Raw genomic sequence first — 72,089 nt, 5'->3', positions numbered from 1 at the left:
AGGACCTATTGTATAGCACAGGGAACTCTACTCAATACTCTGTAATGGCCTCTATGAGAAAAGAATCTAAAAAAGAGAGGATATATGTATAACTGATTCACTTTGTTGTAAACTTGAAATAACATGACATTGTAAAACAACTGTACTCCAATAGGAATTTTTTTTTAAAAAAACATGCAAACTCAGAAGGCAATGGACAGAGTCCCAAAAGACAGAAGTCACAGTCTTCCACAACCCAGGCATGAAAGGGACATCCCATCACTTTTGTCAAATTCCATGTATTAGAAAGAAGCCACCTGGTCCAGCCCACATTCAGCAGGAGGAGATTACAGAAGGGCGTTGATTTTAGAGGTTACCCTGGAGGCTCTGCAGTGAAGAATCCACCTACAATGCAGGAGGTTCAGGTTCCACCCCTGGGTCAGGAAGATCCCTTGGAGGAGGAAATGGCAACCCACTCCAATAAACTTGTCCGGAAAATCCCAAGGACAGAGAAGTCTGGCATGGCAGAGTCCGTGGGGTCGTAGAGTCCGTGGGGTCACAGAGTCGGACACAACAAAACAACTGAGCACATTTTCTGATTTCAGAAGGCAGAGATCCCTGAATGTCATTTTGGAAAGCTCTCACCGACATAACACAGTTTGAGCTCCTCTCTCTCTGCCTGACCCACTTATGCAAGCGCTCATGCATGCCCCACCCTGACAAATGCTGGCACGGAGTGACCACCTCTATCCAGCTGCCACTGGCCCCCTTAGCTTTCCCAGCTCTGAGCCAGGGATTAGTCCACGACCCCTCCAACTGCAGTTTCCCTTAAGGAACATCCAGCAACCTTTCCAAGTGACCCTTTGAAACTCCCCTTTCCTGCTACCTGAGATTAGAAGGTAGACCCTCCAGCTCCCCCCTTTCCCTGGGAGGATGAGAAGTGAGAATTCTCCAAAAGCAACCATTCTTCCCCAGGAAAATCTCCTGATAATACCCCCCAAGCCCTATCTCCTCTCTTTCAATCCTTTTGTATTTTTAAGGTGAATTAGGGAGCTAGAGTGTTTTAGGAGTTATGGAACTGCTTCCTGGGCATTACTTTTGTAAAGTCTGCATACGACAGTCTCTCTCATACTCACTTTGGTGTCTAATGTCTTTCATATGGTTGTCTGAACTGGAATTGAGGAAGGAAGAGACCCACTGTAACATTCTCTACACATTTGTGATCTCTGACAACCCGGAAAGCTCACAGTAATTCTATAGTACTTACCATTATGATTATCCATTTTTGCTATTTTGGGGGAAAACACATATATAATACCGTAAATCAGTTTTCACAATATAATCATAGCTGTAAACTGACTGCAAAAAGCCCACTAAATGCACCAATAGGACTTCCCTGGAGGTCACTCCACACTTCCACTGGGGGTGGGGGGGTTCAATCCCTGGTCCTGGTCAGGGAAGTAAGATTTCATATGCCATGCAGTGCATTCAAAAAGCACACTAATATATCCTTTATGCTTAATGCAGTAATATGATTATCATGCCTTAATCTGAAGTGAGGACTCCACCTTTTTTCTGACCTTCTCATTAAACAGAATTTACAACAAAATATCCTTGTAGGAAAACAAAAAGATAGCTTGGAGTGTCATACACTCCCCATATAGTGGGGTCTTATCTGAGCTCATTTACAATAATGCCTGTCACTCACCCCTCAAAAGTGCCAGTTGTCTTTCTAACGACCCTGGTTTGTTTCCCTGAACATGATTTCCACTAACTTAAAATGCTCTATTATCAGCAGACTTGGAGGTTTAGTTTTAAAGTTTCAAATGCCAGATTCCCATTTTCTATAACTTCAAGAAGACATTCCTCACAGGATGTTACTCTGGTTCATAAAGTGGCAGTCCGTTTTATTTATTATTCCCAAGAACTTTACCATCAGTGTCACGAGGTTTGGCCAAGGAGGTTAGGATTCCCTTTTCTTGCTAAGAATAAGAAAACAGACTAAAAGAGATGAAATGTTCACTTTGAGAGTGTGAGTCAATGAGTTCCTGCTATGAAATAGACTGAGACACATAGAGAGAGGAGAGTGTCTAGCCCAGAATTTACAATGTGCTAATAGAGAATTTGGACAAAATATTAATAAAAAACTGAGCTTCTGACTGAGGGGTCAAAACAACTACCATGAAAATTCCAAGAGACGTTCTTCTTGAAGGTCCATTGAAATGAAGAACATTTATTATCCCTTCAGAACAAGAGTGTAGCAGTGAGGAGAGCTTACTCAACTGGGCAAGCACATCACAGAAGTTACTCAAAATAAGAGGCACTTGAAAGCGTGAAGAAGGATTCACTGAACTTTGTTCCCCTCTGAAGTCGTCACCACACCTGGTAACCTAGGTGTCCTCTCCTTCAGGACCTCAGCACAACTTGCACCTAACTCCTGTACAACACTCATCATAGTGAGTCGAAAGACTTTTTATGAGTCTTCCAATCTCTAATTTTCCTTTTTCTTTTTTGGCCAAAAGTGCCACAAAGCATGTGGGATCTTAGTTCCCTGACCAGGGATCAAACCTGCTCCTCCTGCATTTGAAGGGCAGAGTCTTAACCACTGGACCACCAGGGAAGTCCCCCAATCTCTACTTTATATAATAGCTTGAGGCCAGGTATGTTGTCTTTCCACCTATGTATCTACTACTTAATGCATAATGAATGTTCAACATTTTTGTTGACTAAATAATTAGAAAATGAGGAAGAGGATAGTCCAAACAGGAATGATCAAAGAAAAAAATAGGTGAGAGGAAAGAGAAGCTTTAAGGAGGTCCCTTCAGAGAGAGAAAATTCATGGGTCCTTGGTGTCCATCCATCCACAGCTGGCAGCCTGCCTTAGCAATGCCAAAGCTTAACTTCCTCCTGGCTCTTGAAATCTAGACTTCTTGAATGTTTATCTTCCTTTTGCATATATTCAGTCACCTAGTTCATAATCTGAATTATTTCTCCTCACTTCCTCTCTCTCTGATCAACACTCAAATATATTTTCCTCCCTAAGAAACCTGATGTTTGAATCTTTTTTGCCACCTACACCCTGACATTTAGAACTCTGGAGCAGATTTCTTTTCCTACCAAGTCTTCTGTGATTCAGGAGCTCCCTCTGCCCCTTCAAGGCTGTCCTAGGACAAATGATCACCTAAAGACGGCAGAAACAGTTGATCTTGGATGGGAAAGTCTGTCCTGGATACATTAGAGCAAATGCTTCCACCAAAATCAACAGCAAAAACAAAAACCCCTAGTTTGTGAAGAATATAGTTGAATATTCTACTCTCCTACTGATCACAAAGACTCAGAGGTCCATGAAGAGGAAAGAGGAGGGGGAGCAGGAGGAAGAGAAGAGAAACAGAAGAAGAGGGGGAAAAGGTGGAGGAGTCCTGAAAGAAGAAGTAGAGAAGGAAGGAAGAACGGGCAGAACTGCTTTGTTACCATAGGTAGCATGACTTTCTTCTTGAGCAATGCCTCACAGTCTGATTACTCAATTCATTGGCTGCTTCTCTGTCAACAGCCTACTTGATCCTCCTTCCTGAATCTCTCTCTCCTTTTCTCGGTGACATCTCCAGTCCTGACTTGCCTCCTGATTCTCAGTCTTCTTTGTGGAGTCCACAACCTTCTGCTTGTTCCTCACGGCTCTCTTCTGCATTAACCCTTGGCTTAAACCTGTGGGATGAGGCTGATGATTTAAAAGCCCATGCTGCAGCCTAGATCTCTGCTCTGTGATTCGTGTATCCATCAGCCTTTTAGACATCTTAACTTGTATGCCCACGGGCATTTGGAACTCAGCATATCTAGAACATCATTTGCACTACCCTCGATACTGTTCTTCTTGTGTAATTTATAATTGAGATTGGTATCACCAGCCACCTTGGATCAAATCAGAATCTGGGCTCTCCCCTCCTCAGACACATACTCACACTTACCTAATCAACTCCTATTAGGAATTGACTGCTTAAATTTCTCTTGAATTCTTTCACCTGTTGACTTCATTCTCTCCCCTGAGTTCCTGTACCACCTCATACTTGATACTGACACACCCAGGACAATTCATTTCCATTAGGCAGCTGTGATCTTTCTAAATAAAATACAAATCTGTTGTGTTCATGTCTTACTCAAAGCATGTCAATTTTTCCCCAGTATACATTGTAAATATAATGTCTAATTTCTCTAATGCAATCTAAAAGGACCCTATCATCTGGTCCTTACTTATCGGCAGCCCATTATGCTTTCCGTTGCCCAAAGATACCATGCTTTTTCATGTTCCAGACCTTGTCACACTTCTCCTGTGTTTGGAAAAGAGAACTTCTGAAAAACTGTGCTGAATGAACAAATGCTCGAATATGAAAGACATCTATAGTTTTTGGTGACTGTGATTTAAAAAAAAAAAACTTTGTAGTTTAATTTTTTGCTAAATCCTAGGGATATATAAATTAATATTGTAGAAACAAAGATAAACAGTGTCTTCATAAATATGGCTTCTGTCATTTCAACAGCAAGAGACTACCTTAATTCTTTTAGCATAATTTAATTTTGTCTTTTTAAAAAACTGCATTTATTAGACAGAAGGGTTTTATGGTCCCTTAAATGTATGCTTGCTGTTCCCTCAGCAAATTGTATTTTCTAAGTGCCTGTTCTTCCTGGAACTATCTTCCCGTTAGAAGCCAGTTATTATTTTTCCAGGAATAGCAGCATGAATCTCAATTATTTGTTTGTAGTAGAGTGATCCTAGAGATTTTGAATTTATTTATGTTTCCCCAGATCCCTGTTCCATAACAATGCACCATTCTGATTTTGACCAAACCTCGGGACTTTTGCCTATAGTCCAATAAATGGGTGTGTACACATTGTTTAAGTCAATAGAATATGCTAGTGGTGTCTAACCCTGGCCTCCTTATAAACAGCAAAGAGCCTGCAGAAGCTCACAGCTATTTTATCACAGGAGCTTGTCTTCTCTGCTCAAAATACAGTTACTTTTCTTTGATACCTATACAATTGTGAAGACTGTAGCTTTTTTCTTATTTTTAGGTTATATGGTTGTACCAGGGCACTTCAAACAGAACCAACTCTGGCTGATTTAAGCAGAACAATTGTTTGCAGGATACTGGGCAGTTTAGGAATTGTCAGGAAGGCTAAAAGACCAAGTAAACTTATACAATCTTCTTGTAAGTGCAATATCCCTCTTGATTTACAATTTTTCAATGGAGTAATAGAGATTTCTCATTGGCCCTTCCTACCATAGTGGCTCTCACCATAGGTCAGGGAGCCAATGGGGGGATTCTGCTGGATGCTGACTACATCTATTTGAATTATACCCTAAGGAACTGGATACTACCCTGCCCCCCTTTTCTGAGCCTACTAGTGGGTAGACTTGGCTAAAAATTCCATTTATTACATGACTGAATAAACTCCAACCCTTGACTAAAAGGGCACAGGGATATTTTAGGTCCCTAGGAATCATCAGTTGCCTCAGAACTTGGGGAGCCTGATATACCCACTGAAAGTAAGGATTTCAAATGCAGTGTCTTTCATCAGTGTTACCAGCCTCCAGAGAGCAACCATCAAAGGGACTAAGAAGGAATAGTCAGAAAATCAGGGGTAATTCTAGGACTCTGGTGTCTTTTCACTGTCTTTTGCCCCCAAATAGGTCAAAATATTGAAAGCAATTGATCATCCATTGCTTTTCAAAGGTGCTGGGGCTGCCTTCAACCCTTTGGTAAAGGGGGTACCTTGCAGCCCACTTTCGGGGCTCTAGCTGGTGGGCGGTGGCAGAACAGGATGTCATGATAAATCCTCTGCCACATTTCTGTCTCCCCAGTGTTTGCATTCCTTCCCCTACATTAAATAGTACACTTACTGTCATCTCAAAGACAGTTAGTTTGGGTCATCCAGCACCCCTGAGCAGGTAGAAAGCCACGTTTATTCTCAGAAGCACTTCTGCATACAGACAGCTCTCGTGCCTCTTGGTTCTCATGGTCCCTCGTGTTCACTGTTACAAGCAAAAGACATGGACTCTCATTGACTAAAAAGGATTGAGAAGCTGTTAGAGTAGGTCACAACATTTCCAAAGTAGCTAGAGAGGCTGGCTGAGGGGTCACACAACTTCAGAGGATCCAGGCCATCACATCAGGCCACAAAGCTGAGGCTGTCACCACTGTTCCACCTTAGGTGTTTGACGAGGACAGCCCCATCAGTGCTCCTGCCCCAGCCATGGTCACTCTGAGGACTCCAACAGGAGCACTGACCCTTCTTTGAGACACTGGTCTCCAATCTAAAGTATAGAACAGTATGTCCCATTCTTGTGTCCCAGCTTCTAAGGAGAATGGGGAAACAAGTAGAGGCCACGTTTAACTGCTATAGTGGAAAAGCAGCTCGATGAGATAGTTGAGACAGGAAATTCTCCAAATGCAGGAGTCAGATTCCAGATGCTGGGCAGGCAAATAGTGACAAATGCCTACTGCAAAGTGTTTCCAGATTAAAGCTTCCTGAAAATATTTTGAGATGGGCTTGCCACCAACACTTGTAATTTAGTCTCACAAGTTTCTAACTGACTCACTGATAAGATACAAGTTGATGCTATGGTGATATCATAATTCATCAGATCCAACATACCACTGAGTCATCAACTGTGAATGCCATTATTTTATGTACCACTAAAGAAGTGCTGCTGCCAAGTAACCTATGACTTGTGAAAGGACAGTTTTCAAAAGTTTAAAGAACCACCAGTTCAGTTCAGTTCGGTCACTCAGTCATGTCCGACTCTTATGCAAATTTAAAATAAACACATGTCAAATTGTTTATTTAACTCATTAGTTATTGAGGAAGCCAGTAATATGATAAAACCACTCCAAAGAGAATTTTAAAAGTTAGGTATATAAGAGGCAGTTTAATAGGGTGCTGGGTTAGATTCTTTATTATTATTATTAATGTCAGACAAGGCTATAGCCATAATCATTGGGTTTATCTGTTCTGCTGGACAAAAATTATTGGCATTTCTACTGGACATAAATCTACAAACTAACCTTTGCCCCTACAGAGTTGTAAAATAGCCAAGTACATAGAAAATCAAACCCAACACTTTCAAAGAACATCTAGTAATTTCTTCTGTCTATTTCCAAGTTTGGGGTAATACTTTTGACAGTTTAAATGATTTCATATTACAGCTCTTCTTGACTTATTTAGAAGAGTGTTTTATCATATAGCAGTCCGATACATACAAAAAGGAATATGTTACTTAAGCAAATTAGAGAACACTATGCATTGAGACTTGAGGTCAAATTATTATCATTTATTTTTCAAATGGAAGTCATCAGAGCTTGTATTTTTCTATTCACAATTGCTTCCCATGCCATCAAGGGCACCGGCAGCGCAGTATTTCTTCTGAGCATTCCACTCCTTTCTCTGAAACTTTTTTTCCAAGAAGTAACACACCAATTCTGCATTTTTTACTTTCTTTTCTAGAAAATTTAATTGTGTTAAGAACACAGCATTAGATCTATCTTTTTGTGTGCCTTTCTTAGTCTTTCAGTTGTGTCTAACTCTGAGTTGTGACCTCATGGACTGTAACCTTCCAGGCTCCTCTGTCCATGGGATTTCCCAGGCAAGAATACTGGAGTGGGTTGCCCTTTCCTTCTCCAGCCCCCATATCCTGTGTCTCCTGTGTTAGAAAGCAGATTCTTTACCACTGAGCCACCTGCGAAGCCCTGATCTATCTTCTTTACAGATTTTTAAGTATGCAGTACAGTATTGCAATCCATACCATTCTGCAATCTTTGATGCTGAAGCTGCTGCTGCTGCTGCTTGCTGCTAAGTCCACTTCAGCTGTGTCCAACTCTGTGTGACCCCACAGATGGCACCTCTCAGAGAGCCCCACCAGGCTCCTCTGTCCCTGGGATTCTCCAGGAAAGAATACTGGAGTGGGTTGCCATTTCCTTCTCCAATGCATACATGCACGCAAAGGCGCTTCAGCCATGTCCAGCTTTGTGTGACCCCATGGACAGCAGCCCACCAGGCTCCTCTGTTCCTGGGATTCTCTAGGCAAGAATACTGGTGTGGGTTGCCATTTCCTTCTCCACATGCTGAAGCAGTCTTGTCTTTTCCAGGTGTCAATATAAGACTATACAGTAAAATCAATACTCATATTCCTTCCATAACTATTCATATGTGAAAATGATATTGACCAACAAAAGATTAATATCCAAAATATATTAATAACTCATACCACTCAATATAAAAAAAAAACAAACAACCCAATTAAAAAATGAACATAAGACCTGAGCAGACATTTTTCCAAAAAGGAAATGTAGATGGTCAACAGGAACATGAAAAGATGTTCATTATCACTAATCATCAGGGAAATGCAAATCAAAGATATGAGATATCACCTCATACCTGTCAGAATGTCTATCATCAAAAAGAACACAAATAAAGGTTCACGAGGACATGGAGAAAAGGGAACCTTGTACACTGTTACTAGTAATGGTTCAGCTGCTGTGGAAAACAGTATGGAGTTTTCTCAGAAAACTACAAATAGAACAACCATGTGCCCAAGCAATTCTGCTCCTAGTTATATATTTTAAAAGAAAGAAAGAAAAACACTAATTCAAAAAGGTACATGAAAAAAAAAGGTACATGAGCCCCAAAATTCATAGCAGCATCATTTAGAATTGCCAAGATATGGAAGTAACCTAAGTGTCCATCAACAAATGAATGGATAAAGAAGATGTGGCATGTATATACAATGAAACGCTACTCAGCCATAAGAAAAGAATGAAATTTTACCATTTGCAGCAACTTGAATGGACTAGGAGGGTACTATGTTAAGTTAAATAAATCAGACAGAGAAAGACAAATACTGTATGTTATCACTTCTTTGTAGAATATAAAAAATAAAGCAAACTAGTGAATAAAACAAAAAAGAAGCAGACTCACAGATATAGAGGAAAAATTAGTGGTTACAGTGGGGAGAGGGAAGGGCAAAGGGTAATATAAGGATAGGAGTTTGAGAAATACAAACTATTTGTATAAAATAATCTATAAAGATATATTGTACAAGGACTATAGCCAGTATTTTATAATAACTATACATGGAGTATAACCTTTAAAAGTTTTGAATCACTTTATTGTACAGCTATAACATATAGTATTTTATATCAACTATGTTTTAATTTTTTAAAGTTTTTAAGTTAAAAAATAAGCTAATAGATTTATAGGTCAAATTGGACCCTAAAATAAATATTATACGAGAGTTGGACCATAAAAAAGGCTGAGCGCCAAAGAATTGATGCTTTTGAGCTGTGGTGTCGGAGAAGACTCTTGAGAGTCCCTTGGACTGCAAAGAGATCAAACAAGTCAATCCTAAAGGAAATAAATCCTGAATATTCATTGGAAAGACTGATGCTGAAGCTGAAGCTCCAATACTTTGGCCAACTGATGCGAAGAGCCAACTCATTAGAAAAGACCCTGATGCTGGGAAAGATTGAAGGCAGGAGGAGAAGGGGATGACAGAGGATGAGATGGTTGGATGGCATCACCAACTCAATGGATGTGAGTTTGAGCAAGCTCCAGAGATGGTAAAGGACAGAGAGGTTTGACATGCTGCAGTCCACAGGGTCGCAAAGAATCGGACACAACTGAGCAACTGCACAACAAGAACAACAATGAAAAGGATGATCATTATTTTAAATGATTTTCTGATAAAGAAAAATTTCTATATCCCCAAACAAAGCCAAGAGACAAAAGGCTGAAATATTTGATGATTCGGAAATTTAGAAAGCAATGTGGCCATAATAACTTTGAAAATCCGATCCAACAGTTTCACTTCAAGCTATATGCCCTAGAGAAAAATTTGCACATGTACACAAAAAATATAGATAAATATGCTTACTGTACCTTTGCTTATAAAAATAACAATTGCAAACAACCTAAATATCTATTGATAGAGAATGATTAAACAAAATACAGTATATTATTACAATAGATTACCACATAGAAGTTAACATGATTAAATATTTTTCTATATTAACAGTGATCTCAAAAGCATAGTAAAAAGAAAAAGTATTTGAGTAAAAAGTAGTTTTCACAAACATATAGCATATAATATGTGTACATAAATTATACATAGTGCTTGCCGATTCATTGATGTGTTGTTTTAAAAAAAACATGAAAGATACACACCCATTTCATGACAGTAATTGCCTATGGAAGAGGCATATGACATGCTTGGAAGTGAACAAAGAGATTTCAACTTCATAATGTTTTATTTCTTTTCTTTTAAACATTGGGAGAAAATGTGAAAATATGCTACACTTGGCAATTTTGAGTAGCAGGTATTACATTAAACAGGAGCTTGGTATATTTGCATTTCTACGTTCTTTCAAAACTTATCAGAAAATATTAAGTGGAGAGAGTAACACTGGGGAGTGTGTGAGAAGAAGGAATTTCAGTTTTGACTCTGATATTTCTGTAATAGGATGTTGAATGGATATTACTGCTACTTTAGAATCCATAATTTAGGCCACAAACAGAGCACTGAGAGGTGCTAACTATCTTATTTTCTAAAGAGAACTTTCAGCTCAGAAGAGTAAGAGGACTCCTGTAGGATACACAAGAGAGGCAAAATCCACCCTCCCTCGATCTGCTCCTGAGCTCCACCCAGCAGATGACTAGAGAAACTTATGGAAGTGACAGAAGGCCTGGTAGAAATGCTATGGCTGTCCTCTCCCTTTTCCTTCAACCGTCTTCACCCAGGCACGTGGATGGTGGCTTCAAAAAAAGTCACCTTACAAACTGGGAGAATCTGTCCAAAGCAGCAACTAGCATCCGAGTCCAACCTTATCACTGACCTTGCAGACCGACACTGGACCAGTCTCAAGTCAGTGGTTCCCCAAAGCTCCGTCATACTTTCACGAAGCCTTCCTTACAGCAAAGTAGCACTTGTCCCAACTGTACTGTGTGGATGTCTGCAAATCACTAGAGTAAGAGACAGCCTTTTGTGAAGAGACCACAGGAAGTCTGTGATGAAGAGGGTTAGTTAGCTGGCACCTCACTACTAGGTTATAATGAAACCAAGGCCAGTAAAAAGGGATTGGGCAAATATCCATGAGCATCTTTTTGCTATTGTTCAGTCACTCAGTCATGACTGATTCTTTGCGACCCCATGGACTGCAGCATGCCAGGCTTCCCTGTCCTTAACCAAGCTCCTGGAGCTTGCTCAAACTCATGTCCATTGAGTCAGTGATGTCATCCAACCATCTTGTCCTCTGTCGTCTCCTTCTCCTCCTGCCTTCAATCTTTCCCAGCATCAGGGTCTTTTCTAATGTCAGCTCCTTGCATCAGGTGGCCAAAGTATTGGAGCTTTTCAGCTTCAGCATTGGTCCTTCCAATGAATATTCAGGATTGATTTCCTTTAGGATTGACTGGTTAGATCTCCCTGCAGTCCAAGGGACTGTCAAGAGTCTTCTCCAACACCACAGTTCAAAAACATCATTCTTCAGCACTCAGCTTTCTTCACAGTCCAACTCTCACATCCATACATGACCACTGGAAAAACCATAGCCTTGACTAGATGGACCTTTGTTGGCAAAATAATGTCTCTGCTTTTGAATATGCTATCTAGGTTGGTCATAACTTTCCTTCCAAGGAGTAAGCGTCTTTTAATTTCATGGCTGCAGTCACCATCTGCAGTGATTTTGGAGCCCAAGAAAACAAAATCTGTCACTGTTTCCACTGTTTCCCCATCTATTTCCCATGAAGTGATGGGCTTAGCAGGCACAAATTAATCACAGGATCTACTCTGTAACTCAGGGAGGTCACAGAATCCTTTAGGTCCCTGTCTCCATGTGTCACATCCCCCAGGCATGGCACAGACCTTAGGCAGGATTCTATTTCCTCTCATCAGTCTGATACAGCACAGTAAATGTAGTCAATAATGCTGTAGTAATTTTGTGTGGTATAAACTATAAAAATATCGAATCACTTATACATCTGAAGGTAATATAATATTTTAATAACTTTATTAATTTATTTTTATCATTTTTTTGTCTGTTCTGGGTCTTCATTGCTTTTACTATAGTTGCAGAGAACAGGGACCATTCTTCATTGCGGTGGGCAGGCTTTCTCATTGCAGTGGCCTCTCTTGTTGCCAAGCACAGGCTTTAGAGTGCACAGACTTCAGTACTTGTGACGTTTGGGCTCAATAGTTGCAGTTCCCCAGGCTCTAGATCACAGGCTCAATAGTTGTGGCACACAGGCTTAGTTGCTCCAAGGTGTGTGGGACCTTCCCAGGCCAGGGATCAAACCTGTGTCTCCAGCATTGGCAGGTGGATTCTTTACCACTGAGCCAACAGGGAAGCCTGTGATATAATATTGTAAGTCAACTATACTTCAATTAAAAAAAAAAATCATGCCATCAGAAATCCTCCTAACCAAGTGGTTCTCAGCTGGAGTGATTTTGCCCCCTAGGGGACGGTGGCAGTGTCTGGAGACAGCTTTCCTTGTCACAAGGAGGGAAGTGCACTAGCACCGAGTATGCAGAGGCCAGGGATGCTGTGAACTATCCTACAATGCACAGGACAGCCCGTGAGACAAGGAGTTATCCAGCCCAAAGTATCAGTAGCACTGAGGTTGAAGAGTCATGTCCCAAGCCAATGGCTGGACACAGAAACAATTAGGGACAAATGGGCACCATCTGGCCTCATCTCAAAGGGGACAAGGTATGAACCTCGCCAGATTCTGAAACTCTATTCATGCAAGAGTGGAGACAGTGCCTTTATTTTAGCCAACCTACAAAAATTGAATATTTGTAATTTCACCAATGAACTCCCTTTTCCAGCATTTATCATGCTAAATAACAAGTCACTAGTTTCACCAATTAAAAAAAAATTTTGATGTCCAGTATGCTAATTAGCTTTGATTAAGCTATAGATAGCAAATCACATGGGACAGACTTAGGAAGTAGCAAATATTTCAATTTAGCCAGGATGTCAGGCCCTAGTGGGGAGGTCTCAGTATATAAGGCTGGCAAAGTGGGCTGGAGCAAGAAAAAAGACCTTTAAGTGTCCTCTGGGTCACTTTTATACACATTATCCATCAATGTAATGGGTGTACAATAAACATTAAGCATGAAGCACTGCTAACTCTCCTTTTGCTGCTCATCTGGATGGATTAGAAATGCCAGTAGAGGGACTTCCTTGGCAGTCCAGTGGTTAAGATTTCATGCTTCCACTGCAGGGGGCACAGGTTTGATCCCTGATCAGGGAACTAAGATACCATAAGCCATGCATCACAGCAAAAAAGGAAAAAAAGAAGAAATGCCAGTAGAGAACAGGCACACTTTGCCTCATGTTGTCATCCTGACTGGAAACTGGAAATACTTCACCTACTTTTATAGAGATGAGTGATTCATTTCCTAAGATATTTTGCTCTTCACTTAGCCAAATCCTGCCCAGACAGTTTCAGGGAGCTGTACATTTTGTAAATCACTAAAACATCTATACATTCTCTTACAGAGCTTCTCTACTACTGCTCAAAAGTGGGAGGGAAAAACCTTGGAAACTGCAACAAACATTGAGTTTTACATATCCTCCAAAGGAAAAAGAGACAAAATACATATTTATGCATTTAGGTGTGGGAGTTGCAGCAGAAATGTATGTGTTAAATATAATACATTTGAGCTTTTTTTTTTCTAAGCTAATTTTAAAGAGGGACCAAAGCTAGTTATGAACTAAGGTTATTAAATCAGAGTAGGAAAATCAAGATAGAAGTCATGGAAGTTTGGGATGGAGAAATTTACCTAAGTATCTAGTTGTCAAAGTTGGAAAAGAAATATGTTTCACATAAAAGTTGAAAAAATTGATTTATATTTAGTAATCATAAAAATTATCAGAACTTTCTAGCACATAAATCTGCTAGTCACTTTATAGATAAGGGTTATAAATCATATTTAATAACCTCGTGGGTGAGATTTAAATCGTTTTGTCATCATTCAAATACACATCAGTGGGGAAAAACACAAACCTTGTATTAAACTACTATGATTCTCTGTAAGAATGAGAATGGTATCAGTTCCTTGCTTTTTAAAAATGTATCAAAACCCACACATTAAATTACAAAACAGAAACAGACTCACAGACTTCGAGAATGAGCTTATGGTTGCCAGAAGGAAGGATTGGGGAAAGGGATAGTTAGAGGGTTTGGGATGGACATGCACACACTGCTATATTTTAAATGCATAACCAACAAGGACCTACTGTATAGCACATGTAACTCTACTCAATGTCCTGTGGCAGCCAAAATGGGAGGGTAGTTGGGGAAGAATGGATACATGTATATGTATTGCTGAGTCCCTTCTCTATTCATCTGAAACTATCATAGCATTGTTAATTGGCTGTACCTCAATAGGAGAAGGCAATGGCACCCCACTCCAGTACTCTTGCCTGGAAAATCTCATGGGTGGAGGAGCCTAGTAGGCTGCAGTCCATGGGGTCGAGAAGAGTCAGACACGACTGTGCTACTTCACTTTCACTTTTCACTTTCATGCATTGGAGAAGGAAATGGCAACCCACTCCAGTGTTCTTGCCTGGAGAATCTCAGGGACAGGGGAGCCTGGTGGGCTTCCATCTATGGGGTCACACAGAGCCGGACACGACTGAAGCGACTTAGCAGCAGTAGCAGCAATAGAAAAGAAAACATTTTAAAAAATTAAAATAAATCCATTAATTAACTTGTAAAAAAATGTATCAAAACCAAGAACACATAGAGGTCATAAAAGCTTTTTCAAATGTCATCATTTCTAACAATATGGAAATTTGAATCAGCTCCAATCAAAATGATCAAGCAATTCAAACAGTTTACTAACAAATAATGCACCAAATACACAGTATGTGCTTTATAAATGGATAAGGCTACTCTATAGCATTCATTAATGAAGAAATAAGTTCTGATCATTCAATTATGATAATCCCAATAATCAAACAAAATGAATGGCATATACTAAAATGGGAGAGAGTTTCTCCAGAGAGCACAGATTTTTTTTTTTTTTTTACGAATATTTATTTAACATATAGGTAGTACTGACTCTCTGGACTCTTCACAAATGTTGATTCATTCAATCTTCATAATAATTCAGTGATATAAATCACTAATATGGCTCCCTTTCTACAGATGAAGAAACCAAATTTAAATAATCTGCCTCAGGTCATAGTAAAAGGCTGTCACAAACCTCCAAGAAGCACTAAGTAGTTGAGATTTATAGAAAATGTTAAAGCCAAATATGTTTAGAGTAAGAACACAATAGGTTTTGAATCTATTGGAGAATATGGTTTACAGATTGCATAGAAAAACAATTACTTCATTCCGTTGTGGCTTTATCTTTTCCATCTGAAAAGGATAGAACTAACATCAATCATCAGCAGGGGAATCAAAGACCTACATGTAAAGTAAGTTTGAAAGAAAGCACATAATGCTAAATGAAATGAGGTCTCTACACACAGATTAACTATGTTCAGCAGACTAAAACAGCATGCAGGTATTATTATGATAAACTTCGAGCAACCATGAAGAGCAAGACCCAAAGAATAAAACTGGACATAAGATTTTCCAATTTTCAAGAATAAGGCAAATGTTCTATTGCATGTATCCCTGGTTAAATATTAGGACAGATTAGTAAACAGAAGTTTATGAGCACTTGGAAAGGACACAGTGATTGCCAGAAGTCAGCATGAGTTTTGTAAAGAGAAGATGTGCCAAGCTAACCTCATCTTTGTTAGGACCGGGGAAACAGGTAGCAGGTTCTATGCATCCACGGTTGCTATCTAGGTCTCGTTGACAGAGAAAGGAATGGCTCAACAAAGAAAAGTGATGAGTTCAAGGGCAAGTCTTGAGTGAACAGCAAGGAGACTGACCTACCTGCCTTCCTGACTGGAAGACCAAGATTTCTAAACTGGGTCAGATTGCTGGATAATTTCCTCCCGCACATGCAGGCTTCCAAACAGACAAACTTGACATTGTAGCCAAGGAAAGAAAAAAATCAAGATCATGTGGGTGAGGAGGGGGACAAAACATAAAAGACGGTATAATCATCACAAGGAAGGCTATAGGCTCCAAAGAAACACAGTCCTAGAATTTGTGGACCAACCAAGAGAGTGATATTCTGTAAAACGAAAGCTAGTTGAATCCACTTAATAAGTGACAGCTGTCATCTGCAAAAGAACTTCATCCAAATCTGTTTGCAAATGTGTTTCTCAGAAAATCTAAAGAGATTCCCAAACCTGATTAAGAGGCCAAAATGTCTCAAACATAATCAAGATCACCTGCTGATATCACTAATGGAAAGGAAGAGGCAATCAAATTGAATTTATTGTCATCTGACTGAGGAAATTATGAATTAACAGAAGGGTGGTAAGCCACCTGGCATCAAGAGAAAACAGAGCCAAAAAACAAGAATTTGGCTGGGTTTATCCAACATGGCCCAAAATACAGAGATGGCACTGATGGCAATTTTTGTTAATATTTTGATGACCCTCCTCTAGTCTTTTTGTAAAGCATATTGCAAGGAATTACACACTTTTATCTTTTTATGCCTAGCATAATAACATTTTGTCATACTATTATACTGCTCATAAACAATCTTAATGGCATCACAATATCCTTTAATATGGAGATAATTTACTTAACTTATAACTTACTTTCCTCATTTCTTGGTTTAAATTTTTTTCATGATTTTCAATATTCTGTAAAAATGAAAAATCTTTGTTCAGCTTTGAATTATTTTCTCAAGACAGGTTCTGGAAATAGAATGACAGGACCAAAAAATTATTAACATTTTAAAGCTTTTGACACATATTCCTAAATTGCTTTCCTCTGCTTTGTCATCAATATCAGTCTTCAAAACAATTAAATATTTGATAATTTAGAAGGTAAAATTACATCTCATTTTAATTCACATTTCTTAATGAAGCTGAATATTTTTCCATATGTTTATTTGCCATTTGATTTTCCTCTTTTGTGAATTGTGCGTTCATGCCTTCTGTCCATTAATTCTAGCAATTTTTCTTATGATTTTGAATGAGCTCTATTTGGTTAAAAAAAAATTAAGCTTTTCTTTGTCATATACATTGCCAATTATTTTTGACGAGTTTTTCCTTTTAATACTATTTCCTACTGTTTTACATTTCTAAATAATCAAGTTATTTTTCTTTCCCTCTAGTATCTGCTTCCCTGGTGGCTCAGAGGTTAAAGCATCTGCCTCCAATGCGGGAGATCCAGGTTCGATCCCTAGGTCAGGAAGATCCCCTGGAGAAGGAAATGGTAACTCACTCCAGTATTCTTGCCTGGAGAATCCCATGGACGGAGAAGCCTGGTAGGCTACAATAAATGGGGTAGATAAGAGTTGGACACGACTGAGCCACTTCACTTTCACTTTCTTTCTAGTATCTCGTCTATAACTGTGTAATTTAAAGGTCTTCTTGATGCTTAGATTTAAAATATTCTATTTGAATCTAGATTTTGTTATTCTTTTATTAATAATGGTTCGGACACGACTGAGCGACTTCACTTTCACTTTCTAGTATCTCTTCTATAACTTTGAAATTTAAAAGCCTTCTTGATGCTTAGATTTAAAATATTCTATTTGAATCTAGATTTTGTTATTCTTTTATTAATAATGCTTAACTAATCAACACAGGATTATTAATTTGAAATATGATATGAAATATGGACCAAATATGGACCAATAATTGGGAGAGAACGCAAAACCTGGGGCTTCTGGCTGAAGAGCAAAGGTTCTTACCCTACATGGGGCATCCCATCTATTAAGACCTGAACCTGATGACCTGCCCCCAAAGCATCTGGCTTTGAAGACCAAGGGGGTCCACACCCATAGGACCCCAAGGCCAGGCAAACTGAGAAACAACTCTGAACCGGGCTGGCACACTGACTCACCCACTCCTAGGCTTCTGGGCCGGACTCAGACACAGTCCCTTGAACAGCGTCCAGAGTTTCTGTGAAAGAAACTCATTTGCTAATTTTAAAGCAATGGACTGAAGAGAGCTTCTGGGTTGCTCTCTAGAACCAGACATTGGTGGATTCCATCTTCCTGCTCACCTGGCGATGGTCCAGTCTGCAGGCGCCATCTTTTTTTCTTTTCTCAGAATGCGCTACCTTTGTGCTCCCCTCTGCCACACACAGCATATCTGAATCTCCCAGAAGGGAGCTTCTACACGCATGTGGGTGGCCTGGTTTGTCCACCTCCTGAGGCTGTCTTTGTGGCTGCTGCTCAGGAGACATTCCTGGAACTTGGGGCTCTGGTGGTCCACAGGCCTGCGCTCCTGGCTCCCATGGAACCGGAACACAGGAAACGTTCTGGGCAGCCTCCCTCACCCTCAGGTCACAGCACAGAGCAACTGAAACACATCCCCATGTTTCAGAAAAAGAGGACTATTTGCTTATCCTGGAGCTTCTGTCTGAGAGGCCACCTGAGGTCTGGCACCTGTACTGAGGCTTCGGACAGATGTGCCCTCAGGAGCGCCACCATCTTTGTGCCCCTCCACGCTCCCCTCCCCCACAACCCGCGATATCTCCCACAGGGCATTTTTCACACTCGTCTGAGGCCTAGTTTTTACCCCTGCTGCTCAGGAGACAGTTCTGGATGTCCTGGTTCGAAGGGCTTCTGCATGCTGTTGACTGAAAAAATATGCATTACCTAAAAGTTGAGAATTATGTTTTATTCGGCAGACTTTCTGAGGACTTAAGCCCCGGAGGCATCCTCTCAGGTAGCTCTGAAGGACTCTGTCTAGGAGGTAAAGGAGGAGCCGGGATATAGAGGGATTTTTGCAACAAAAACCAGGTCAGGTTTTCGGAACATCAGAAGCCTACTTTAATTAATCAAGTTAATGATTTTAGTGTTTTTTCTCTGCATGGGAAGGTACAAGAGCCTGGACTTGTTGAAATCATTCCTTTGATATGCACTGCAACTCTTTATGGCCAATATCCTGTTCTGTATCATCCTGAGCCCCTCAGAGTGCACTGCTGGGGGCGACTGCTTGGTGGCAGGCTGCCTGTTGGTCTCCATCCTGAGACCCCTCAGGGCTCACCGCTGCGGTGGCTCAGGGCCTAGTGGCTGCAGCTTCCTTTGCTTGCCTGGCAGGTGGCATTGTGTGTCCACAGGGGGTCCCACAGCACTCTTTAAAAGCTGCTGCCGTCAGCCCAAATCTAGGTATGGACTGAGATCCTTCCCTCTGGGACACTGCCAGGTCTTGGCACAGCCTCAACGATCATGAGCCATTAAAACTAAAATTGACAGCTGAAACAGTCACAAAGGCTTGAGAGAAAACCTAGAGCGAGGGCAGGATTGAATGATAAGTTTCATCCACAGGAGGCCTCTCCTTTAAGACTGGGAGAGGTGGCTGTTTCATCTAAGGCACAGAGAGCCAAGAAGCAGGATGCACAGAAACCAGCACAGAGAGCCAAGCAAAATTATGAAACAGAGGAATATATTCCAAATGAAAGAGTAAAATAAAATCCTCAGGGGAAAAAGGTAATGAAACAGAGGAAAAATAAGTTCTAAACTAATCTACATTCTCAGATGAGAAGACAGAGGTTGAGTCAAACTAAAGCGAAGATCCATTCTCCTCCATAAGTGTTGACAGCTTTATTCAAAAGATCAAAGGTATGTTTTCAAGACTTTAAAAAATGGATCTAAATTTGTTTTTCCCATGTTCTTGTATTAATTAGGTATGTGCAACTAAAATTTACTGAGTAAATCCTCCCTACTGTTAAGTCGTATGGACCCTACTCAGGCCCTAGCCTGGCAGGGGCTCTGTGGGAGGTGGACAGTTCTTTTTTCATTCCAGTTCAGGCAGGCACATAAGGAAACCAAAGCTGAGATTGACACAGCAGAAGCTTTATTCAGTGGCCAAAGAATGGAGAAGTGGAACTAAGCTCACAGATCAACTTCTCGCCCACCTGGCGAGAGGGCTTTAATTTTAAAGAGCAAAGACAAAGGGAGGAGTGAGGTTAATGATGGGGAGTCATATGCATTAGTCTACCAGGAAAGGGGCAATGCTTCTTCAGGGGAGTGGGGTACAATCTATGTTGGGTTTTTTAATTTTATTTTATTTTTTAACTTTACAATATTGTATTGGTTTTGCCATATATCAAAATGAATCCGCCATAGGTATACACGTGTTCCCCATCCTGAACCCTCCTCCCTCCTCCCTCCCCATACCATCCCTCATTGAAACATGTATAATATCATATATGAAACGAGTTGCCAGTCCAGGGTTGATGCACGATACCAGATGCTGGTGCACTGGGACGATCTATGTTTTATTCTTTTCAGTCTTTAACATCTGGTCACTGCAGCAGGTAGGTATGTCATTTAAATACTAATTTATTAGTAAAATCAACGTATAATGAGACTCAGGATGTTTTGGAGGTCAGATTCGTCACCATGTTGGGTCCCAGTTGATTCCATTTGAGTTTTTGTTTGTTGATAGCTTTGTTTCTTAACTCTGGAGCCCTAACATAAGGATTTATGTTAACTCTTGCTAAATGTGAGTGTTGAAGGGTTTTGAGCAAAGACCTAGAGCAGCTCTGGTAGATCTCAGGTGGCCTCAGCTGACTGCGGCTTGAAGCAGGATTTCGGCGCCCGGCCAGAGATTGAAGTTAGGCTGTAAAGTTAGAGCATTGAATCCTAGCCACTAGATCTTTAGGGACCAGTGGCCAGTGACAAAGCACCGGCCCATCAGCTGTGTAGAAATGAGTTTTCACAGAGTGATGGAAAGTAGTAAAACAAGTGTTTATCAGGAAGGAAAAGGATACGTGTAGATAGACACATGGCGCCCTCATGGTAGCCTCAATTACTTAGATGGGGGGCACTTATTCCAGGTTTCCCTTGGCCAGTCATTTTGCTTTGCCTGGTTCTGAGGCTGTATTTAGTTTATCTCCCATGTGTGTTTGTGCCTCTCTCAGCCAAATGGATTCCAGTGAAGAGGCTTATGGGTAGGTTGACATCACCTACTATGGCATAGCACCCACTCCCTTTTTGATCTTCAAGGAGCCTTTCTGCACATATATAGTCAGGAAGGTCTCCTTGACTTCAAAAATGAGGAATATATGATCTATTATCTCTCATCTGGGCAGGGTTCATCCTCTCCTCCCTCCTGCTATTTTGGCGGACAAACTCCAGCTGCTCAGCCTGGGGGCCATCTATCCTGCCTCATGGCAACACTACATTTCTTATTTATGATGCTTTTTTAAAAATATATTAAATTCTTTTATACAAGAAAGTTTATTTGGAGCAAGCTACTCTTTTCCATTAATCAATCAACCAATTTAATAGTGGCATTACAGTTTTAATTATTATAGCATTTTAATAAAATATAACTATAGCTGTAATCTATCCATTTTCAAAAATTTTGCCGATTTTCTTCAGTTTATTTCTTTAGCTAACCTTTGAAATAACTTCAGGTTCAAGAAAATCCTAATGAATTTTTTAAATTATAATTTTGCATCTTGTATATAAGACTCTTTTTTTCTTTTTAAAATTTATTTTTGGTTGTGCTAGTTCTTTTCTGCTGCACTCAGGCCATCTCCACTTGCAGTGAGCAAGGCTGCTCTCCTGTTGACATGCTCGGGTTTCTCACTGTGGTGGATTTTCTTGTTGTGGAACATGGGCTTAGTTGCTCTGAGGCATGTGGGATCTTCAAGGACCAGAGATTGAACCCATTGGCAGGCAGAGTCCTAAGTACTGGATCACCAGGGAAGTCCTCAATTAAATTTTAATTGTTATCTGTTTCATAAAAGGCATCATTGAAACACCAATATTCCAGAACTGATAAATAGAAGAATAGCAGTAATACTCAATATTCTTCCTGAAACTATCAAATAACATGGTTTTGAGTTTTTGCTGGATAAAAACTTTTGATTATGAATTAATTTTGTAATTCATAATTCTTTATGTTGGTAAAATGGTACCCTAAAAAGTAGACATAAGTTTTCCTTCTAAAAACATATCCTGCCTATTAAAATAAACACATTAACATTCTAGCATCAAAATAAGTGTTTTTTTACATGGTAACAAAGAACTGCAAATATTGTGTTTTTCAACTGAAAAGCTGAGAATCAGAACTTAGATCAATGTTGATCCCACCAATATTCTGAATCCTCATCAGTACTGACTAACATGATTACCTATACTGTGTCAGGCTCCCCAAGTGGCTCAGTGGTAAAGAATCTGCCTGCCAAGAAGGAGATGTGGATTTGATCCCCGGGGGAAGAAGATCCCCTGAAGAAGGAAATGGCAACCCACTCCAGTATTCTTTCTGGGAAATCCCGTGGATAGAGAAGCCTGGTGGGCTACAGACCATAGAGTCATAAAAGAGTTGGACATCAACTAAACAACAAATAATACCGTGTCAGTCTCTTGAGTAAATGAACCAGAAGATTAAAAGGAATATTAAATGTCAATTCATGGTTTGCTATTGCTGAAGCCCCTTGACAACATCCCTACCAAGTATTATTCAAAGTATGCTTGAAGTGAAGTGGAGTGAAAGTCACTCAGTCTTTGCAACCCCATGGACTGTATAGAATTCTCCAGGCTGGAATACTGCAGTGGGTAGCTTTGCCCTTCTCCAGGGTATCTTCCCAACCCAGGGATCAAACCCACCTTTCCCGCATTGGAGGTGAATTCTTTACCAGCTGAGCCACAGGGAAGCCCAAGAATACTGGAGTGGGTGGCCTATCCCTTCTCCAGGGAATCTTCCCGACCCAGGAATCGAACCGGGGTCTCCTGCATTGCAGGTGGATTCTTCACCATCTGAGCTATCAGGGAAGCCCAAAAGGCTTAAATGTTTTCAATAATAAGGAGCTCACTACCTCCTGAGGTAGTCAATTTCACCTTTAGAAAGTTCTGCTTTTCAGGAGTTATTACATAGAATGACATTAATCTTCCTATAACTTTCTCGGTGCAGAAGTCCTAATCTCTATGCTACATGGAAATCCATCATATATGTGAAGATAGTTATCATATAATCCTTGAATCTTTTCTTCTCCAAGCTAAGCATATGCAGTAGTCTCCCAAATGTCTCATCAATAAAGATCCCTTTAATCTCCTTACCTTGGGAGTACCTTACATTGGGTCATGGTACCCATGACCAATGTACCTTGGGCAGTCCCAAATAGTTTCTCTAATTTGAATAGGGCAGGAGAACAGAGGATGAGAGGTCTTGATTTTCAATATTGCCCTTAAAACCAGAACCAGAACTGACCACAAGAACCCAGTTAATTTGAAGAGGCCCTCCTACTTAACTCAAAGAAAATATTCACTAAAATAAAAGCACCAAAAATATTAAGTTGGACATTTTATTGTGGCTGTGAAGTTGGTGACTAGAACTCAGATCAAGAAACAAGAAGCTTCAAGTGTCCCCAGTTCTGGAGGTACCAAAAATAAGTGTCTGACACCAAGCCTGCTTCAGTCTTTGGGGAATACAACCAAATGGGCTGGGGAAGAGTTAAAAGCTCAAGCAAGAGCTGGATCTCCCTCATTAAGCAATTGTGACTGTGCCTGCCACAATCCTCTCTGAGGAACCCCCACAGGGTACCCACCAAAAACCAGCTTGTGGAACACCTTGCACTTGTACCTGGCAAAACCAACAGACAGAAGGTCCTATAACTAGTGGAGAGGCATACTCACTAGGCAGGGAAAAACACATTTCCCCTTTTTTCTATTCTTCTCCCTTCATCTGATAGCTGAGCTGTTGTAGCCTAGAAGAGGGACACAAAAGTCTCCCTCTGTCCCAAACACAGACCACACTTTCTGTCACCCTGCCATCTCGTGCAGTAGTGGGAGGAGACATGAATAAGCAGACCATGACCCATTCCCACACCAGCCTTTGAAACCATAGGTGAAGCCTGCACTGGGAAATGTAGGAAGGGGAAATTTAGACAGAATTGAGGTTGAAGCTTTTAATTACAAAAGATGACTGGAAAATTATAGAATCTGCCTAGGATATCATCAAGTGATATGGAAAGAGATTCAATAGTGTAGATGAGGTCAATGATTGAACAAAACAAAACTACTCTGTTTTTATACCCTACTGGGAGAGCATTTCTCAATAAGTCCATTGTAATGCAATATTTTCTTGTTTTGCTCTGATATTTTGAAGTCAATATAGGAAAATACTAAGGCCAATTAGGACTATTTCCAAACAGTTTCAAGGTAGTCATTTTCCCCTGTACAATCCTTGAAATTAACTAGATTTCTGTTGTGTTCCAAGATATCATTAAACAAGGCTCCAAACACCTACGGTTTGAAATGGCATCTGTAAAGTTCCTGGAGCCAATTATGCATAGTCGCTTTGCTGCCAAAAAAAAAAAAAACCCTCCCTTTAATTAACAACAAGCAGAGTAGAGCAAATTCTTTTTATATATCAAAGCAACTCTAGGTTCTCCTAATAGCCATTGTTAATATAAAAAGTTCTGATTGTTCAACTAATCTGCATACTAAATATTCCATGGTCCACCAGTATTAACTTCTTTGCACGATGCCATTCTACATCTTCAGGACTCTGTCCCAATTGTGTGCCCTCTTCCTAAAAAGCCTTTGTGAGGAGCTCCCCTAGTCTTACAAGACTACTTCAAGTGGGCTCTCTCTGGTATCTTTGCCTTAATCTCTGAGCCAGTTAATTGTTTCCACAGGTCCTTTCCAGTAATTCTTTACTAGCATGTAACCTGCCATTGGGTATTTCTCTCTCTGTGAATCTCATAAGAACAGAAGCTATACTTTATCTCTTCTTTGTAACTCTTACCATCTAGCACAATCAAAGCACAATAATTAGTACTCAATAATTTTTTTCTGTAAATAGATGAAGACATCTTCCTGTCACAGGAAGGGGGACCCTTTCCAGGGCCCAAGAGTAGATTTTTGTCTAAAACTTGGAAATAAATTGTCTGGGGAGATACCCGTGCTGACAAAGCAAAAGCTTTTATTGGGAAGGGGTACCCAGATGGAGAGCAGCAGGGTAAGGGAACCCAGGAGAACTCTGCCACGTGGCTCACAGTCTCAAGTTTTATGGTTATGAGGTTAATTTCCGAGTTGTCCTTGGCCAACCATCCTGACTCAGGGTCCTTTCTGGTAATGCACACATAACTCAGCTAATAAGGAGTCCAGTGAGAAGGATTCTGAGAGGTTGGTGGGACATAAGGACCGGCGTCTCCTCTCTCCTTTGGATCTTTCTCAAATTCTTCTGGTTGGTGGTAGTTTGTTCGTTCCACATTCCTTACAAGGACCACCTGTTCTAAGATAACTCATGCAAGTGGCTACTATCTTGTCTTGTAGTTTCAATCAGTGTTTCCCCAACATTCCTATTTATGGATAAAAACATCTAACAAATATGGGCAGGAAGAACAATAGAATGAATGAGTAATTATGCTATGTGACTCTGTAAATTGCTAGATCTGATCAACTATATGGTGAGTAATTTTTGGTTACAAAGTCCAGAAACTCAAACTAGCTTAAGCTTAAAAAATTAATTATCAACTAGTTAATTAATAAAAAAGGAGGAATTATTGACTCATATACCTGGGAAGGACAGGGGTGAATCTAGCTTCAGGAACATCAGAATTCACGCAAGCAATGATGTCAGGTCTTTCCATCTGCCTCTCATCTTGTTTTTCTCTGCTTGGCTTCATTCTCTGCTCTGAAAACAGGTTTCAAGAGCCATAAGAACCTGCTGATTGGAAATTCCGTCTTTACAGGTTTATGATCCAAGAAAAGGAGGATCTTTTTCTCTCTCCTAGTGTCCTTTGTAAAATCCCAGGGCAGGTCTCTGCTTGGCCTGTTTAAATCACAGGCCTACCCCTGGATCACTGGGATGGAAAGTGGTCATAGCAAACAGGAAGGTAGAGTCAGACCTGGGTCCAAAACAAGAAGACTCACAAAGGTATGATTACTGTCTCTGAAGAGCAAGGGATTTGAGCTCCACATCAGGCACGCATACTGCATAGGTGTGTGCATAGATACTGCGTAGGAGAGACAAGCCCCCAAAATACCTGGTTTTGAAAACTTCAGGGAATATGCCCAGGAAAATCACACAACTGAAAGGAAAGGAAAACTTGCCCTTAAACGACCCCCACATAAACTAACTGATCTGAAAACCAGCTTGAACACACCCGACTGAAAAACACATGAACCACAGGTGAAGGTGGCCCCCTTACTAATCTTGAAGCATTTGACAGACAGATAGGATTCTCCACAGACTGGGATGCCCCCAGTCACTAAGGGAAGCCATTTTTGCAATCTCAGGCTACCTTGCTAATACAGCACTGCCATCCTGGAAATCTCCATCTAGCCTGTTAGCACCAGTAGGCACACACCACCAATAGCCTTGCCCACCCCTGCACCTCAGCTGGGCCTCAGAGCTGGTAGAGCAATAATCCCACCCACCGTGCCCAGCAGCTGCCAGGGCTGGGCCCTACAGCCATTCCAGGGGCCAGCCCTGCCCACCAGCATACCACAGAGCAGCCACGGCCCTGCCAAAACAGGAGGGTGCACAGAGGGGACTTCAGCACTTCATTTAGTTCTTTTTCAGAGGTTCTTTGGATCAAAAAAAAAAAAACCCAACTGAGAAAGAACTAGGCAAAATGGTGATAAGCAATCTACCTGATGAAGATTTCAAAGTAGTCGTCATAAAAATGCTTGCTGAACTGAGGAGAAAAGTAGACAAACACAGTGAGAATTTCAGGAGAGAGAAAATTTAAGAAAATACCAAACAAAAGTTACAACCGAACTGAAAAATACACCAGAGCAGATTGGATGAGGTAGAAGAATCAATCAATGAGCTGGAAGAGAAGACAATGGAACTCATCCAGACAGAGCAGCAAATGAAAAAAGAATTTTAGAAAGTGGAGATATTTTAAGGACAGTAGGGACAACATGAAGCAGAGTAGCATTCACATTATAAATTCACGCTGTAAGTGTCTCAGAAAGGGAGAAGGGCCAGCAAAGTTGTTTGAAAAATAGTGACTGAAAACTTCTCTAATCTGGGGAAGGAAACAGACATCCAGTTCCAGGAAGCCCAGAGAGTTCCAAACAAGAGGAAACCAAAGAGACACACGCGAAGACACATTCTAATAAAAATGGGACAGGTGAAGGAACAGCAGCTAAGAAGCTAAAGCAAATCCTTATTTCCTGAACTACAGACACTGTGTGAAATGATAAATATATTTATTGCTTTTTAAAGTCACTAAGTTTAGGGATAATTTGTGTTCATAGATAACTAATAACTAATACAACTGCTCAGATGTTCTGGTGATGCTCAATCACTGAAAATTTTTACTCTTCCTCTCAGCGTCAGTACTTGTCTCTTCACATACCTGTAACAGACAGTTCACAGGTCAGCACAGACTTAGAGATCATGCTTTGAGGAGCAAGCCCTTGACATCTGATCACTGCCTCAAACACAGATGTTTATTGCTTCCTGGGGACATCTTTCACTCAGATCCCCCAAACAAATGGATTAATTGTCAGCTTCTTCTAAATGATTGTGTTCGATTTGGGCACCGTCTCTGATCTAGGCAGTTATGACCCAGATGACAAAGTCATGTGACAGAAAGTGTGACAAATCTGTGTTGAAATAGCTTCCTCAGAGGAGGATGGGACCACATGGCAAACACAAATTTCCATGCACTCTCTGGCATTTTCTTCAAATGCCACTTCCATGAAGTCTCCAAAATCAGTCTAGCCTAATTCCATAAACATGCATACAGGTATATTCAGCTGTTCTGCCAGGTGAGGCAAACACAAAGGTTGAACCCCAAGAAAATTTCAAATCAGCCACAGTCATCCTCTGCAGATTTCTCCACTGGCATGTTTCACTAAATGCAAACAAGTATCAGAAAGTTAAAGCTGCTGTGACACCATGTTAATACAACATGGTGACTGTAATATCGCCCATGAAGAAAAACAAAAACACATAGATTCATGGGTGATTTTGGAAAATACAAAGCACTCTGTTGAAATGAACAGCTGAAGCACTTCAACTTTGGTCATGTTGCATATTTACATGCCCATAAACTTTAAGAAATAATAGTGGTTGCACATGTCCCGGTGCAGGTTGAGCTCATCAGATTCTTGTAGGTCACCACTCTGGCGTTACGGGCTTTAAACATGCTGTCATGTTGCAGTGCCGCATCTGTAAGACACTGAATACAAATTGCAGCTGCATTTATACTTCAAGATAGTGGTTTCCAGCTGCACATCATGTGTTCTGTCTTGCTTAAAATAGCTCTAAATTGCATGCCAGCTACTGTAGGCTCCAGATTCTATTAATTAGGGATGGAAAACTAAAGCAGCAGCTTGTCCTCTGGAAGCATGCGGCTAGGTTACTTCCAAAAAGCTGCCTCAGGTCTCTGCAATCCCATCAGAAGCTGTCAGGTAATGGGGTGGTTTTCCCGGGACAGTGGTTCCCAAGGTGTGGTTCAAGGATGCCTTGCTCAGGAATCCCCTGGGGAGCTTATAAGAAAATGCAGTTTTTCTCCACCTCACCCTGGATGCACTGAATCTGAATCTCTGGGAATGGGCCCAGAAATCTGCATTTCAAGTGTATTCTTCAGCATGGTAAGAACCACTGTAGTCCAGAGCCTACTCTAAAAATTGATCACTTCCCCTGAAACCCAGTAGGATTTTACTCAATCAGAAACCTCGGTCTGCCTTTCCAAATTTTCTCCCAACAATACTCTTTTATTCAAGGTCGAGTTGGCTCTCACCTGCTTTGTTGTTCTCCCTGCCAATTATAGTAAACACAGGTAAAAGGATTTTACTGACTAGTGAAAGTCACCAAAATCTCACCATTTTATGAACATGGCCCTGTGGGAATCAAGACTGCATCCTGCTTCACTGTGAGAGAGAATGCATCATTCCTTATAAGATAAAAGGCTCAGAGAACAGGTGTGATGGGCAAATTAGTGTTACCATGGCACCATGCGCCTCTGTGGCTTTCCCTCGTTACAGAACTGGTTGTAAACATCATTTTTGGCTGAGTTCCTCATTTGTATGACTCTTACGTATTGAACCAAGTGTGAATCTATGTGATCTCTCTTTGAGTAAATTTAATATATTGATACCTATCCTAACACTAGAATAAAATGATAACCCTGTCACACCAACAATTCATCAGGGGTTGGTAGGCCCTTGATAAATATGTGTGTAATGAATGACCAGATGAATCCCACTGCTCTGTTATCTCATTGCATATATTATAGGGTTGTTGAGAATCCATGCAAAAAACCCCACAGACTCTACCATAACCCATAACAGGTCCCTGTGACTTTGATGACTTACAAAATTTCTCACCAGGTATATAATATACAAAATTCCTCACAATGTATATAATATATCTTTCCTTTTGCAAAGTGTTTCCTTATTTTCCTCTCTATCACATCTCTTTTTCGTGTTCATATTTTGCTCATTTCCATGACCCTCTGTTTGAAATGCTTTAATCTCCCATGAGCTGGCAGCTGCTCTTCTCAGTTTATAGATGCCCTAATATGTGTCCTTTTCACCTCTAGATTATGACTTAAAGTAAATCCTTGTAAACAATTCTGCTGCATTAAAGCCTTCTTGATCTTGAAACCCTTTATCAATAATTGGTTCTTTTGTCTTGTGGCCTACTGGTCAACTTTTAGTTCCTACTCTTAAATGGTTCAAAGTGGAATGAATGCGGAGGTTAACCATTCTGGGAGCTGACGTACTGAGTGACCTAACTCATGTTTCAGCAAAACATTCTGTGACAGAAGAAAACTTAAGAGCACTCTGTGTTTCGTGGTAAGCTTGTCACTCATTCAATACTGGAGAGTGCCATTCTTCTCCAATACACAGTGACAGTCTCTCAAAGAAAGACAGCAAGTTTTCTCTGTGCGTTAATAAGGTAGTAACCCAGCTTTGCTCACACAGCTCCTGTTTGCACTTACTGCCAGTTTAATTATTCATAGCACTCCCAAGGTGTGCAGTATGGCCACTAAACAATACCGTCACCCTAGTCATGACCTCAAGTTTTACGTAGAAGAAGCATACTGCTCTTGGTCACCTTTTGCCCATTTCTTCTCATCTCTTCCTATCCCATCAGATTATCCCATTTGAAACAATAGAAGAGCTAAAAAATTGCTACTTTCAAAACAGCCATCCTTCTTGGCCTTTATCAGTGAAGCTGGTATGAGGTGCAAGGTAGAACAATTTGACTCGCCAGTGAGAGAAGACGATGCAATTCAAACCAGAGCCACATTCTTACAGATCTTCAGTTATCTTTTACCTCAGTAGCTTTGTAATGATCCACTCAAAGATACTCGTATATCTAATGCATTAATCACTATTTACTAATTACAACTCATTAATTCATTCGCAAGTATTTATTGAGCAAACAAATATTTATTGTGCCAAGTTCTGTTCCAACCATGGGAGATTCAGAAGTTAACATAAAATTTCTTCTCTCATATAAATTACATTTCAGTGAAGGGAGAGAGACCATAAACAAGTGAAGAAATCAAGATGGTGATAACTACTAAGAAGAAAATGAAATAGAGGGCTATGCAGTAAGTGTATTGTTTAGGGTAGAGCTGGATTTCAGTACCAGAGAGATCAGAAATATAGATCTCAAAGAAAATAAAAGTATGTGTAAGAGGTTTCCTTTTCTCCACACCCTCTCCAGCATTTATCGTTTGAAGATTTGATGATAGCCATTCTGACCGGTATGAGGTGATATCTCATTGTAGTTTTGCACTGTTGGTGAGAATGTAAATTGGTACACCCTCTATGGAGGACAGTCAGGAAATTCCTTAAAAAACTAGGAATAAAACTACCAGATGACCCCACAATCCCACTACCGGGCATATACCTTGAGAAAAACATAACTGAAAAAGATACATGTACCCCAATGTTCATTGCAGCACTATTTACAATAGCTAGGACATGGAAGCAATCTAGATGTCCATCGACAGATGAATGGATAAAGAAGCTGTGGTACATATAGACAATGGAATGTTAGCCACAAAAAGGAACACATGTGAGTCAGTTTTAATGAGGTGGATGAACCTAAAACCTATTATACAGAGTGAAATAAGTCAGAAAGAGAAAAACAAATATCGTATATTAACATATATATATGGAATCTAGAAAGATGGTCCTGATGGACCTATTTTCAGGGCAGCAGTGGAGACTTAGACATAGAGAACAGACTTATGGACACAGGGCAGGGAAGGAGAGGGTGGAGCGAATGGAAAGAGTAGCATGGAAACATCCGTCTAAAATATACATATACATATAAAATAGCATGGAAACACATACATATAAAATATACATATACATATAAAATAGCATGGAAACATATAAAACATACATATACATATAAAATAGCATGGACACATATACATATAAAATATACATATACATATAAAATAGATAGCCAGGGGGAATTTCCTGTATGACTCAGGGAACTCAAACCGGGGCTGTGTGACAACCTAGAGGGGTGGGATGGGGTGGGCGATGGGAGGGAAGTTCAAGAAGGAGGGGACATGTGTATGCCTATGACTTATCCCTGTTGATGTAGGAAAGAAACCAACACAATATTGTAAAGCAATTATCCTTCCATTGAAAATAAATAAATTAAAAATAATAATAATAATAATGGGACGTCAAGATCATGACAGATAAAGTTATCTTTTTATCAAAAAAACCCACTTTTATCAAAAGTGCAGCTATGAAGAAAATACTATTTATGGAGAATTTTCTATAGAAGTAAATACAAATTTCCCTTGCAAAAAAAAAAGTATGTATATATTTTATGCTCCCAAAGGTGACCTGTCCAGCTCCATGTACAAGGGTTTCCAAGAACTAAGTTCCCTTCAGTCTCCCTGTCCAGCCCTAGGGTGGTATCCTCGGGCACACGGTTGGAGCACCTCCCCAGCAGCATGTTTGCATTTCAGCCTATGGGAAAGAAATAGAGAACATCCGGGGCAAGTGGCTCATCACTAAGAAAATTATCTACACATGATATATTTTCACCCCTCTCACTTCCCATTGACCCAAACTTAGTCACATGGCCACAGCTAATCACAAGGCCACATGGGAAATGTAGTACCTATTTCAGTTCAGTTCAGTCGCTCAGTCGTGTCCGACTCTTTGTGACGCCATGAATCGCAGCACGCCAGGCCTCCCTGTCCATCACCAACTCCCAGAGTTCACCCAGACTCACGTCCATCGAGTCAGTGATGCCATCCAGCCATCTCATCCTCTGTCATCCCCTTCTCCTCCTGCCCCCAATCCCTCCCAGCATCACAGTCTTTTCCAATGAGTCAACTCTTCCCATGAGGTGGCCAAAGGACTGGAGTTTCAGCTTTAGCATCATTCCTTCCAAAGAAATCCCAGGGCTGATCTCCTTCAGAATGACTGGTTGGATCTCCTTGCAGTCCAAGGGACTCTCAAGAGTCTTCTCCAACACCACAGTTCAAAAGCATCAATTCTTCAGTGCTCAGCCTTCTTCACAGTCCAACTCTCACATCCATACACGACCACTGGAAAAACCATAGCCTTGACTAGACGGACCTTTGTTGGCAAAGTAGTGTCTCTGCTTTTGAATATGCTATCTAGGTTGGTCATAACTTTTCTTCTAAGGAGTAAGCGTCTTTTAATTTCATGGCTGCAATCACCATCTGCAGTGATTTTGGAGCCCCAAAAATAAAGTCTGACACTGTTTCCACTGTTCCCCCATCTATTTCCCATGAAGTGATGGGACCAGATGCCACGATCTTCATTTTCTGAATGTTGAGTTTGAAGCCAACTTTTTCACTTTTCTCTTTCACTTTCATCAAGAGGCTTTTGAGTTCCTCTTCACTTTCTGCCATAAGGGTGGTGTCATCTGCATATCTGAGGTTATTGATATTTCTCCCGGCAATCTTGATTCCAGCTTGTGCTTCTTCCAGTCCAGCGTTTCTCATGATGTACTCTGCATAGAAGTTAAATAAGCAGGGTGACAATATACAGCCTTGATGTACTCCTTTTCCTATTTGGAACCAGTCTGTTGTTCCATGTCCAGTTCTAACTGTTTCTTCCTGACCTGCATACAAATTTCTCAAGAAGCGGGTCAGGTGGTCTGGTATTCCCATCTCTTTCAGAATTTTCCATGGTTTATTGTGATCTACACAGTCAAAGGCTTTGGCATAGTCAATAAAGCAGAAATAGATGTTTTTCCGGAACTCTCTTGCTTTTTCCATGATCCAGAGGATGTTGGCAATTTGGTCTCTGGTTCCTCTGCCTTTTCTAAAACCAGTTTGACCATCTGGAAGTTCACGGTTCACATATTGCTGAAGCCTGGCTTAAAGAACTTTAAGCATTACTTTACTAGCGTGTGAGATGAGTGCAATTGTGTGGTAGTTTGAGCATTCTTTGGCATTGCCTTTCTTTGGGATTGGAATGAAAACTGACCTTTTCCAGTCCTGTGGCCACTGCTGAGTTTTCCAAATTTGCTGGCATATTGAGTGCAGCACTTTCACAGCATCATTTTTCAGGATTTGAAATAGCTCAACTGGAATTCCATCACCTCCACTAGCTTTGTTTGTAGTGATGCTTTCTAAGGCCCACTTGACTTCACATTCCAGGATATCTGGCTCTAGGTGAGTGATCACACCGTTGTGATTATCTGGGTCATGAAGATCTTTTTTGTATAGTTCTTCTGTGTATTCTTGCCACCTCTTCTTAATATCTTCTGTTTCTGTTAGGTCCGTACCATTTCTGTCCTTTATCGAGCCCATCTTTGCATGAAATATTCCCTTGGTATCTCTAATTTTCTTGAAGAGGTCTCTAGTCTTTCCCATTCTGTTGTTTTCCTCTATTTACTTCATGGCAAATAGATGGGGAAACAATGGAAACAGTGACAGACTTTATTTTCTTGGGCTCCAAAATCACTGCAGATGGTGACTGCAGCCATGAAATTAATGTTCATTGCAGCACTGTTTATAATAGCCAGGACATGGAAGCAACCTAGATGCCCATCAGCAGATGAATGGATAAGAAAGCTGTGGTACATATACACAATGGAGTATTACTCAGCCATTAAAAAGAATACATTTGAATCAGTTCTAACAAGGTGGATGAAACTGGAGCCTATTATACAGAGTGAAGTAAGCCAGAAAGAAAAACACCAATACAGTATACTAACACATATATATGGAATTTAGAAAGATGCTAACAGTAACCCTGTGTACAAGACAGCAAAAGAGACACTGATGTATAGAACAGTCTTATGGACTCTGTTGCAGAGGGAGAGGGTGGGAAGATTTGGGAGAATGGCATTGAAACATGTATAATATTATGTATGAAACGAGTTGCCCGTCCAGGTTCGATGCACGATACTGGATGCTTGGGACTAGTGCACTGGGACAACCCAGAGGGATGGTATGGGGAGGGAGGAGGGAGGAGGTTTCAGGATGGGGAACACATGTATACCTGTGGCGGATTCATTTTGATATTTGGCAAAACTAATACAATTTGTAAAGTTTAAAAAAAAAAAAGAACAACAACAACGAAAAAAAGAAATTAAAAGACACTTGCTCCTTGGAAGAAAAGCTATGACCAATCTAGACAGCATATTAAAAAGCAGAGACATTATTTTGCCAACAAAGGTCTGTCTAAAAGTTATGGTTTTTCCAGTAATCATGTACGAATGTGAGAGTTGGACCATAAAGAAAGCTGAGCACCAAAGAACTGATGTTTTTGAACTGTGATGTTGGAGAAGACTCTTGAGAGTCTCTTGGCCTGCAAGGAGATCCAACCAGTCAATCTTAAGGGAAATCAGTCCTGAATATTCTCCTGGGTTCCCTTACCCTACTACTCTCTGCCCGGGTGCCTTTTCCCAATAAAGTCTCTTGCTTTGTCAGCACATGTGTCTCCTCAGACAATTTATTTCCAAGTGTTAGACAAGAGCCCAGTTTCGGGCCCTGGAAGGGTTTCTCCTTCCTGCAACAAATGGCAACTCTGGCAGGGACTCTTCTTCGCTGAGACTGACATCCTGACGACTCGGGGTACTCAGGGGCCAGCTTGCCTGCCAATGGACCAGACCCAGCAGCTGCAACTGGGACCCTTTTGTCCCTGGTCTCCTCCTGACGCGGACAACTGACCAGAGTGCCCCAACCAGGTAAGGAACAAGAGACTTCATTGACCTCTCTCCCCTTCCCTCTCTCTTTCCTCTCCTTAACCCTTCCTATCCTTCCCCGTTTTTCTAGTCCCCCAGTCCTGGATGCAGGAATCTCGTCAAAGGGCCCTCAGCCTGAGCTGAGGATTGGAGACTGATCACCTCCTCTTGGCAGAGAACTTGAATTCTGGTTCTGGTCTGGTCTGATTTCTGGTAGGGCCGAGTTCCAGTCCTCCCTTCTCTGGAGGCCCAGGGAAAAATCCCATAACACCTGGGTATCTGTAGGTGGCAGGAGATGTCTGTAAGGCCACCCCTTTTGCCCCCCCTCCTCTCCCTTCTTTCAACCTGGCTTCCTTTCCTCCCTTGAAATCTTTGATGTTAGTACTTGGATCTGAAGTTCTGTGTCTCTATAGGAGGTTTTCTGAGAGACTGTATTCTTGTATTTAAGGGCTTCCCTGGTGGTGCAGAGGTTAAAGTGTCTGCCTGCAATGTGGGAGACCTAGGTTCGATCCCTGGGTTGGGAAGATCCCCTGGAGAAGGAAATGGCAACCCACTCCAGTATTCTTGCCTGGAGAATCCCATGGACAGAGGAGCCTGGTGGGCTACAGTCCACGGGCCGCAAAGAGTCGGACACAACTGAGTGACTTCACTTTCACTTTCATTCTTGGAAGGTCTGATGCTGAAGCCGAAACTCCAATACTTTGGACACCTGATGCCGAGAACTGACTCTTTGGAAAAGACCCTGAAGCTGGGAAAGATTGAAGGCAGGAGGAGAAAAGGATGACAGAAGATAAGATGGTAGGATGGCATCACTGACTCAATGGACATGAGTTTGAGCAAGCTCTGGGAGTTGGTGATGGACAGGGAGGCCTGTTGTGCTGCAGTCCATTTGGACACAACTGAGCAACTGAACGGAACTGAATTAAAACTGTAGGAAACACCACCCAAAGCAGACCTACAATCCTTCTGGCCAATTTTCCAGGCTCAGACAGAAGCATCCAGAGATTTTGGGTGAAGGGGTCCAGTGCCCAACCTGATTCAGCCACAACCAAGTAGGAATGTTGCTCTAACAGCCCCGATTTCCCTGTAGGGAAATGGGGGGCTGTGTGTCATGAAAGTGTTACCATCTCCCAAGTCTCCTGCTCCCTCTCAGAGAAGCCATCATCCTCCAAGTTTATGAACATCCATTAGTTAAAACACAGACCTAATTCTGACAGTGATTGCAGGAAAATGTACTTTAGGATAATGAGGCTAAGACATTGGGGATAACAATGACTATAACTATCTCTTTCTAGGTAACTTACATACTTGGCAAACAATGGGCTTGTGAAGGCGTGATTTTCCTTCTCCTTTAGTGAAATTGTATGTTACTGTTTCTGAGTTGTTCATGATTGTTTCTGAAGAGTAAAGTTTTATATTCAGTTGCTCCTAGGTCATATGCCTGTCCTTCTAGAGTTCCCCAGATCATTCATTTCATTAAATATTATCTTTTCTGTGAAGTTCCCTTCACAACAGTTCTGATGCCTTGGTCTAACCAAAAATCTTTTAGCCTACACACTGGCCACATGTTTTTCAGAGAAAACTTTTATTTATTAATAAATATATTATAGACATAACATGACTAGATGGTATATGAAAGCTGAAAACTCCTCAGTGCTACCCAGATCTTAATCTTCAGTCTGTCCTTCACCTTACCCACATGGGCAGGAGGAGTGGGGAATGTTCTGGTTGCTGCCTTCATGCTATCCTAATGGAAGTTTTTTTTTTTTTTTTTACAAATCACAGAGCTGCTTAACTTCCCCTGACATATTCTTATCTATGAGTTCAGCTCCTGAATTTTTCTGAAATTTGTAGCTTATACATCCCTTAACCTTTCAAACTCTTAAATATAAAATGTATAAAGGAGAAGGATGCTGACTGAAATCTTGGTGGTTTAAAGTTTCAAATAGCACTTTACACTCACTCATAAGAAGACAAAAGTATCCCACAATACACTAGCCTGGGCAAAAAGCCACAGGAGTGTCCATTGATCTAATAAGACCATCCCAGCTGGAAGATCTTTTGGAAAATAACTGAATTGCATTTTAACTCCAACGCTTCTCCATTTGAAAAATGGGAACTCTGAGGCCCAGAGGGATTCAGGACCAGCCCCAGGTCACTAAATCAGCAAAAGGCACAGTAGTCAGAAGACCGAGGATCCAGTGCCCTATTTTCTCCACTACAGAGTTGTTTGTTGGAAAAAGTATATTTCTGTTTTGGCATTCTTGAGTCTACAGATTCCTAGCATAAGTTTTGGCATAATGAAGTATGGTGTTGTAATCTTCTTCCTAACTGTAACCCTTCTTCAGTCCTAAAAACCATATAAGGAATTTGATCTCTATCATAGTTTCCAATTAGCTTTGACAAACTTGATGTCTTGCCAACCAGTACACTACATCACACCTACTGAGTCCAACAGAAAAATGATTCTATTAAATACCTAGACTTAATATCTCAGCTAAAAATCACCATCTGTTCACACTTAATTACAATCTTCCGAAAACATATTTATTTAACAATCTTAAAGAAAAACTCCACTTGCAGAGAGGAATTAGGATTTGAATTTTTAGTCTTTGTGCCGAAGAGCTGTCAATTAAACTTAATATTATCTCAATCCTGGCTCAAGTCCTACTGGAAACAGAAGCACACATTTTTTTTTTTTTCAGATGGTTTCCAAAAACACACTCTTGCATTTATTTCTGAAGGAAAATTTTAAGATGGTGAAAAATAAATAAATAAAACAGGATGCATTTCTTGCTCTTTCTTTCTTTTCAGCTTTATTTCTTAAGTATACCTTTCTTGAAAACAGGAATGGAATGGAAAAAACTCAGCTTCCAGGTGTACTTTATCACTAATTGGCTTAACATGCCAGACAAGAAGCCAGCCAGTTATTTTCACCTCCTGTCATTGTACTTATATGCCTCTCAGAAGGACTCTTCTGGGTTCAATCAATATAAAGAACTGTATATAAGCAGTCCTTTATTCTGCGACACTCCTGTAGAGATCTGATTTGATGTCATTCAGAGTCTCTTTTGAATGGTTTCAATAGCCAGAATCTCAGGCACAAGGTGCTTTTACGAAGTTAAACAGACACTAAGCTTGAAGAAATTTACAGAAGAAAAAGGAATGCCCTGCCCATTCAGAATAAACTTATAAAAACTGATAGTCACAACATTCATAACCAAGACTTTTATGGTTGAACTGTCAGTCACCTCACAAGACAAAATATCCCTCGCCAAAAAAGTATTCTATTTCGGGAGTTATTTTCTGAAATGGAGAAGAATGAATTGAACTGCCTCTGGCCATCTGTGTGTATTTTTTTCACTCTCGTAGCCTTTGCTGCTTGGAACATATTGTGGTATTTTGGCCTCTGTTGGGGAAAAACAGGCAATTAAGACACTTTCCAGAGACCCACAGTTTTATAGGAATGACTTTCAAGTAGTATTTATTCACTTGTTTAAGAAATAAATACTACTGCTTATTACATACCAATTTCTATGTAAATATCTGGGAATGCAACCAGGGCCCAGGTAGACGATTTTGCTGTCCTCATGGAGTTTACAGTCAGGACAGAGACAGAAAGACCAAAAACGTTAATTTAACTAATTACATGAAAAGAAGAAAAATTGTCAAAGAAATTTGGACTTTTTAACATAATTCTCAAAAAATGATGAATACACTGTTTCAGTGTTTAAATACTGATCTATGAAAATAAAGAAATTAACATTTATTTAATCGCTATGTAAAGTCCAGGACTTTACATATATTATTCACTTACTTCTGACAAAGATCTTTATAAGTGGATAAAGGAAACTTGGAGCTTCCCTGGTAGCTCAGCTGGTAAAGAATCTGCCTGCAATGCAGGAGATCCCAGTTTGATTCCTGAGTCAGGAAGATCTGCTGGAGAAGGGTTTAGGCCACTCACTCCAGTATTCTTGGGCTTCCCTTGTGGCTCAGCTGGTAAAGAATCCACCTGCGATGCGGGAGACCTGGGATTGATCCTTGGGTTGGGAAGATCCCCTGGAGGAGGGCATGGCAATCCACTTTGGTATTCTCGCCTGGAGAATTCCCATTGACAGAGGAGCTTGGCAGGCTCCATAGGGTCGCAAAGAGTCGGACACGACTGAGTGATAAAGCACAGCACAGTACAAAGGAAACTTGAGCTTAAAAAGTGGAAGTGTCCAGAACAAAAAGACGGTCTGTAAGCTATAAAGCCAATAATCAGATCCACATTCAACTGATTCAAAATGTGTGCATTTGTTCACACACCTTATGACTTCCTCAACTAAGTCTTCTTTGGCATCTTAGCAGGAAAGGTCACATTGCTTCAGACTTCTCTTTCATCAGCTAAAAGTAGACATACAAGTTTCTCTAGCCAATATCTTTACCTCTGATAAGAATAATTGTTTAAGAGTAAAATAAAAAATCAACCTTATGTAAAATCTCCAAAGAAGACAATCTCTCCCACTTCCAGGGACAACACAATCTGATGTTTCATAATTCCACAAGCATTCTAATACTCAATAATCTTCTACTTGCTTAGCAAGTTCTCATTGCCAGATCAAGTGCCTGTGGTAATAGATCTTAAAAGAATAAAGTCCAGAATTGAGAAGTTAAATAGTTTATATATTTCAACATTCATTATTCATAAAACAATGAACTAACAACAAAAAAATCTGGCTTCCTAAGCAAATTACAGTCAGCTTGCACAAGAATGGTCCTGTTTGCATCCTGCTAGATGAATACAGCAAAAGGAAAGTCTACTACTTACCAATATTTGAGATAAGTTGCAAACAAGCAGCCCATATTTACCTAAAGAATCATTTGAAAATCTTTTATTAATAAAAAAGGACACATTTTGTTTCCACATGTTTCACATAGCATCATAAGCCCACTCCAGATCATGCCTCCAACTGAGCAAACTAAAAACTCTTGAAAAAAATTAAATAACTACCGGAAGACTCTGAAATATATAGATTTTTAAATCATTAGCAAAATATTGGGTGAGTCCAAAAATGTATAAACAAATATCAAAATACATTATGGCCATGTATGGTTTATCCCAGTAAAACAATGTTGGTTTAGCATTTGAAAACATAATTCATCATATTAATAGAATAAAGGAGAAAATCTATATGATCAATGCAATAGATGGAGAAAAAGCATTTGATAAAATTCAACTCTCATTCACAATTTAAAAATACAAAAACTCTCAACAACCTAGGAATATTAGAGAAATTTCTCAAACTAATAATGGGCACCCATGCAAAACCTACAACTAACATCATACTTAATGGGGAAAGACTGAATTTTTATCGCCTGAAATTAGTAACAAAGCAAGAATGTCTACTTTCACTGCTTTTATTCAACATGACACTGGCAGGGAAAGGGGGAACCTAAACCATTGCAGTCATTTTTTAAAAGAGGGGGTGCAGAGAAGGTAAAAGAAAAAATAAATTAAAGGAATAAAGATCCGTAAGGAAGAAGTACTTCCTCTCTACTACAGTAGAGATGATAGAATTGCTTATGTAGAAAATCTCAGAGAATCTACAAAATAGAGATTCGAACTAATAAAAATAAATTTATCAAGATACATAACTAATGTTTTAAACTATTGAATTCCAATACACAAGAAGCAAACAATTCAAAAGTTACATTTTAAAAAATTCCATTTGCAGTAGTACCAAAAAGAAAAATCTAATCAAAGATGTCCACATTGAAAACTACAGAAACTGCTGAAAGTAAAGAAAATCTAAATAAATGAAAAGACATACCATATTCATAGATTGAAAGACTAAATATCATTAAGATAACAAACTGATCTATGCTAGTTTCAGTTCAATACCAATCAAAATTCCAGCAGACTTTTTTGTAGAAATTGACAAACTGACTTTAAAACATATATAGAAAAGCAAAGGACCTAAACTAACCAAAACCAAAGAACTTTTTAAAAAGAAAAACCAGGTTGGAAGACTTACCCAACCTGATTTCAAAAATTCCTATATAAAGCTATAGTAATCAAAGTAATTTGCTACTGACGAAAAGAGACACATATATGAACAAGAATAGAGAATCCAGAAATAAACCCACACATACAGTAAATTGATTTTTTACAAGAATACCAAGGCAATTCCTTGGAGAAAGACAAGTCTTTTTAACAAATGATGCTGTATACACTATAAAGAAAAAAAATTAGCATAACCCTTACCTCACACCCTACATAAAACTTAACTCAAAATGAATCACAGATCCAAATTTGAAACATAAAACTCTAAAATTTTCTACAAGAAGCAATACGAGAATTATAGTTTTGGAGAAAGCAAACATTTCTTGGATAAAACACAAAAAGTTTGAGTCACAGAGAAAAAGAATTGTAATTAATCTTTGACAAAACTAAAATGTTTACTGCTTGAAAGGAACCCCTAAGAAAACAAAACCACAAGCCACAGACCTGGAGAAAATATTTGCCAAATACATATCAGACAAGTACTTATATGAGAATCTATTAGTATAAAGAATTCTTATCACTCAATAGAAAGAAGATACTCTAATTTTTTAAATAAGGAAAAATTTACATAAACACTTTACCTAAAAACATCTAGTTTTCCATAAGAATATTAAAAAAATGTCCAAGTTATTAGTCAACAGAGAAATGCAAATCAAAATCAGAATGAAATACCACTATACACCCAATAGAATGGCTAATATACACATTTTTAAACCAACAATACAAAGTGTTGATGAGAATATGGAGAACTGCTATTGAGAACATAAAATTCTACAACAGCTTATCAGTTTCGCAGGTTCAGTATATACCTATCATACCACCTAGCTTGTCCACTCCTAGGTTATTACCCCAAAGAAATGAAATTATGTCCCATTAAGACTTGTAAACAAATGTTGATTGCAACTTTATATGTAATAGCCAAAAACTGGGAATAGCTCACGTGTCCATCAACAGGTAAATGGATAAACATCTTGTGGTATGTCCTTACAATGCAAGCTTACTCAGCAATAAAAAGAAACAAACAGCTGGTATACTCAACAAAATGAAGTTCAGATGAATCTCAAAACCACTATGCAGAGTGAGAGAAGCATGGCAGAAAGGAGTACATACTGTGTGATTCTATTTATGTGAAATTCTAAAAAATTAGAACTAATCTATAAGGACAGAAAGCAGATCAGTGGTTGCCTGTGGATTTTGGCAGAGGGAGGAATGGATTACAAAGGAGTTATAGGACAATTTAGAGAGAGAGAAATAACTGTTAACTTGATTATGGTGATGGTTTCATGGGTGTATTACATTTGTCAAAACAGATAAAATTGTACACTCTAAATATGTGCGGTTTATTATAGCAGTTCCATTTTACCCCAATAAAGATGTAAAATAAATACATGCACTTTGTCTAATTGCCCCAGCTTCAAGTCAAGTCAGTGGATTGCTTCATTAGCTTCATATCTAGATGCACTCACATAGTCCCTGCTGTGGAGCCCAATCCCCAAATTCGATCATGTTAGATTGTAGCATAATAAAATGTCATTTAAGGGCAGCATTAATTAATGTACAGAAACAGAATTCCCTGGTGTTCCAATAGTTAGGACTCAGCGCTTTCACTGCCGGTCTCTGGCTTGGATCCCTGCTTGGGGGAATAAGATCGTAGAAGCTGCATGGAGCGATTAAAAAACAAACAACCAACCACACACAGAAACCTTATCTGGTGATTAAGAATAAGGATCTCAGAGCTAGACTTACCCAAACTCAGTTCTCTCTCTCACTTGCTATGAGACCCTGCGTGAGATTACATTTCCCGTGTCTCAATTTCCTCATTCCTATAAAATGGAGATAATAATTTTTACCTCATGAAATTATTCTGGATATTCAGTAGGCTGACACAAATATAGCACATGCCTGGCTCAGATCAGTTCAGTTCAGTTGCTCAGTTGTGTCCGACTCCTTGAGACCCCATGAACTGCAGCACACCAGGCTTCCCTGTCCATCACCAACTACTGGAGCTTGCTCAAACTCATGTCCATCCAGTCAGTGATGCATCCAACCATCTCATCCTCTGTTGTCCCCTTCTCCTCCTGTCTTCAGTCTTTCCCAGCATCAGGGTCTTTTCTAAGGTCAGTTCTTCACATCAGGTGGCCAAAGTATTGGAGCTTCATCTTCAGCATCAGTCCTTCCAATGAATATTCAGAACTGATTTCTTTTAGGATGGACTGGTTGGATCTCCTTGCAGTCCAAGGGACTCTCAAGAGTCTTATCCAACACCACAGTTCAAAAGCATCAACTCTTCAGCACTCAGCTTCCTTTATAGTCCAACTCTCACATCCATACATGACTACTGGAAAACTCATAGCTTTGACCAGATAAACCTTTGTCAGCAAATAGGTTTCTAATAAATGAAAACCCTGCCATAACACTCAAATGGGAATCCCAAATGTTCTAATTCTTCACAATATTCTATCATGTTACAGCAAGGTAATGAAATCATCCAGGTGAACCTAAATAGCTATGTAATTGATGGAAATTCTAGGAGCCAATCATCAATCATATCTTTTTCAAATTTCTTTCATTGATGAGTGTGTTTTCATGGGGATTTTATTGCCCTAAGAGTATAACCAAGGTTCCACATTTTCTCTCTTCCTGCCCACCTCCTCTTCTTGTTTTTGCAGTTGCATCGAAGTCCTTGTATGAAGTTTCTGATCTAAAATATTGGATGTAGATGTTTTCCCAGGAAATTTGTTAACTCTTTCTGTTTATAGATGGATTAAAATTTTCTACACGAAATGCCAGGCTGGATGAAGCACAAGCTGGAATCAAGATTGCTGGGAGAAATATCAATAACCTCAGATATGCAGATGATACCACCCTTATGGCAGAAAGTGAAGAGGAACTAAAGAGCCTCTTGATGAAAGTGAAAGAGGAGAGTGAAAAAGTTGGCTTCAAACTCACCATTCAAAAAACAAAGATCATGGCCTCTGGTCCCATATTCTTGGCAAATAGATGAGGAAAAAATGGAAACAATGACAGACTTTACTTGGGCTCCAAAATCACTGCAGATGGTGACAGCAGCCATGAAATTAAAAGATGCTTCTCCTTGGAAGAAAAGCTACGGCCAACCTAGGCAGTATATTAAAAAACAGAGACATTACTTTGCAAAAAAGGTCCATCTTGTCAAAGCTATGGTTTTTCCAGTAGTCATGTATAGATGTGAGAATTGGAACATAAAGAAGGCTGAGTGCCAAAGAATTGATGCCTTTGAACTGTGGTGTTGGAGAAGACTCTTGAGAGTCCCTTGGACTGAAAGGAGATCAAACCAGTCAATCCTAAAGGAAATCAATCCTGAATATTCATTGGAAGGATTGATGCTAAAGATGAAGCTCCAATACTTTGGCCACCTGATGCCACGAATGGACTCATTGGAAAAGGCCCTGATGCTGGAAAAGACTGAAGACAGGAGGAGAAGGGGATGACAGAGGATGAAATGGTTGGATGGCATCACTGACTCAATGGACATGAGTTTGAGCAAGCTCTGGTAGTTGGTGATGGACAGGGAAGCCTGGCATGCTGCAGTTCATGGGGTTGCAGAGTCAGACACAACTGAGTGACTGAACTGAACTGATATCTGTCCTACGACACTGTTAGTGATCTGTTCCAGTCTGGAATTCCCTTCATCTGGTACATAGTTGGTGTCTCATAAATGTTGCTACCTTTATTTTCCTAGTTCAGGATTGAGTCAACCAGCATAGGGCTAAATACACACAACATAGAAATCAAATGGGACTATTAGGTTCAGAGATACATTCTATAGGAGGCTCATCAGGCTTGCACAGAAACACAAGTGTAGCTGGCAAAGGCTCTTGAGAGTTCCTTGGACAGCAAGATCAAACTGGCCAGTCCTAAAGGAATTTAACGCTGAATATTCATGGGGAAAACTGATGCTGAAGCAAAAGTTCCAATACTTTGGCCACCTGATGTATAGAGCTGACTCACTGGTAAAGACCCTGATCCTGGGAAAGATTGAAGACAAGAGGAGAAGGGGTGACGGAGGATGAAATGGTTGGATGGCATCACCGACTCAATGGACATAAGCTTGAGCAAACTCCAGGAGATAGTGAAGGACAGAAAATCCTAGAGGGCTGCATGGAGTCGCAAGAGTCAGACATGACTTAGCAACTGAACAACGAGTGTAGCAGATGTGTCATTTTAATGCTATAGCTGCTTCTGATCCTAACCCACTAGCAGCACTCTATTTTTTTCATTCCAAAGTAGACTAGATGTTCACTTCATTAACGGTAAAGAAACAGGGGCCTAAATAAATGATTGCTTACTTCTATATCCCAGTCACCGTACTAGACGCTTTCTTTATCATTTCTATAAATCCTAGAATAAACCACTTCTGTTTTACACATGACATAACTGAGGCTTGACTTGTTTAAGGCTGTAGATGAAGTGTGGAATAATGAAGCCAGGAGTCCAATCCACACAAGATTTTGGTCACGCAACCTCTGTGGTGTACATTATACCATATCACTTCTCAATGTTTGTGGGCTTAGAAAGGGCAACTCTTTAATTTATCTTCCAAATGGAGAGACTTCTAAGAGTGAATGTGGCAGGATGATAGGCATAAACCAGAACTCTGCTGGGCACACTGAAGTGAGTGATTACCCTAATCTGAATTATCAACTATTAATTATCAAATATTCAAGCAATATTTCAAGGCAAAGAGATATCAAGAAAGGAGATGAAAATCTGTGGCATGCTGAATGCTGGCCAAATAGACTCTCTGCAAAGGAAGATGTGATCCTGATTTTAGGGAAAATAACTGGGACATGATCTACTTCCTCACTACTCACTGGATCTGCAGACCAGCAACAGCCCCTCAGACCTACTGCCATTTGAATCTGCCTTTTAACAAGATGTCCTGGTGATTTACATGCACATTAAAGTTTGAGAAGCACTGTTCTACAGGTCTGTAAACTTGCTTACCATCTGAGTAACATGGAAGTTTAAAAAATTCAAGGGTGCATCACCCAAGATCCTAATTCTGTGGAATTTGGGGTGAAGCCAAGAATCCGCATTTTAAAAGAGCCCTCCATGAAAGCCTCGAGAACGGGCAGATTTGGGGCACACAGATCTAGAGCATCCAATGTAAACGGCAACCAAGTTTTCACCAGGAATCATACAAAGTTAAAATGAAAGCAGCTTAAAAGTCATTGTATTTACATTTTTATCAAGAAATTTATCTTTTTTTCAGCCAAAAAAATCCTTTGAGAGATAGATTCCATAGTAGGAAAGTATGTTAGCTGAGGAATTTTCAATGAAATGAAGCAAAGCATAATATTCCCAAAGAAGGCCTTCCAGCTCCTGGAACAAACTCACACAGCCCTAAGTGTGCCCAGACACAGACACAAACATAAAATGAGACCGAGAAGATAACCAAATGTTGCTTCCCAATACATTCACAGCCCTGTGGCCATAATTACTTGGTCTTTGTGAGAACATCTGTTCCCCTAGTCTCATCCCGAGGCCCAGAGTTATGCGCACAGTCTGTTTCTGTGTCATTTCTTAGGGTGTTGTCCCACATCGGAAGCGAAGCCTGAATGATTACAGACACTTTGCTGTGTTTTACGGACTCTTCCACCTACATTTCTTTTTGGCAGTCAATTTGCTGTTAAATGTCTAATGAGTCTTTAGTGAAGCAAAACTCAGGCATTAAGCTTCAGTGACTAGACTGAATCTAAAAACTCAGATCTTATTCTATGGTGAAAAGATAGAGCAGCAAATTCACAAACGATGTAGTCCAGACTCAGGACAAAAAGTCAAGGTCATGTTCACATTCAAACTCTGAAATAAAAACAGTCCAGAGAAGCAACATCAGGCAGAAGGCAAGAAGACAGTGCTGATGACCTGGGCTTCTGAATCAGGTCCAGTGATAGATTCCTGCCACTCCTGTGGCCTTTCCAGGTGGCGCAGGCAGTAAAGAACTCACCTGCCAGTACAGGTAGATGTAAGGGATGTGGGTTTGATCCCTGGGTCAGGGCGTGGGAGGGCGTGGCCACCCACTCCAGTATTCTTGCCTGGAGAATCCCATGAACAGAGGAGCCTGGCAAGTTAAAGTCCACAGCTCTTTTTGAAGAAAAACTGTAAACTGTAAGTCTCTCACGTGTAGAGATTCCATTGTTTCTATTCTCTGCCTTTTTGACATATCATATCATTACTTCTACTGGTTACTTTTTCAGTATTTTATAGTGAAAAGAAAGAATAAACATTCGAGTCATCATGGTCTAGATTCAACAATCATTAACATTCTGCTTTATTTGTCCTATTATTTAAATTTCTGTTGAAATTTCCACATGAGTTGTGGACATCATGACTCTTCATTACCAAATACGTTAGCTTACTTCTCTTGAGACTAAGCTCTCATACATAACCATGATATTACTAAAACACTGAAGAAAACTGGCAAAAATAATTCCCTAATATCACCTTAGGGCTTCCCTGGTGGCTCAGAGGTTAAAGCGTCTGCCTGGAAAGCAGGAGACCTGGGTTCGATTCCTGGGTTGGGAAGATCCCCTGGAGAAGGAAATGGCAACCCACTCCAGTACTTTTGCTTGGAGAATCCCATGGAGGGAGGAGCCTGGTGGGCTACAGTCCACGGCGTCACAAAGAGTGGTACACGACTGAGTGACTTCTGCTGCTGCTGCTAAGTCACTTTAGTCGTGTCTGACTCTGTACGACCCTATAGATGACAGCCCACCAGGCTCCCCTGTCCCTGGGATTCTCCAGGCAAGAACACTAGAGTGGGTTGCCATTTCCTTCTCCAGTGCATGAAAGTGAAAAGTGAAAGTGAAGTCGCTCAGTCGTGTCTGACTCTTCGAGACCCCATGGACTGAAGCCTACCAGGCTCCTCCGTCCATGGGATTTTCCAGGCAAGAGTACTGGAGTGGGGTGCCATTGCCTTCTCCACTGAGTGACTTCACTTACTTTCTAATATCACCTAATATCCACTCCTTATTGAATCTGCCCGATTACCCCTGAAATGTCTCTATTCCAACATTTTATTTCACCATTTGTCAAAGAGCAAAGTTGAAAGAATTTTACAGTACACTCATATACTCACCACCCAGATGCTGCCATTCATTTTTTACTGTGCTTATTTTACTACATCATTACATTTATCCGTACACATTCTTTAGCCATCAACCCATCTTACTTTTGGACGTATTTCAAAGTAAAATGCATCAGCAGTTTACCCTTAAATATTCTGTGTGCAAATTGTTAAGTAGAGTTCAATGCTTGTTTATAATTTTTCTTTTGATGGGAAATTTACATACAATGAAATGCACAAATATTAAATTATATTTGCTGAGTTTCAACAAATACATACATCTATGTAACCCATGTCTATGTCAAAAAATAGAACATTACCAGGAATTTCTTTCCTGATCCTACCCAGTTGCTCCCCTCCCCTCTCAGAGGCAAGCTCTGTTCTGATGTTTTTCACCATAGATTCTATTTTGCCCATTCTAGAACTTCATATAAATAGAATTATACAGTGGTTTCCTTGCTAAATCAACATCATCAGGGTGCAGTGGAACTTTGTGTGATAGTGATGGAAGTAAAGAAAAGGAATTCTCACTGTAGCCATTCATGCCATAGCTCTGTTTCCATTGGAAACCACTGACCACCATAAAGGAAAACAAAGTTGTTCACATAAGCTGCTCCTAGCTTGGTTTTTGTCATATGTACCATGCTGTGCCACCCAGATCCCTACTTCAAGAGTGAAGGATTGGTTCCCCAATGTTGAGAAGATGGTCAGATGATAGCCTTCTGTGCCAGATGGGAATTGCCTCAACAGAAAAGAGCCATGTCACCCAAAGTCACTGCCTCTTCATAGGGCAGGCTGTATTCAGTGACTGGTCCACCTAGATAAAGAATCTGCTCCCTCACTCCAATTTGGTGCAAGTCTAAAGCCCCACATTAGCCTCATAGTTTCCCATGGGCTTGTCTGAGCCCATATTAGATGTAACCCCAGCCAACCCCTCCCTCTGCCATGTCCTTTCTGTCCCATTCTTTCCACACTTCTTGACCCCAAGAATACTCCTTAGTACCCCTCATATTGTTGATCTTCTCAGAGTCAATTTCCTGGAGAATCCAACCTGCAGTAAGGGCTACACGGCCAATCACCATTAAAGAGGTCACAGCTATTTCACTGATAATTCTATAGAAACCAAATTTACTCAGATTTTGCCAAAGGAGATGTCAAGGCACAAAATTTATGTGATTTTTCTTGAGATTATCCAAGGTGCCAATATTGTGCGAAGGCAGTGTGCCAAGGCATGCTCAAAAGGCACATAAAAACGCTGCCAAGTTTTCTTCTCTGTGTAAAATTTATGTTTGTTACAACAGAGTAAAACTCACCATTTCAGTTATGCATGCCAGATGGAATGTTAAGATTCATGGGTTTGCAGAGTGGGGTACAGAGCAGGGAGTTTAGAACAAGTGTTAAGTTTAGAACAAGTGTTAAGAAGCAGAGTATTCATAGAAAGATAGTGTGTTTAGTGGAAATGCGCTGTAATCTCCTCATGAGTATATACAAGAATACGGACAGAACAGTAAATCTACTGAAACAGCAACATCATGCCGAAAGGTGACAGTGACTATAGCAAGAACTGTGGGATGGCTTTAGAGATGCTACAAGAAATGGTTTTACAGTAGGAGCAGTTACACGGATGTTTCTGCTGTCTGGTTTAATGTTTGGAGATCTGCCATCAAAATCTCCATCTTTCGAAAAAGCCAACATTGAATGTAAAGAAGTTGAGACCCCTGAGCTGGGGTTTAAAACCCAAGAAATAAGCGTACCCCAACCCCTACTCTATGGGTTCTAATTACTACACCTATAAGTAGAAAAATAGATACAGTTTTCATCTATTTTGGGAAGAACAGGCTTGTGCTCTTTCCTAATAAAGTTAAGCATATTGGCACTTGAAGCCTGTTAATACACAGGATTGCTAATCAGAAAAGAATATAAAAGACACAGGAGGCATTTACTTTAGAAGCAAAACCAGCATTTTGATGTCCCTGGGTCTGTTCAGCATAAAGATGTAGCCCCATAGAGGGAATCAAAACGTGGCACTTCATTTTGACAGTGTCTACATGGCCTTTCTATTTTCTTTTCTCTTTAAGTTTGTTGGCACGTTTCTTCCAGCAGAGCGTATCAGCTCAGCACACAAAGCATTCTTTATACTCCTGAAAATGAGGTATTGATAAGCCCAAAGGACTCAGATGAGACAGGTTTCTGGTTCTTTCTGGCATCAGTGAGATCCAATTTTCAAAAGGTCTGTGGCTAGGGCTCCAGAGTCACATGTGAACTACTGGATTCTATGACTTATTGGCAAATCAGCAACTGTCTCACACAGATGAAAGCCAAAACTGGACTGCTCTCCTGCATCGAGACTGGTTGTGGTAATGACCCTGAATTCATCACATAACCACACAACCCCTTATTTCATGCAAGCTAGTGAAAAGCCACAAAATTCACATACAGGTCTTGCTCTTTAAAACAAAAGAAATATTTTAACTACGAAGCCCAAAGTGGAGGCGAGTCTTCGATCTCAGCAACTTATCGGCAATACCTCCTGATCATTCTTCGCCCAACAGGCTGGTCATTTTCATAAATGTAGCTGGCAGTTCTGACTTCACCTGGAGGGGAATGTAACCCAGAGCAGCCAACCAGAACTTCAAATTCTCTGGTTTTTGTCAGATACTGTTAACATCGCAGTCTTTTCTAAATTTAGGCTAGTGAATCACACAAAACAGTGACCTGACTGCGAAGCTTCATCAAGTTTATATGGGAGTGCAATCAACAACACATTGGATTGTAAAGGTAAACAATGTGAAAACAACCAAACCACCTCCTGGTTCAACACCAACAAAAGAAAATGACATTGTGAACTAGGCTTGCTTTGCACGACCGAATACAGATGTGCTCCCTTGCATTTTTTAGCTTCCTTTTCTAATGCTTACAGTATAGTTTATGGATTCATAGCATATGCATATGTCAGCTTATGGCGCTCAAGGATTAATTTCACTTTATCCAATATGTTGCTAAGCCTCTCAGGGAATTTGTGGTCTAGTGTGATGAGCTGACATAAAACTAATTTAGCTCAGATTCTGTTTTTCATACTGTCACAATTTAACTATTTGCAGCACTGTTTGCAGGAATTCAGATAAGGTTATTTAATGAAAGAAAAATGACAAGTAAGACATTCCTTAACTTTCCCCGATTCTAGCCAATTCCTCACCCCTTACATCCAACAGATTATCAAGATCTAAAGACCCTACTTCAGTCCAGCAGTTGACATCTCCCCTCTCCCATAGGTATTGTCTTAGTTCAGATTCCTTTGGTTTTCCTCTGGGCCCTCACAGTGACCTCCTACCTGGTTTCCCTTTTACCAGAGTCTCTCTTCCCTGAAACCAGGATTCATTCTGATCTGATCATGTCAATCCCTTCTTAGAACGGCGGAGCAGGGGCGGGGGGTGGGGCAGGGGCGGGGAGGGCGGAAATATATATATATAGCTTTATGGGAGTGCAAAGAAGTTCTGGCTTCACAACATCATTTGAATGAATGAATTTATCACAGTCTACAACCTTATCCTCAGATCCATAAGCTCAGAAATGAGTGGTATCTCAGCAATGGATCTACACTAAAATCGTGCAAGATTCATGTAAGAACTAAAATTGTCAGCATATTAATTTCCATTAAAATGTAACTTCTAGACAAGCCTTAATCCTCATTTTGGCCTGAGGTGCATATTTCTCTACTAGAAGCACAGTTACATGAAAAGCCATTTTATCATAATGCTCTTTACAGCCCTGGAGTTTGCTCGGGAAAGTGAGTTGTTTGGCCATTTGAGACCTTCAGGGGACGATGGTTCAGGCTATGACCACATCACTGCAAGTACTGAAACATGCAGCACACACGGAACTCTCCACCACGGCTCTGCTTTGCTGAGCTTCTATTTTCCACAATCCAGGCTGACCAGCCATTTTTGGCTGGCACAAAGCAGAGGATTAGGTTTCCTTATTTTGCATAGAGTTCACACCATTTCCTGGAGATTACTTCTCCCTTGGAATTCTGGGACGGTTTCTGGAACTCCTTAGTAACAAACTCATGGATGGGCCCAACTAGTCCACTCTCTCAATAACCAAACACATTCCACCCATATCTTCTCAGAAGACAGCTTTACTTCTAAATTCTTCAAGATCTCTTCCTGTCACCATTTAAAGTCTGGCCCCAAACTGCCTCAAGTGCATTTACTCCCACATGTCCACTCTCTCCAGACACATCAAACTCTTCACCCTTTTCCTTCCATGCCAGAGAAGTAGTCTCCTTAGGCTGCAAGCCACAGAAACAGTTTCCGGTTAACTTAAGGAAGGGATTTACTAGGGTCGGATGGCTCAGTGGTAAAGAATCCAGCTACAGTGCAGGAGTCGCAGGATACCCGGGTTCAATCCCTGGCTTGGGAAGATTCCCTGGAGGAGGGCATGGCAACCCACTCCAGTATTCTTGCCTGGAGAATTCAACGAACAGAGGAGTGTGGCAGGTCCATAGGGTCACAAAGAGTCAGACATGCACTGCAGCATGGCATGGGATAGCATGGGCTTCCAAGTGGGGCTAGTGGTAAAGAACCCTCCTTCCCATGCAGGAGATGCAAGAGACACAGGTTTGATCCCTGGTCAGGAAGATCCTCTGGAGGAGGGCATGGCAACCCACTCCAGTATTCTTGCCTGGAGAACCCCATGGACAGAGGAGCCTGGCAGGCTGTAGTTCATGTGGTCGCAGTCATTTCTGACAGAAGTAACTTAGCATGCACGCAAGCATGGGGTAGCACAGAACATCAGGGAAAACCAGGTTGCAGACAGAATAGAAACCAGAGCAGAGCTGAGGACCTAGACAGTGAAGACAGCTCTGTTCAGGGAAACCCCACAAGAAAGACTGAACTCCAGCCACTTCCTATCATGCCTGAGGTTCAAAGGCTCACACCCCACACTTCAGCTTGGGGACAGCAGGGCACCTTTTTGGAGGACCCCCAAGACTTTTAGAAAGAGAGGAATAATTTCTCAAAAGAAAGGAAGGTTCCAGAACTGTCACTGTGACCAATGAGGGGAACAAGGCTAATTGAGAGTGGATAAACTGGGGGACCAATATGTGGAGCTGGACCTAAACACTTAGAGAGCAGAAATCCACAGGTGCATGGGTAATCTGAAGGTTAAAGCAGAAAATGTCATGGAGGCAACACACTGCACAGAAAGGAAAAGGGAAAAATGGGGAGAGAGAAGGAAGGAGCACTCTAGTCTATGTGCATAATTCAGGGAAATCTTACATGTGGTGAGAAAAGAGTAAGAATGCATAATGGGTATTTGCTTAATAATTAAAAACTTGAAGACTGAGTGAATTTAAAAGAATAGTCTCTTACACAAGTTCAAGAAATTAATACTTGAAGCTTTATAGCAAGGCCCAGCTCTTCAAAAAGGGCTCCACAACACGAAAGTCTGACCCAGCTACTCCTTCCCTTCTAACTCTCTGTCCTTCAGCAACACTGCTCATTTTTTTATTCCCTCAAACACTAGCTCACTCCCCTCTCAGAGCCTTTTGCACATGTGGTTCCCTCTACTAGAGTCGTCTTCACTTCCTGTGTTAATCAGAGAACAGAATCAATAAGAGACATATCTCTATATTTATCTGCCTATCTATCTACCTACCTGTCTTTCAATTTGTCTAGACAGATTTATTTTAAGGAGTTACTTGATTATGGAGACTGGGAAGCCCAAAAATTCAAGAGCAGCCAGCAGGCTGGAAACTCCTGCAAGTCTTGGTATTGCAGTCTTGGTCCAAAGGCTGGAAACTCAGGCAGAATTTCTATGTTGCAGTCTGAAGGCAGAATTTTAATCCTTTCCTCTTTGGGAGACCTCAGTCTTTATTGTTAAAGCCTTCAACTGATTTGATAAGGCCCACCCATGTTATGGAAGGTAATCTGCTTGAATCAAAGTCTACGAACTTAAAAGTGTTATTATTGTTTAGCCTCTCAGTTGTGTCTGACTCTTTGTGACCCCAAAGACTGTAGCCCACCTGGCTCCTCTGTCCATGGAGTTTCCTTAAGCAAGAATACTGGAGTGGGTTGCCATTCCCTTCTCCAGGGGATCATCCCAGTTCAGGGATTGAACCCACATCTCCTGTATCTCCTGCATTGGCAGGCAGATTCTTTACCACTGAGCCACCAGGGAAGCCCCAATTTAAAAGTTAACCACTTCTAAAAATAACCTTCATAGTATCATCTAGAGTGGTGTTTCACCAAATACCTGGGCACCGTAGCCTAGTCACATTGACACATAAATGTAACTATCACACTTCTTGTCCCCCTACCCATCTCCACCACTCTAGCCACCTCCTTCATGTCTCAGCTTAAACCTCAGTTCCCCAAGGAAGATTTCTTTAACCTCATCTTCCATGGACACTTTTAGAGCACTCTGGACCTTTCCTTCTTAGCACCTCCCACAGCCAGTGGTTAATCTGTGTGTGTTTCCGGGTGTGGGCAACTAAACCATATAACTGTTCACTACTATATGTCTCCCCCGCCACTGTAAGTCCTATGAGGTTAGACTGTTTTTCTTAACACTCTGCTTCTAGCGGGCTTCCCTTGTGGCTCAGCTGGTAAAGAATCCAACTGCAATGCAGGAGACCTGGGTTTGATCCCTGGGTTAGGGAGATCTACTGGAGAAGGGAAAGGCTACCCACTCAGTATTCTGGATGGAGAATTCCAAGGACTGTATAGTCCATGGCGTCACAAAGGGCTGGACACGACTAAGCGACTTTCACTTTCACTGCCTCTAGCACCAACCACAGTACCTCCACATCCTAGGCATTCTGTACATTTTTATTGAATTAATTAATAAAGGAATCAGAGAAATGGTCCCAAGGTTTGTCATCCTAGCACTTTTTTTGACTTTCAAAGGTTAAAACAGCCACAGACATCAGCAGAAACCCTTTGCTTGCTCACTTTGTTCCAACTTCCTACAAGAAGCATCACATAAAATGTTTTTTCCAGAAGTTTAATACAAGGTGCCTCATGGGACCGTGCCTAGCCTGACAAGTAAATATGGTCTAGTTTTCTCTTTCCTTTTATTCCTAATCCCAAGGATAGTAAAGAAAAGAGGGTTATTTTGGGTACAAAGAAACTTCTTCCTGTGGTGAGCAAACCTCACTTGGGTCTTGAAGCACTCCAGAAAAATCTTCAAACATATAGAATGGAGACTGCATTTACCCTGGGAATCATCTAAATACATACAATTTTTCATGGATAATGGATTTGTTAAGCATGCTTGGAATAATCTCTATTCTTGAATAGCTATGAATAATTGCAATATTTGGAAATTACTATGCATTACCAGGCTAAGCAGGCATACTACAGTGAAATTAATTCATTAACCCTTTTCAGAATGCTGACCTTACAGGTCAAGACCCAGGAAAACTGAATTGATGTATCGGTAAATATAAATCAAAAAACTTAGTAAGATGCCTTCCTAAACAAAATACCCACCAGCATTCTTTTTGTCATGATGATTCAGTTCAATGAGAAAAAGACACTATGAAAAAGAAATGAACAAGCAAATACAGACATATCATCTGGTTGGAAAACCTTTTATCCCTTCTGGCATCTTCTGCATACCCTGAAGCCCATCCTCAATTTTCTCAAAACAACCTTTTACTGCCTTTCTGTTTTTCCTTCCTGTTTTTTTCCCAACTTTTCCTCCAGATTTTTAGATAATGAGAAGGCAGATAATAAGTCTAGACACTATATTATTTTTATTACTTTATGTGAAAGAATACATCTGAAAACTTACTTTGGACATTGCTGTCAAAAATAAAATGCTAAATATGCCCTATAGCTGTCATTTGAAAACAAAGATACACCAGACACAGATGAGGCAATGAATAAAACAGATGTACAGACATGGATAGTGGAGTCCTTTTTCAACAGGACATGAGATACCTAAGGATAAAAGCCTATCTTTGTTTTTACAATCCACCTGGGATAGACCAGAGCAGGGGTGAGGGGCATCACCGATCACACTGGGAGTGTTAGAAATCCAAAGCAACATATGAGAATATTCTTCACGTGCCCACAGGTTGATTTCTAAATTCAAGAATGTCTGTATCAGTGGAACTGGACGTGACAAACTTCTCGGGGAGTTAGGGGGAGGGATGGAGATCCCATTAAGTCTAGGAGAATTTTTAGAGCAAGAAGTCAGAAAGGAGCTAGAGATGAGAATGCAGAGTGGGAAGAAAGGAAGGAGAGCAACGGACAAAATATGAGAGCACAGATAAGGACAATGGACACTAGGGTTGGTCCTTAGACACCTGGCTGCAGCAGAAAGCAAACATTCCTAGGAGGGGCGGAGAGGTGTCAACCAAAAATTCAGAGGCAGAGGGTCTTGATTATCAAGATCTAAGAGGAGTTCTAATAAGCTATAGCAAATCAGCCAAGTGAATAATAGAAGCTACTGGCAGGGAAGTCAACAGTGGAATCAGTAAAAGATTCTTTACTCTGTTTCTTATTAGTTTTTGACTCAGAAAAAGAAAACAAAATTTAGAAATAGCCTCTGATTCAGGACCACAGTAAACCAATAAAAAGAAATGTGGATTTTACCAGCCCAGGTGGAGTTCAGACTATAGTCTGGACAAGTGGGATGTGTTCTGGTAAAATAACCAGTAAATTATTTGTGTTTATTTTCAAGTGCAATTACATGTTTTATGTGTGTTTTCAAGGGATTTAGATTATCCTCAATTGATACATGATGGCGATGAACTGCATCTAAAGATTTACCCAAGGGATTTCTAAATGCAGGCATGTCAAGTGAACAGCCATTTGCAAGAAACTCATCCTGGTGCTTGCATGGCACCATGGGTTTGAACCTCCTTCAGGAGCCTTCAGAACAATAAACCATGATGCAAACCAGAAATTCACAAGGTCAGGCTTTCTGCAGTTGACTGACACTGCATTCACAGCTGGAAAGCTAGCAAGGTGGATAGTTCTAGTTAGAAAAGCCTCCGTTCTGAACAGCAAAAGAAAGGGGGGAGGGAGGAGACAGCAAAATGACACTGCAAAGACAATGAAAGGAATTGGGCATGGCAGCATGAATAAAAAATAATTGATATTTAAATTCCTTCTTGCCCCAATGTGAAAATCAGATTTCTTTCATTAAATTTTGGATTAGAAAGATAAGAAATCAGCAAAGAGCATAGTCAGAGTTAACTTTGAATTTACTTTTCTAGGGTTCACTCCCAAAGAGGTTGAAATACCTGAAAAGACAGGCTTTTTTTTTTTTTTTTCTATAGAATTATCAACCTAGACAGGTGGCTTGGTGTCTCAGGAGAAAACACAAATTTTAGTTTCCAAAAGGATAGTAGATACTATTTCAGTAATTAGTGTATTGGTAAGAGCTATGCTTCAGGTACTTTTGAGTGTTTCCATGTAGAATATATGCATATTTAACTACAACGGCATGGGACACACATGCTTTCCAGGTATATTCTAATCCTCTCAACTACCCAGGAGGGTGATACTCCTATCCTCTTTATTTTACAAGAGACACTGAAGCAACTTTGTCAAGGGTAACCTCTGGTTAGGGCAAACTGTGAATTGAACTCAGACAGTCCAGTTCTCTTCTTGACCACTGTCATGGTTGTGTTTGAGACAGTCTTTCAAAATAGCTTCTCTACAACGATAATGAAAGCATTATTTCAAAAATTACCTACACCAACTGGGAAGTACCATGTCAAAAAAATGTCTGACTAGTTGTGCGCCATGAATTCAGTACAGTTATTCTAAAGAGTTCAAATAAGTAGAACGCATCAAGAAAATTCAATATGACCAAGAGCTAAATTGTTCATTTGATGAAATCATTGCCCATATACCCCAAAGTTTATTTATTATATTATCGGATGATGCGTTAGGGCTGGTCTCATATGGACCATTTAAGGAAAAGTGAGCACTTCTTGGTCACAGTGATGGTTGATTAATCTCTCCCCTTTCACGGTCTCCTCTGAAATCCTTTGGTTCAATCAGACAAAAAACTTTTAACAGAAGGTGAGGCTAATGGTTACTCTTTTGTTTTTAATGACAAATATTCATAAATGAATTAAAAGACACTTACTCCTTAGAAGAAAAGGAGTGACCAACTAGAGAGCATATTGAAAAGCAGAGACATTACTTTGCCAACAAAGGTCCGTCTAGTCAAGGCTATGGTTTTTCCTGTGGTCATGTATGGATGTGAGAGTTGGACTGTGAAGAAGGCTGAGCGCCGAAGAATTGATGCTTTTGAAGTGTGGTGTTGGAGAAGACTCTTGAGAGTCCCTTGGACTGCAAGGAGATCCAACCAGTCCATTCTGAAGGAGATCAGTCCTAGGTGTTCTTTGGAAGGAATGACGCTAAAGCTGAAACTCCAGTACTTTGGCCACCTCATACGAAGAGTTGACACATTGGAAAAGACTCTGATGCTGGGAGGGATTGGGGGCAGGAGGAGAAGGGGACGACAGAGGATGAGACGGCTGGATGGCATCACTGACTCGATGGACATGAGTCTGAGTGAACTCCAAGAGTTGGTGATGGACAGGGAGGCCTGGCGTGCTGCTATTCATGGAGTCACAAAGAGTCAGACACGACTGAGCGACTGAACTGAACTGAACTGAACTGATTCATAAATGTCAAAAACTGGGAAAATAATTAGACATTTATTAGTTAGGACCCTGTTTATATCTTTTATTGATTATTTAAAGGGGCTCTATCTTTTAAATGTGCTAACATGTATGAATTTTTAAGCTTACTAGTAGATTCCTTCTCATAGAAGGTGCCTCTCAGGTAGCACCTTCCAGTGTCAGCTCAAATAATCAAGTTACTGATTTTTTTCCCTAAACTATCAAATTATTTTCACAACAAAACAATTAGCAGTTCTAATGTGAAATTATCTGAGTTTACTAATTGCTCCTCTGCTTTTATTTTTACTATAAAAATAGTTTCTGTAACAATGCACTAAAAAAAAAAAAAAAAACAATGCAAAATAAAAATCTGAGAGTAATCAAAGGAAAAAGGGGAGAGGGTCTATATTAACTTGAATGGATCAGCTAGTATTGCAGGAGTGCAGTAAATAGGCATTCTGGCCAACCAAAAGAAATCTCTCTTGCCTACAAAACTTCATCCTGTCAGAGAGAATCAGGCCAAGAATGGGGACAAAAACAATGTTCCTTAGGAAATAAATTCTTAGTATTCTCTGTGTGGGGAAAGAAGCCCATTTCTATGTTTAGAACTCAGTGAAAAAGCTGACAAGTGCAAAGCTTGTCAATCTATCAAAATGCCAAAATCCATCATTTCAGACACACAAAACTACACACATCACTTTGAGTTTCTTGGCTTTCCACTGCCCAGCAGGGTCCAATTGATCTTGGTCCAGAAAATTAACAATGATGTAAAAGTAAATATTCCTATAGATCAGCAGTAAATGGAATTATGCTTTCTCCCTACAACCAGGACTTGTGCATTTTTCCAAGGTTGTGTGCTATGATTCATGGGGTCGCAAAGAGTCGGACACGACTGAGCGACTGAACTGAACTGAACTGATGACAACCTTAGAACAGAACTGTGATTCATATTTAGATTTTCCCTTTCTAACTAAACCTAATTTAAAATAAGTATGTGTACCCTGCTTTAATAAAAGCTATGCATACACAATTATTTATAAGAATAATTTATTTATAGAATAATAGTTATGGTATAAGACAAATGTCTCTAGCATATATTTGTAAACTTGTACATAGGTTAAAATAAGTTTGCCTGATCTGAGCATGCATCTCCTCCTACTCTTAGAAAATTAGAAATTCTAAAATATAAGCAAAACTGTTTTGAAGTTACTCAAACAAGCTGAGGGTCTCGGTGGCCCAGGAGGTACCCTGGTTGGGACTGGAGTTTCAAGGTCCACCCAGAAATTTAAGGCATTTTTTTTTTTAAATCTCACAATAGCACGGAACTTAGAATTGAGTCCCCTGCAAAACAAGACTATGCTATGCTATGCTAAGTCACTTCAGTCGTGTCCGACTCTGTGTGACCCCATAAACGGCATCGCACTAGGCTCCCCCATCCCTAGGATTCTCCGGGCAAGAACACTGGGTGGGTTGCCATTTCCTTCTCCAGTGCATGAAAGTGAAAAGTGAAAGTGAAGTCGCTCAGTCGAGTCGGAATTCTAGCGACCCCATGGACTGCAGCCTACCAGGCTCCTCCGTCCATGGGATTCTCCAGGCAAGAGTACTGGAGTGGGGTGCCATTGCCTTCTCCAAAACAAGACTACAGAAGGGCAGGTTCTCCCCAGTCTGGGGCAGTAGTGGGACAGCTTGTCACCTGCAGGGGTTCTAGGAAGAAGAGAAAGGTCATGTGAAAAGAAGAAAAAATCTTAAACCTGTGACATTAGTGGATACGAGAGTTACATTTGCATGGCCTACGTGATAAATAGTAAACTGAGAACTAACAATGACAGCACAAAACCAAGTCCTGGACCATTTAAACCCTGGGACTCCCAATAGAAACAAAAATAAAATGCCCTGTAGAGAAATGTCACAGTATGGGCACAGAAAGTCACATAACACACCCCACTGAAGACAAGCTAACAAGGAAAAACACAACCAAGTACTTGGAAATGATTTGCACGAAGAGAAAAATCAGCAGACGTGATGAACTGGGTCAGCCAGAAATCCTACAACTAGACCATAGAAGAGAGAACGATCTGAAAGAGACATAAAATAACAGCATTAAAAAGATGATAAAGGGCAGTGAATTAGAAACCCACAACCAAAAGGTGAAAATATGCATTTGGAAATTTTAAAACATGCTTCTAAATCATTCATAATCAGTGAAGACAACATGCTGGAAATTTTTAATACTTGGAACTGAATAACTATGAAAATGTAACATAAAAATCTGTGAGACATAGCCAAAGTATCCTTTAAAAGGAAATGTATATACGTTTTTCTTTATTTTTAATTGAAGGATAATTGCAATATTTGTGCTGGCTTCTGCCATACATCAACATGGATCAGCCATAGGTATACATAAGTCCCCGCCCTCTTGAACCTCCCTCCCACCTCCCACCCCATCCCACCTCTCTAGGTTGTCACAGAGCCTCGGTTTGAGTTACCTGAGTCATGCAGCAAATTCCCACTGGCTATCTATTTTTATATATGTTAGTGTATATATTTCCATGCTACTCTCTTCAAATGCATATACTTTTAAATGAATGTTAGGAAAGAAAAAAGAACAATTGTAAGCCCAGCAACTCAAGAAATGAAGAAGAATACCAGAGTAAGCCTGAAGAAAATAGCCAACATAAAAGCGGAACTTAATAGACAAGAAAACAAATAAATATTAGAATTGATAAATAAAACAAAAACTGACTATGGAGGGAGAAAACACACACAAAGGAAATTTAAACCTCTAGAAGACTGATCAAGGTAAAAAAGAAAAGATATTAGCAGCAAATATTAGGAACAAAGAAGGGATGGAACTATAGATAGAATAGAGATATTTTGAAGCATATAATATGTTAAACTGTACGCCAACAAATGTAAATTCAAATGAAAATTCTAGAAAAATATAAATTATCAACACTGACGAATGAAAAGATAGACAGCCAGCATAATTCTATATAAAATTTTTAAATGATCTGTAAAAATCTAGCTACAAAAAAATGCCTCCAAAGTTTTACAAGCAGTCTATACCAAATCTGCAAATAGCAGATAGTTCATATTTCATACAAATGATTCAGAGTTTAGAAAAAGAGAAGTCTACTACTCATTTTATGAAACTAGCATAACCTTAATACTAAAACTAGCTAAGAACTGTATGGGGGAGAAAGTTACTGACCCCACTATTAATATAGATATAAAAATCCTACATAAAATACTAGCAAAATAAATCCAGCTGTCCTATGGTTATGGGGGGAACAGTGGGCAGGAGGGATAGGGAGTTTGGGATTGACTTATGCACACGTGTGCATGCTCAGTTGTTTCCGAGTGTCTGATTCTTTGTGACCCCATGGACTGTAGCCCACCAAGCTCCTCTGTCCATGGGATTCTCCAAGCAAGGATATTGGAGTAGGTTGCCATGCTTTCCTCCAGGAGCTCTTCCTGACCCAGGGTTTGAACCATCATTGGCAAGCAGATTCTTTACCTCTAGTGCCACCTGGGAAATAGATAACCAACGAGGACCTACTGGATAGCACAGGGAATGCTGCTCAGTATTCTGTAAAAGCTAAATTGGAAAAAAATTTGAAAAAGAATAAATACATGTATAACTGAATCACTTTGCTATATACCTGAAACTAACACAATACTGTTAATTAACTATGCTCCAATATAAAAGAAAAAAAAATTTTTAAGGGAAAATTATGCCTTTCTACTCCAAAAAAAAAAGTTTCTTAGGGGAAAAAGAAGCATGATAATAAATGTAAACAAAATTTTTCTAATCAACATTAACATATATTTACATTTTTTTAATCTGTAAAATAAAGTTAACTGAAGCAAGTGGAAATGTCTACTCATAAATAAATAAATCCACACCTACCAGTTTCAAGATAGTGATTAACTATGCAAAAGAAGGTCAAGAATGGGATGAGGAGCCATCAACTGCATTGCTAATATTTTGTTTCCCAAAAAAAAAGAGGAAAATAAGGCAAATGTTACTAGCTTTAAAATCTAGTGGTTGGTACATGGGTATCTGTTAGATTATTCTCTGTATTTTCTAATTTCATAATTTTTAAAAATTAATAAGTAAAATCAACAAATCACCTATATATCCATGATCTCATTTTGGTAGACCCTCCCAAATAAGGTTGTTGGGTGTCCATTTTACAGATGAGAAGTAGGTTCCTCAAAGTTAAATCCATTATCAACTATCACAGAGACAGAAAGGGGAAGAACTGGGATTCCAACTTAAGTCACCTAAACCAACATGTTCCTCCAAAAATTCCTTATCTTACAAAATTACCCATAGAGTCCCATAAAGATCAAGTTCCATAGTGCATTGAATATTTATTTCAATTTTCAAAAATTTGACTGGCAATCAACCTTTCAGGATAAGATTGTTTTTTACCCCATAAATTAGTGCATTCCTGAATTCATGGAGCTTGACTCTGTACAGCTGACAAAAATGGGTCTATAATAACGTCACTGTCTGGTTGCAGTTGGCATTTACACTGGAGGCTCTGGGATCCTGAGCCCTGTGGCTGTAAAAGCACCCCTTTCTCCTGCCCAATATCCTTCCAAAGGGATAAAAAAAAGAGCCACCAAGAAACTCTTATCCACATGACCTTAAGCTATCTTGAGATTGTTGAAGAAAATCTGTGACCTGGCATTCATACTGACTTACCAGCTCAGTTTAAAAATATATGTTCAACAGTCAAGCAGCTGTTATTTCTCCTTCCTTTGCCAACTGATTATGTAGAGCAAGTTTTGTAATTTTTCCATTATTCACGATTCTTGGGTTATCAGTCTTCTGTACAAACGATAACATGCTTTATTGGAAGATAAACTGTCTGAGGATGGAGTTGGAAAATAAGTGATTCGGGGCAACTGAGAAGGGGTTTTGTGCATCAGATGGTTTTAATTAAAGCAATGATATCAAATCTGCTTTTACTTACAGAGGCGAGACACCTCCCAGGGTCGGTCTGAGATTAAAGCCTTTGTTAGTCTTTTCCACCAAAACTCTACCTAGGTCTTCTGAAGTTTTCTGTTTTCCTGTTGAATGCCAGAGAAACTTTGGTATAAAATTACGGAAGAGAATGGGGAAAATGCTGATGCCAGTGGCTGTCCCAAAAAAAGAGAGGGAGGGAGAGTAAGAAACTGTTGCTGCCACTCCTGCCAAGTCACTTCAGTCGTGTCCGACTCCGTGCGACCCCATAGATGGCAGCCCACCAGGCTCCCCCGTCCCTGGGATTCTCCAGGCAAGAACACGGAGTGGGTTGCCATTTCCTTCTTCAATGCATGAAAGTGAAAAGTGAAGGTGAAGTCGCTCAGTTGTGTCCAACTCTTCACGACCCCATGGACTGCAGCCCACCAGGCTCCTCCGTCCGTGGGATTTTCCAGGCAAGAGTACTGGAGTGGGGTGCCATTGCCTTCTCTGAGAAACTGTTATACTATCCTTTTTTTCTGTTTGTTTCTGATTTGTTTGTTATGTTTATGCAAAATCCTTTATTATCTAGAGTTGCATTAGCATAGAATATGGGCGTAAGGACCCTAACCTTCCTCCAGTGATGACAGTCTCTTCTTCCAACAGAGTACATTTCTCCATTTTTCTTCCCTCTACTACCAGTACCAATTGCTCTGAGCACCCTACAGTTTATGATCACTCTCTCAGGGTTCTAAAACAGTTTTAAGACCCCCATGTCATTTTTATAGAGATTATAAGTCTCCTTCATTCATAATTTTTATCCAAATAAGGCCCTTGACTTCACCTGTTATGGGAGTCTCACATGAATTTGTGATGTGCACTCTACCTCCCTGGTCAGATTGTGGGCTTTTACTAAATTCCTTTAAAGCAATATTTGGAAAACATATTTCAAGATAAAATACTTTTTAATTAACCATCCTCCTGCTCTCTAACACTGCTTTGACCTTGGGCTACAGTGACAATAAAAGGTTTCTTTTAAAATTCAAGTTATAATACACTCTGGTCTGACCTATACAAAAAATACAATTCATCCATATCTCTAAAGACAGAGGAATGAACTTTTAGGATATATTTAAATTTAAAAGTAATCCCCAAACTTTCCTAAGTCTAGCCACCAACACAATTGAGTGATAGTCTAATAGCAAAACTGGTTTATTAAAAGTTTGTCTCTTTCTAATTTTGATCCCCTCTAGCTCCATTTAGGCAGATAAAAAAATTTCATGAAACCTAATTTCTAAAAGCACTTAACACAGTTCCTCAGATTTTCAAATGGAAAAACTTGCCTCACATCTTCCTAAGTAATGCTGTCTAGGTAAACCAGCCTTGACCTCTGGGGCATCTTCTGAAAAAGCTGGGCCAGGTCACCACATGGACTGAGAATGGAGAGAGGACAATCTCGTTTCCCCAGTGGTGATCATACTGCCCTAAACATAGCAGATTCTCAACAAGGAATATGGAGTAAACAAGCACATCTCGTCCCTGTAACCCACTTGTCAATTCACGTACACTGTCTTCTGAGACTCATCCATTTACTTGTTCATGTAAAAAATGTTGTTGAGTACAACACAGGACGCAACAGAAATGATCCTACTTCAGGGAGCTTATACTGTAATGGAGGGAGTCAGACAATTAATAAGTGAATGCATAGTATTTAGGTATTGATAATTGCTGTAGGAAATAATTAGTCAAGAGGGAAGATAGATGGTTTTTCAGAGAGGGCTACTCCAATTATAAGCTTAGTAGTCAGGGAGAGGATTTCAGACAAAGAGAGAATAAATACAAGGACTTGGGGAAGTCAAGGAGGCCATATGGCTAGAGGTGATTGAGGAAAGGGGAGAGTGGCAGCTAAGAGATCAGGGAGGAAATGAGGGAACAGAAAATACAGGCCCCCCCGGGTCATCTCTCAGGTGGAGGAGGACAATCACAGACTGGAAGTCAGGAGACCCCATGCCTCATCTTAGGGGAAGAAGGTTGTTCAAACCCTGTTGAGAGTTTCCATGCAAGAATGTGATCCAGTAAATCTTCTGAGTTTTAAATGATGGAAATTCCTTTAAAAAAAAAAAAAAAGGGATACACAAGACAAAGGATGTCTGAGGGCCACTCCTGCCCAGGGCTGTCCTGGAAGCCCAGGCTTGGATTCTCCTTCCAGGCGTCGCCTCCTGGTCTCATGGTCTTTGCACCACCAGGAAGTACAGCGCAATCCCTCAGAGGGCGGCCAGCCCCCTCCCCAGTCCAAGGGAATCTTTTCCTACAACTGCAAACAAGTCCCGCTCTCTATCCTTTGCTGCGTCTAAGCCTAGAGAGTGAGTGAAATCACTCAGTCATGTTCAACTCTTTGCAACCCCATGGCCTATATAGTCTATGGAATACTCCAGGCCAGAATATTGGCATGGGTAGCCGTTCCCTTCTCCAGGGGATCTTCCCAACCCATGAATCAAACCCAGGTCTCCTGTATTGCAGGTGGATTCTTTACCAGCTGAGCCACCAGGGAAGCCCTCTAAGCCTGGGAATTTCTCTTTTATCTCTAGGCTTTAACATCATAGAAACAAAACCCAGAAAAACTTGCCTTCTGTTTCTGCCTGTGCACTACAAGTCCTCTCACACTCTCATCCCCTTCTCATATACCTCCTCTGAGGGAATGTGAATTACAGCAACTGCCTGAGTGAGGGGTGGGGAAATAAGAACAGGAATGCAGAGTATTGAGGTAAGACAGGAAAAATACTAGGCAGCAAAAAACCAAATCAATTGCTCAAAATATCACCAAGACACACATAAACCAGGACAGTGTGAAAATTACTTTTGGGAAAATAAAATAGTCCATGGAGAGTATTTGCTCTCCACAAACTTATAATTAAGATGACAAAACACACACATACATACAACTGTATGTGTAAAGCATGAAATTTAAGACTGTTAATTCTAGCTGGAATTATTAGGAAAAGGAGTTATGGAAAGTTGGACTTCAGCTTGGTCTTGAAGAGTAAATATGTTTGTATTTTTTTTTTTCTCCAATTTTATTTTATTTTTAAACTTTACATAATTGTATTAGTTTTGCCAAATATCAAAATGAATCCGCCACAGGTATACATGTGTTCCCCATCCCGTACCCTCCTCCCTCCTCCCTCCCCATACCATCCCTCTGGGCCGTCCCAGTGCACCAGCCCCAAGCATCCAGCATCATGCATCGAATTATGTTTGTATTTTTAAGTGAAAATTGTCACTTTTGGCAGGAGTGTAAATTGTACTTCTAGAAGAAAATTTGCAACATTTACCAAACACTTGAAAATGTGGATTCTGAATGTCCCAATGGTTCCACTTATAGGAATGCATGTTAATGACATGTACAAAGATGTTCATAACAGGACTATTTATAGTAGCAAAAAATATAAAAGGAACAACCCAAATATCTATAAACAGGGTAAGGAAATCATGGTGTATCTATAAAGTGGAATATTATGTAGGCAATCAAAATAAACACTTAAGAATATATATATATATATTGACCTAGAAAGATATCCATCAAAAAAAATTTAGACCAGAAATTTCACAGTAGGAGTCATCTCATTTTTAAAAAAAAGTAAATGTGTATATGTGTGCACACACCCTGCCTATTGAAAACTCTGAAAAAATGTACACAGCAAAATGATGCTGGTGGTTATGGTAGATAACGCTCCCATCCTGCCTTGGGTGGGGGTGGACATACTTCCTGGCAATAGTAATGTTGGGCTTGGCCATGTGACTTGTGCAGAGCAATGGAATATGAACCAATGTGCCATCTGTCCAAGCTAATGCTTTAAAGGTGAGGGTATGGCTTTGGTTCAGCCTCTCACTCTTCCTGTCTGCTGTGAGGGTGGGATTGTCACAGGGCAGCTCCTCTAGCCTGAGATTCAGAACAGGATGCCATGGGGGCACATCCCAGAACCTGAGCTTACCCACAGCCACACTGCTGTCCTCCAGGAACAGGAGGGGAAAATAAGGCTTGCTGTGGGGTCACAAGTGACACACACTAAGCCACTGCTAGTGTGTGTCACTTGGTACCAGAACAAATTTAAGAAATACAGTAACTGTTGATAACCAATAAAAGTGCATGGAAACAAAAAAAGAAAGAAATATGGTAACTCTCACTAGGCAATTTTTTTTAACTGAAATTACAAGTAATTTTTACTTTTAAAAAACTTACATATTTCTGTATTGTCTGAAATTTTAGCAGACATAAGTAAGGTTATGACTTACTTTCATTATCAAAAAAGCAATAAAGTTACAAAAATAAAAATAAAGTTTTCTGATAAAAAAACATTACTGAAAATGTATGAAAAAACCAAAAGTGGACCATAATCTCACCATGCATAGATTATCTCTCTTGACAGTTATAGAATATGTATTTCTAGTGTTTTTTCCCCTATGTTTTTTAATTATTTGAACTCATACTCTATAGACAATTATTTTTTTCTCTCCTATTAGAACATGAGTATTTTCTTATGTTAATAAATTTGTTATGTTATGGTAACAAATAATATCATATAAAGACAATATATTGTCTATTATAAATGTGCCACATTTCATTCTCCTTTGCTAAACATTTAGGTTGTAAGTTTTAATTATATAAGTAACTGTAAGGGCCATCTTTATACACTGAATGTTTTTCTATATGAAAAACTATTTCCTCAAGAGTGGGAGAAATTTAAGACCCGTGTGTGTGTGTGTGTGTGTGTGACTCAGAAATGTCCAGCTCTTTGCAATCCTATGGACTATAGCCTGCCAGGCTCCTCTGTCCATAGGATTTTCCAGGCAAGAATACTGGAGTGGTTGCCATTCCCTTCTCCAGGGGATCTTCCTGACCCTGGGTCTCCGGCATTGCAGGCAGATTCTTTAACATCTGAGCCACCGTACATGCTGCCAAATTGTTTGATGGGTAAAAATTTGACGAGGAAAAAAATAATAGAGGAGTATAAATAAAAGTTTGGGGCCACACTAAGTTGGGCGGAAGAGGAGCAAGTTTTCTCATACTGCTGTATGGGATAAGGAGTTTTAACTTGATGTTATCAGCATGAGGGGAGCCGCTGCAGGTCCTTGTGAAAGAATAAATAGAAGGAACATGACATTTTAGGGTGATTTCTGAGCCAGCTACACTCACAGTGAACTAAAAGGTACACGGAGGTTGGAGACAGAAGTTTGGCACTGCCCTGCTTAGTCACTCAGTTGTGTCCGACTCTATGTGACCCCATGGACTGTAGCCCACCAGGCTCCTCTGTCCATGGGGATTCTCCAGGCGAGAATACTGGAGTTGGTAGCCATTCCCTTCTCTAGGGGATCTTCCCAACCCAGGGATCAAACCTGGGTCTCCTGCATTACAAGCAGATGCTTTACCATCTGAGCCACCAGGGAAGACCCAGAAGTCTGGCTAGGAAGTTGGTATAGTAGGCTTTGGTATAAGTGATGAACGTCTGGCTTAAGGTGAGGGGAGCAGGCATAGGAAAGACACCCGAAACACAGTTACGTACAACATAATAACAGTACCGGTCCCCTGCAAATTCATCATCAGCAGATTCATTAAGTTTCTCCACAGCTAGGCTCTGACAGAGGGAAGATTTTGATGGGCTTAGTATCCATTCATTTGTGGTGTTGTTTTTTTTTTTCCAGCAAAAAGGGGGACCAGAGCTATGCTTCTGCTTAACATTTGGTCATCCCAAAAGCTAACTAGGAATTTTTCCAATTTCCACAGAATAACCTGTTTTTGTTGTTAATGACATGGGGAGCAGCAGTAATCTAGAAATCCTGAAATCAGAAAACCACATCAGAAAATAACCCAGTCCTAGACAATTCACAAATGTCCAAAGTAGGCCCATCTTTGGGATGAGATCATCTTACTTTCTTTACTCATAGTTGTTATTTGTACTGAAGTTTTGGGAATTCTAGTTTTGAAGGAACACAACAAAATCAATTGATCCTTGAACAAAAAGGGAGATTGGAAGAATTTTACACTGTTTTTTTCATTGAAACTCACACTACCTGAAACTCTGATTTCATTTATATGCAATCATTACAAAATATGACAGAGAGGACAGATGAAGAAACAGTAATGACAGCTCAGGAGAACATCGCTGGGTTTCATTGGAAATGTATGGCTTGAGCATGAGGTCAAAGCCAAGAGCATTTTTACTAAACTGTAGACTGAGTTCACAGATGTTATAGAATCACTTTTAAGTTAGAGGAATAATCTTTTCAAAATGCTTGTCTGCACAAGCTTTTAGAACTGTGATATGTCAGCCAAACATATACCAAATGAGACTTCATTTTTAAGGATAAACATAAGTCCTTCCTTGAGGTGTTGCATGAGTAGGATATTGCAGGCGCTTTCATTTGATGCTCCGAGGATATGGAATTGGCATGAATGAGTGATTTTCAAATTTATCTAGTAGAAATGTCAAAACACTGACAGCAAGAATATCTTTCATACCCATGTAAAGATAATAGCAGAAAAATGGCAAATTAAAAGCAATGAATTCAAATCAAAACTAATCAAAATAGAACTTAGCTATGAAACATTTCAGCCCCCTTCCTAAAAGTCTTAACCATCACAGAAAGAGTTATAAAGACTCAATGAAATCGTGTTTCAAGAGTCCTTCTTACCTCAAATATTTACTCCAGGGACTTCCCTGATGGCCCAGTGGTGAAGAATTTGCCTGCCAATGCAGGAGACACAGGTTCGATCCCTGGTCCAGAAATGAAGATCCCACATACTGCAGGGCAACTAAACCCTCACACCCTAGAGCCCGTGTTCCATAACAAGAGAAACCACTGCAATGAGAAGACCACGCAGCTCAACAGAGCTGCCCCTGCTACCTACAACCAGCGAAAGCCCACGCGCAGCAATGAAGCCTCAACCCAGCCAAAAATAAAACAGTAGTTTATCATAAGAAATATTTACTCTAAAGTTTAAAACCATCCTCAGATTTCTTTTAAATCATTCCTTTCTCAGTAGAAAATGTGTGCCACAGTTTAAAAACATCTTCCATCACATTAGTTCCTACATATTTCATATATTACCTCAAAAGGAAGAATTGAATCAGTGACTAACAGGGTCTAAGCTAAAAATGATAGAAATCAGTAAATATTTCTACAACTAGTTCAAAGTATAAATATTTTGTTCTGAAAGAATCTTTGTTTTTGCCTAAAGACTAATCTTATCTGTGTGTGTGGATATGTGCTTGGTCATGTCTGACTCTTTGTGACCCTATACACTGTAGCCCACCAGACTCCTCTGTTCATGGGATTCCCCAGGCAAGAATACTGGGGGTATTCCGGACCCAGGGATCAAAACTGGCTCTCCTGCACTGCAGGTGGATTCTTTACCATCTGAGCCACCAGGGAAGCCCAATATTGTCTAATAAACCTTAAATAAAGCAAAACTTTGCTGGCAGAAAACTTCAATTAGTCCCACTCCCTTCCAAAAAAAAAAAAAAAAAAAGTGCTCTCTCTTTCCATCTGTCCCCCTAACTAGGCAGCACAGGGATGTCTGGTTCAAAAGTTTAACATGGTATTTTTATTCCCAGCACACCAAAGAATAACATCCTTTAGTGCTGTCTCAGAAGTCTTGGAGCACCATTCAAACATGTCAGGCTATTTCTTGAAGAACATGTGCTAAAACCCTGGAACTCAACCTCAAAGTCTGTCCTAAAACGCAGCCCAAATATTCAGGCCTTTCCAAACAAAATCAGTTTATGATTAAAATCTCACTAAGACCAGGCCTTTTATTTTGACAAGGAAAAAACACTTGAGGTATTTTCATATGGTCAGGTTTCCAGAAATAGCAGCTTTGGGTGCACATCATCTGGTAAGCTGGCAGCAGCATGATCCCAAACCTCCTCCAGGGAAAACCATGCAAAACCTGAAAAAGGAATCCTAATGTAGGTGAAGGGTCAACAGTGTAATTTCTAACAAGTACCTGCTTCTCCGTGCAGTGGAGAAATCAAGAGTGAAGGTTTGAATCTGGTGAACCTAGATTCAAACTCTACCAGGACCCAACCCTAGAATCTTCTCCCTTCCTAAACTGAAGTTGTGCTTTGACAGAAGAAAAA

General features: G+C 40.2%; 1 long non-coding RNA gene and 2 other non-coding genes across 3 annotated transcripts; 1 reads left to right on the top strand and 2 right to left on the bottom strand.

Annotated features, from left to right (window-relative positions):
* Nucleotides 1–16,541: 16,541 nt before the first annotated feature.
* LOC133256891 (uncharacterized) lies at nt 16,542–48,802 on the bottom strand. The gene is made up of 3 exons (XR_009739327.1): nt 48,667–48,802; nt 42,985–43,061; nt 16,542–16,745 (listed from the first exon to the last, which is right to left on the bottom strand). It is a non-coding gene; the product is annotated as an uncharacterized LOC133256891 (long non-coding RNA).
* TRNAS-GGA (transfer RNA serine (anticodon GGA)) lies at nt 47,734–47,805 on the top strand. Its single transcript has one exon. It is a non-coding gene; the product is annotated as a tRNA-Ser (tRNA).
* A 20,522-nt stretch (nt 48,803–69,324) lies between the features above and the next one.
* On the bottom strand, nt 69,325–69,396 carry TRNAY-GUA (transfer RNA tyrosine (anticodon GUA)). The gene has a single exon. It is a non-coding gene; the product is annotated as a tRNA-Tyr (tRNA).
* Between the last annotated feature and the right edge of the window lie 2,693 nt (nt 69,397–72,089).

Source organism: Bos javanicus, chromosome 11, assembly GCF_032452875.1.
Source record: "Bos javanicus breed banteng chromosome 11, ARS-OSU_banteng_1.0, whole genome shotgun sequence".
NCBI lineage: Eukaryota > Metazoa > Chordata > Mammalia > Artiodactyla > Bovidae > Bos > Bos javanicus.
Note: the sequence above shows the minus strand (reverse complement) of the source record. Positions and strands in the feature narration are given on the sequence as shown.